The following is a 72,089-nucleotide window of genomic DNA, read 5'->3' as shown; positions in this document are numbered from 1 at the left end:
ATATCTAGCTCACACACCAACACTTGGACTATGGTACCCCAAGGACTCGGTTTTTGATCTCACTGGATATTCAGACTCTGACTATGCTGGTGATCGTGTGGACCGCAAGTCAACATCTGGCACATGCCATTTCCTCGGACGATTTTTGGTCTGTTGATCCTCGAAGAAACAGAACTGCATATCACTGTCTACTGCTGAAGCTGAATACATTGCTGCTAGTTCTTGTTGTGCTCAATTGCTGTGGATGAACCAAACTCTCAAGGACTACGGCGTCAACGTGAAGAATGTGCCTCTCTACTGTGACAATGAGAGTGCCATCAAGATTGCTCATAACCCAGTTCAGCACTCGAAGACCAAGCACATTCAGGTTCGTCATCATTTTCTTCGTGATCATGTGTTGAAGGGCGACATTTCTATTGAGCATGTGAAGACTGAAGAACAGCTAGCCGATATCTTCACAAAGCCCTTGGATGAGAAGAGATTTAACAAGTTGCGGTGTGAGCTAAATATCCTAGAATCTTCGAATGTTCTCTGAAAAGGACATTCATCGTAACACTTATGCAAAATTGATGACTTAGATGTGCAACACATGAAGAAAAGTTTTTCTTCAGTCAATGAAGACTAACAATCTAATTATGAAGAAATTAACGAAGAATTTGATTCTCAGAGCCCTACGACAATTGTACGCGGTGTCTGAAATCATCATTCTTATACGGTGGGTCACGCCACCACCAAAAGTTGAAAATCTTCAATTTGAGTTTTTTCTCACTTTTGAAATTCCTCAGTTGTTCATGTTCTTCAACTTTGCATTGTCTTCACTGTTTCGGTCGTTTTTCTTCATTGGTTATACATATATATGAGTTTATGTCCTCTACTGCATTCACTTATTGCTAATTCTTCAGGTTGCTTTTTCTGCTAAGTAAATGTGATCGGACCCTTCCCCCTCTATGCTAAACTCAACCCAATCTATTCACAAATTCTTCATGTGCGTTCTATTTGAAACTCGTTCAAAATCTTCACTGTGCCTTGTCAGCTGAAGAATTTGCGAACGGAACTTTTAACTTATCTTATCTAAATTTTTGTCTTTGCCACTCAAACCGTTCCGCATTCCATGAAACACTTATCTATTCACCCACGATCTCACACAATCTCCACTTCTCAGTACGTGGGTGACACATGTCAAGAAAATGAGAAGGGTCAGGGGCACGTTCGTCCAATTCTTTGGGCGAACAGTTTTTCACCGTGGCTATAAATACCCCTCCCCTTCCTCACTTCTCTTTTACTCCGCTTGACCTCACGCCAGCTCAAGCTTCTCAAACCCTAGCGCCACCGCTACTTCATCGTCGCCGGTGAGGAAGAGCTTCACTGCCTCGACCTCGTCGCCGTCGTACTCGCGCCGGCTGCGGATTTCTTCACTCCGCCGCCGCCGTAGCTGTCTTCCTCAGCCGAGTTAGGGCATGGAAGATCTGAACTGACGAACTTCACATCTACACCTCTCAGTTCGTCGTGTTCTTCGTCCAGGGTAATTAAAAGTTACTTTTACTACCCTCTTTGATTCGACTAATTTCTACAAAATCTTCAAAGGTGTTTATTCTTCAAATTCTTCACACACTAAACACCTCACATGTCATATGTTCTTGATTCATTTCTCTAAGCTATATTTTTCTTCAAGATTCCTCAATTGTGTGGATTTCTGATCTGTACAACTCTGGAACCTAAGACAAAGAACGCTTAGTGAAATTCTTCAAGACTCATCTGGTCAAATTCCTCAAACTTGTTCTTTTTGAAAAACCTCTGAGAACGCATATGACCTCTCCAAATTCCTCGCAACTATACTCTGTTCACAGGTACTCATGTCAGCTGCTGAATCACTAGGTTCTCATCAACGTAACTCATTTGCACCGTTCCTCGAAGAAAAGTTGCATACATCTTCAGAGAATCCAATTGTCCAAATTCCTTAGCTGAAGAAAATGGCTGATGGAAAGAAGCCACAGAAGGGAGGAAAGAAGCGTGAGGTCAACACTGCTTTTGAGATCCCTGATGACATATGCAAGGACTATTGCACTCCTGATGAGGCCAAGTTTGGCAATGAGGACAAAAATCAGCGCAAGGTGCGCATCCAAAGAATAGAGAGGAGATGGGCAAGGGAGTGGAGGGAGTACAGGTATGTTACTCCCAAGTATATGAAGAAATTCGCTCTAAATCCTCCATGCCCAAGACCTCCATTGGCACCTGGCCAAGAAGCAGATCCCACCAGCCTCAAGCATGGTGAGGATTATCCTGATGAATGGGCCAAGCGCCAGGCCAAATTGGCCAGACAAGCAAGAGAAGCAGTGAGGAAATTTAACGAAGACTCTGCTGCTGCTGCTGCCACTGCTGAGGCCTCTACTAGCAAGCCGAAGAAGGCCATGGCAAAGAAGCCTGCTCATAAGCCAAGTGCTTCACCCTCAATACCCTCATGGCCCAGTTCCTCAGCAATGCCCTCACGGCCAGAATCTTCAAAGCCCCCACGGCCAACTCCTCGTGCTGCTCCCGCTCCAAAGTCCTCAGCTCCTCCGCCAAAGTCCTCAGCTGCTCTGACCAAATCCTCTGCACCTGTGCACCTTGCCACGTGCCAAAGGACAACAGGCATCTCTATTGCCTCAGGAGCTTCTGCTAGTTCCTCAGCTGCACCAAATTCTTCAACGGGACCCTCTCTGCTGAACACAAAGGCAACTGCTAGACGTGGCTCTCGCCCAAGTCCTCACAAGAAGCAGGTCGCCTTCCAAGTGCCGTCTGATGAAGACGAAGCTGATGATGATGAACTTGCAGAAATCATCGGAGATAGGCAAGTCAAGGCCGCTAGAGCCAAAGGCAGCAATGTGCCTCTTCTTCTGGATCCGAAGCTGATCCTAGACTTCATTGATCTATGGCACAAGGATGCCAACACGCCTTTGCCGGAGATGAACCTCACTCCTGGTCAAAGTCATGTTTTGACTGCCTTCATCGAAGAAGAGAAATGGAAATTTGAACAAGGAAGAAGAGTGAAGAAAGCACAGTACAAGAAACAGTGTTTACTAAAGCAAAATGTTCTGAAGCTTTCCCCCGAAGAACTCGTTGCCTTGCAAGCTAAGATCAAGCAACTGAGTGATGAATTTTATCATTACTATGCTGACCGGCTTGGAGCCAAATTCAGGTTTGTCAAGTTGACTGAAAAGTTCACGTCCAATGTTGCAGCCCCAACGCAACAAGAAAATCCTCAGGCTGAAGCATCTGCTCAGCCGACTGAAGAAAATGCCAGCACTGCTGATGACAATCAGGCTGCTGAAGAAACTCAAAGCACCAGGGCTAATGACTGCATTCCAGCCGTTGAAGAAATTGTCAGGGCATCCACTAGTGGTGCGCCTGAAGAAAATGAAGAAGTCAGGGCAACTACATCAGTTGTGCCTGAAGAAATTCAACCAAATTCCTCTGCTCCTCCTGCGCCTACCCCAACTCCGATCCTTCCATCTGCATCAGATGTGAAGAAGACCAAGGCTGCAGAGCGTGCAACAGTGAAGAAAAGGAAGGAATCAACTTCATCACATTCTTCAGCCCCGAAGAAGATGAAGCCATTGACTAGCTCATTTGACAACCCAATTGATGATGTTCCTATTTCAACCATGCCATCAAAGGACCTTGTTCCTTTTGATGAAGATTATGTGATTCCAAGTGAATCCTATGAAGAGAGTCCTTCTGCTGTTTCGTCAGAGCAGTTGGATGAAGAAATTGAAGTCGATGCAATCCCTTCAACACCAATTATCTCCTCGCCTATGCCTCAGTTCACTGCTGAAGAGACCGGCGTTGAAGAAATGGAAGAAGAAGATGTGGACATTGGAAGCACTACTCCAGTGATGAATGATGACTTTTGGGAAAGTCAGCACCCCAACTCTCCTATGTTCACACCACTCCAACAAATTCCTCAGTCCCCTGTTGCTACTGAAGTACAAATGGGATCTGAAGAACCTCGTAAGACTCCATCTGTCCATGAAGAAATTCCAGCCACTAGTGCTGATGAAAATGTAAATGAAGAATTGAAGACCCAGGCTGTTACTGAAGAAGAAACTGAAATTCCTCAGCCTGTGGAACCTGAGATTGCGATTCCTAAGGTGATAATGCAATTGACTGACACTCCTCAGCCCAAGCCAAAGGATCCATTCTCAAAGAAGCGGAAATTCAAGGCTGATGACTTCTTCGGCGAGCACGTGTTCTTCACTGACTATAATCCCTATGATTCTACTCGTCTTAGAAGGAAGCGCTTCTGGACCGCCAGCCATGCCAACTTCTATTCTTCACTGCTCTTCAACAAGGAAAAAGTCTTCGACCACGAGCATATTCCTCATGTGGACATGGAATCACTGCCATGCTTCTCACCTGTCCTCAGTGTGCGTTATGATGCAGGCCTCCTCAACTTTTGCACAGACATAGTTGATTGGAATGAAGACCTCATTCTTCAATTCTACGCAACACTACACATCACAGGAGATGCTGATGATGTGAACTCCTGGGTTTTGGACTGGATGACCGAAAACACTCACTATAAGGCACCAACCTCTGAATTACTTCATGCCCTGCCCATCAGTCCTCCACCTGAAGGAGCTCGTTGCCTGTACCAAGAGCCTGAACTGACTGCCCATTATATGCAAGTTCTTATGAAGCCTCTAAAACCTGGTCAAGCCCCAAGGACCAAATTCCTCGTGAGGGAATTGCTCTATGTGCCAAGAATAGTCTATCGCATTCTGACGAAGACTATGAGTCCAATCCAAGGCCACGACTCGAATGATGAAGAAGTCGTTGGCATCATGAAGAATCTGCTATTCAACATCATGCATGGCATCCCTGTCAACTATCATGATTTCTTCATGAGGACTCTGGCCAATGTTGCTCTCTCTCCGTTTGAGTTGAAGCCCTATGCTCCTTGGATTATGAGATTCCTCGGAACAAGGTCTTCACTCAACTACAAGGCTGATTTTCAGAATCACCTCAGCTACTTGACCCCAATCGAAGTGCTCAAGCGGACCTATTCCTCAGCTGATGAAAAGGGCAAGGCACCTACTATTATTGATGAAGGCATTCGTCCATTGGATGGTCAGTTTCGCAAAGCTGCATCTTATTCCACCAATGATGACTCTACCACACATGATTCTGCTGCCAATACACCCAAGTCTACTCCTCAAGCCACAGCTCCACAAGTGATGACTAACCGTGAGCTGCTCCTTAGTCTTCACCAGAAGGTGGATCGAAACCATAAATGGGTTAAGCGTCAGTTTGGTTCTATTCTTCACAACATGACTGCTACACATAATGCAGTGAAGAAAAACCATTACTACCTCCATGAAGTCTTCGGTCGCACCTGGGCTATTCTATCACATGTATATGGTGAAGAAGATCTGAAGAAAATGGGTCTCAAAGAAGATTTTGACTGGTCTACTTCTCCACCGAAGAAATACAAGAAGGGGTTCCTTCCTTGGTGGCCATCTCATATTCTTTATCGCGCGAAACCGACGAGTATGAAGACTTGGATGACACTGCGGCAGGCCCTACAACAACAAACAACCCCAACAACGCCGGCGCTCCTCCATCAACTTGATATTCTTCAAGGGCGTTAGTCCTCATTTTTCGATCCTTTTGGTCATTCGATGACAAAGGGGGAGAAATTTGAGTTAGTCTTCAAGCGGGTCTACCTATATGGGCGTTTTTTTGCTAAGTTACAACTCTCGTTCTTTTGATGACTTTGCTGGATCGAGTTGTAAACTTAAACTCTATGGTGGTCTGATACTTTTGATGTGTTCTTCTGCATGCTTATTCCTCGTTGACGTTAATGCACGCATGCTGAATTACATCAGTCACCATATTTCATCATGCATTTCAAATTCTTCATATTATATGTCAAATGAGTGTATGAATTACAAGATATAGGGGGAGACCTCCATGATTCTACTCTTCAAGTGTGCATTGCTTCAAAAGCAAATTCCTCACTATGCACATCTTCAGGGGGAGTTCTTCTATATCTTGCAATCAAATTCCTCAATTTCAGTATTTACACTTCATATGTTTATCCCCGTTGAAAAATTAACCTATATTGTCATCAATCACCAAAAAGGGGGAGATTGTAAGTGCATCTAGTGCCCCTTAGTGATTTTGGTGTATTGAAGACTTATAGGTTAAGGGACTGATGCATTTGTGAGTGTACACACGTCTATAAGTCTATGAGGAGTTTGATATTTACAGAGAAAGTCGACCCCTAAAAATGAAGTTCTTCGTCTGAAGACTTTGGATTTCTGAAGACTTTCGAAAGACTTTGAAAGTGCAGAAATTGGTGTGACCTTGAAGACTTGGTATTCATTAGAGGAACATGAAGCGCGAAGACTTTTGTTTTCGTAGTGTCATTTTCTCTTTCTTGAGTCATAGGAAACACCGTACTATTAAAGGGGGTCGAGGAAATACTAAGGAAAAATTTCCATGTGATGCTCAACTCAAAATCCTACACCTACCAATCCCTTCGAGTGAAGCCATTGGAAATCTCATACAGTTCAGTCATATTCTTCAGTGACAGAGACGAAGTTCTTCTGGTCTCTGAGGAATTTGTTCTGACTGAGGAGTTAGGAATTCGCCAGTGCGGATTGCCTACACAGTGAGGAACATGATAGCCCTGAGGAATTTGATCCTCAACTTTCCGACCGTTGCTGTGCTATGCGCCAGCTGTCCCAAAATATCTACCCACCTAACGGTCATATTATTGAAGGGCATTTATGTCTTATCATGTCGGGCTGCTCCCTAGGCTATAAATAGCCGCCCCCTACAACCACTAGCTGGTTGGCCGCTCCGAGAGAAACTGACACTTGTCATTTGAGAGCATCCCATCCTCCGAGGACTTTGAGCGAAAATCATCAAGTGAGGAAACCCAAACCCAAACACCTACAAACCCAAAGTGATTGAGCATGACTGAAGAGATTGATCCTGCGCGGATCCGATGCTTGTTACCTTTGAAGATTGTGATTCTTCCAGACGGTTAGGCGTCATGGTCTAGAGCATCCAAGAGGAATTGTGGATCGCCGAGTGACCGAGTCTGTTAAGGTTTCGAAGTCACCTGAAGACTTACCACGAGTGATCGGGCGAGGTCTGTGTGACCTTAGCTCAAGGAGAATACGGTGAGGACTGTGTGTCCTCAGGTTTAAATACCTAGCCGCTCCAACCCGACGTACAACTAAGACAGTAGTTGGAACTGGTCTACCAAATCATTGTCTTCACCAAGCTTACTAGTTCTATTTCCTCAACTCTTTCATTTCCTCATAGCTGTGTTGTGCACTTGTTCATATCTGTGTTTGAAGACTTTGACTGAAGACTTTCTCAATTTCCTCAGTTCAATTTCTTCAGTCTGTTTGTCTTCATCCTGTGTTTTCCTGTGTTTACGCTTCCTGTACTCTGTGCTTGTCTTCATTTCATCATGATGACAATGTTTGTGTTCTGTTATGCTTACTTCTGAGTACTTATTCCGCTGCAAGTAGTTGTTCGCTAAGGAATTTCCTCACCCGCAAATTCCTCAGTGAAGAATTCATAAAATCACCTATTCACCCCCCTCTAGTCGATATAACGCACTTTCAGGAAATAATACATACTGATGTATGCGGTCCGATGAGTGTTGAAGCACGCGGCGGGTATCGTTATTTTCTAACCTTCACAGATGATTTGAGCAGATATGGGTATATCTACTTAATGAAACACAAGTCTGAAACATTTGAAAAGTTCAAAGAATTTCAGAGTGAAGTGGAGAATCATCCTAACAAAGAAAATAAAGTTTCTACGATCTGATCGCAAAGGCGAACATTTGAGTTACGAGTTTTGCCTTTATTTAAAACAATGTGGAATTGTTTCACAACTCACGCCACCTGGAACACCACAACGTAATTGTGTGTCCGAATGTCGTAGCCGCACTTTATTGGACATGGTGTGTTCTATGATGTCTCTTACTGATTTACCACTATCATTTTTGGGGTTATGCATTAGAGACAGCTACATTCACATTAAATAGGGCATCGTCTAAACCCGTTGAGACGACACCGTATGAACTATGGTTTGGCAAGAAACCTAAGCTGTCGTTTCTTAAAGTTTGGGGATGCGATGCTTATGTCAAAAGGCTTCAACCTGATAAGCTCGAACCTAAATCGGAGAAGTGCGTCTTCATAGGATACCCTAAGGACACTATTGGGTACACCTTCTACCACAGATCCGAAAGGCAAGATCTTTGTTGCTAAGAATGGGTCCTTTCTAGAGAAGGAGTTTCTCACGAAAGAAGTGAGTGGGAGGAAAGTAGAACTTGATAAGGTAATTGTACCTGCTCCCTTATTGGAAAGTAGCACATCAAAGAAATCTGTTCCCGGGATGCCTACACCAACTAGAGAGGAAGCTAATGATGATGATCATGAAACTTCAGATCAAGTTACTACTGGACCTCGTAGGTCGAACAGAGCATGTTCCGCACCAGAGTGGTACGATAATCCTGTTCTGGAAGTCATGTTACTAGACCATGGCGAACCTACAAACTATGAAGAAGCTATGATGAGCCCAGATTCTGACAGATGGCTTGAGGCCATGAAATCTGAGATAGGATCCATGTATAAGAACAAAGTGTGGACTTTGGTGGACATGCCCGATCATCGGCAAGCCATATAGAATAAATGGATCTTCAAGAAGAAGACTGACGCTGATGGTAATGTTACTGTCTACTAAGCTCGATTTCTCGCGAAAGGTTTTCGATAAGTTGAAGGAGTTGAGTATGATGAGACTTTCTCACCCATAGCGATGCTTAAGTCTGTCCGAATCATGTTAGAACTTGCCACATTTTACGATTATGAAATCTGGCAAATGGATGTCAAAACTACATTCCTTAAAGGATATCTCTAAAAAGAGTTGTATATGATGCAACCAGAAGGTTTTCTCGATCCTAAAGGTGCTAACAAAGTGTGCAAGCTCCTGCGATCCATCTATGGACTGGTGCAAGCATATCGGAGTTGGCATATACGCTTTGATGAGGTGATCAAAGCATATGGTTTTATACAGACTTACGATGAAGCCTGTATTTAGAAGAAAGTGAGTGGGAGCTCTGTAACATTTCTGATATTATATGTGGATACATATTGCTGATTGGAAATGAATAGAATTTCTGGATAGCATAAAAGACTTGAATAAGAATTTTTCAATAAAAGACCTCGGTAAAGCTACTTATGTATTGTGCATCAAGATCTATAGAGATAGATCGAGACGCTTAATAGGACTTTCACAAAGTACATACCTTGACAAGATTTTGAAGAAGTTCAAAATGGATCAATAAAAGAAAGGGTTCTTGCCTGTGTTGCAAGGTATGAAGTTTATTAAGACTCAAAACCTGACCACGGTAGAAAATAGAGTGAGAATGAAAGTCATTCCCTATGCCTCAGCCATAGGTTATATAAAGTATGCCATGTTGTGTACTAGACCTATTGTGTACCTTGCCATGAGTTTGGGAAGGGGATACAATAGTTATCCAGGAGTAGATCACTGGACAGCGGTCAAAATTTATCCTTAGTTACCTAAGGGACTAAGGAAATATTTCTCGGTTATGGAGGTGATAAAGAGTTCGCCGTAAAGGTTTACGCCGATGCAAGCTTTGAAACCAATTTGGATGAGTCTGAGACTCAATCTGAATACATATTTATAGTGGGAGCAATTAGCTAGAGTAGCACCATGGAGAGCATTGTAAAAATGGAAATTTGCAAATATACATACGGAGCTGAATGTGACATGCTTGTTGACTAAACTTCTCTCACAAACAAAACATGATCACACCTTAGTACTCTTTGGGTGTTAATCACATGGCGATGTGAACTAGATTATTGACTCTAGTAAACCCTTTGGGTGTTGGTCACATGGCAATGTGAACTATGGGTGTTAATCACATGACGACGTGAACTATTGGTGTTAAATCACATGGCAATGTAAACTAGATTATTGACTCTAGTGCAAGTGGGAGACTGAAGGAAATATGCCCTAGAGGAAATAATAAAGTTGTTATTTAATATTTACTTATTCATGATAAATGTTTATTGTTCATGCTAGAATTGTAAGGATCGGAAACCTTAATACATGTGTGAATACATAAACAAACAACATGTCCCTAGTGAGCCTCTGCTAGACTAGCTTGTTGATCAAAGATGGTTAAGGTTTCCTAACCATGGACATGAGTTGTCATTTGATAATGAGATCACATCATTAGGAGAATGATATGATGGACAAGACCCATCTGTTAGCTTAGCATTATGATCGTTCAGTTTTATTGCTATTGCTTTCTTCATGTCAAATACATATTCCTTCGACTATGAGATTATGCAACTCCCGGATACCGGAGGAATGCCTTGTGTGCTATCAAACGTTACAACGTAACTGGGTGATTATAAAGATGCTCTATAGGTATCTCCGAAGGTGTTTGTTGAGTTGGCATAGATCGAGATTAGGATTTATCACTCCGAGTATCGGAGAGGTATCTCTGGGCCCTCTCGGTAATACACATCATAAGCTTGCAAGCAAATGACTAAGGACTTAGTCACGCGGTGATGTATTACGGAATGAGTAAAGATACTTGTTGGTAACGAGATTGAACTAGGTATGAAGATACCGACGATCGAATCTTGGGCAAGTAACATACCGATAGACAAAGGGAATTATGTATGTTGTCATAACGGTCCGACCGATAAAGATCTTCGTAGAATATGTAGGAGACAATATGAGGATCCAGGTTCCGCTATTGGTTATTGACTGGAGAGGTGTCTCGGTCATGTCTACATAGTTCTCGAACCCGTAGGGTCCGCACGCTGAACGTTCGATGACGATATAGTATTATATGAGTTATGTGATATGGTGAGATCACGGACATGACAAGGAGTCTCGAAGTGGTCGAGAGGTAAAGATTGATATATAGGACGATGGTATTCGGATACCGGAAGTGTTCCGGAAGGTACCGGGTACTTATCGGGTCACCACAAAGGAGTTTCGGGCACCCCGGCAAAGTATGGGCCTTATGGGCTAGGAGAGGGAACACACCAGCCCACAAGGGGCTGGTGCGCCGCCTATAGAGGCAGGCCTATGAGGAGGAGAAGGAAAGTGGGGAGGGAAAGGAAAGCGTGGAGTAGGACTCCCCCTTCCTTCCCTCTCCCCCCTCTTTCCTTCCCCCTTCTTCATATAAGGAAAGGGGGGCGCAGCGCAAGGCGGCAGTCCTAGGGTCTCTTGGGGCGCCCTAGGGGCTGCCTCCTCCCTTCCCACCTATATATATATATGTGGGGACGGGGCGCCACATAAGGACACACAACATTTTCTTAGCCGTGTGCGGTACCCCCGTCCCCCGTTTACTCCCTCGGTCATATCTTCGTAGTGCTTAGGCGAAGCCCTGCGGAGATCGCATCACCATCATCGTCATCACGCTGTTGTGTTGACGGAACTCATCCACGACACCTTCCTGGATCAAGAAGGCGTGGGACGTCACCGAGCTGAACGTGTGCAGAACTCGAAGGTGTCGTGCGTTCGGTTCTTGATCAGTCGGAACGAGAAGAAGTTCGACTACATCAACCGTGTTGTCAAACGCTTCCGCTTTTGGTCTACGAGGGTACGTAGACACACTCTCCCCTCTCATTTCTATGCATTTCCTAGATATATCTTGCGTGAGCATAGGAATTTTTTTGAAATTGCATGCTACGTTTCCCAGCACCCCAATACCATCACAGCGCTCTTGTCAAAGTTGATCTTGAGACCGGACATCTACTAAAAGAAGAGGAGGAGGAATTTCACCATGAATAGCGTCGTCAGCGTACTATAGGAGGGAGACCCCACCCCCTCCCACTAAGTGCGGCACTACGCCGCAAATATGCCCCTCGGCCTTGACCTTGTCTAGGATGGTAGCCAGGGCGGCACCATCATGTTAAATAGAAGGGGGGGTAGGGGTCACCCTGCCTAACCCCACAAAGCATGGGGAAGTAGGGCCCAACTTCTCCGTTAATGTTAACCGCGGTACACCCATGGGACACCATTTGCATGATGCGAGAGACCCGACGGTCATTGAACCCATTACGGAGTAAGACTTCCCGAAGGAAGGACCAGCAGACCGTGTCATAGGCTTTATGGAAGTCAAGCTTCAGGAAGACCGCCTTCTAATGTTTGGTGCGCACCTCATCAAGGACTTCATGGAAAACTAAAACCCCATCCAGGATATACCGGCCTTGGATGAAGGCCGATTAGTTGGGGTGGGTAATGCGGTCAGCTAGCGGGGTTACCCTATTGGCGTACCCCTTCGATAAGATGCGTAAAATCACGTTGATCACCGTGATCGGTCGAAATTGGCGAATGTCCGAAGCCCCAGGAACCTTGGGGATTAGCGTGATGATCCCATGGTTTAGATTGGCAACATCAATGGATCCTACATAGAACTCCTCGAAGAGAGCTATCACCCGACCACCGCCGGTCCGAGGCCTTCCTCGCCGAGCTCCAGGGGAAAGTCTTGGCGCACTCTATATAAGCTGGGAGGAGGGCACCTGGCTGAGGGTTGAACTCTCTCATATTCTACCTTACACCAAGAGTTAAGAGCATCACAAGAGTAGGGTATTACCTCCACCGAAGAGGGCTTGAATCTGCATAAACCCTTGTGCGTACTCCCATCCACACTGTGTGATAGATACGATTGCCTCTACATACACACCCCTATAGTATTCTATAGATTATATCCATGACATGAGCAAAAATGCATCTCCATTATACCATAGTTTGTCTTGATGATTTATGAGAAAACCACTTGAGAGGACTAATGATTTTAATGACTTTATTTCAGGACTTTTAACTAGTTTTCATATACATGTCATTGGCTATAAGTGGAAGATCATTGATGACCCTAACTAACAAGTTTCAAAGTTGGTGTCCAGATCAAACTCTGAACATGTCCTCCTACTTTTGTGGGCTTTTAGTGAATCCAATATTCACACTGGGTACACAGGAAAATGTATTAGGAAGAGGGGCATTACTTTCTAATATCCTCAAAAAGTTGTTATGGATGTTCAGTGAATATCACGTTGGGCACTAAAGCGCAAGGGTTTGCAGTACTATGAACTAGTATGAAGCAAGTTTTTCCCGAAATTGAGAACCAATGCAACAATGCATGGAGTTCTTTCTGTGTTTTTTTGGACGCTGATAACGCCCACACGTGTGGTGGGAGCGACACCCGCCCACACGCCCTATAACACACAGGCTACACCATGTCACCGCATGCATGCATGTGGGAATCTTTTTGGATTTCCAGTTTTTAAACTGTTTTATCTTTTTAATGGAAAATTCGATTGAAGGTCCGTTTTCACCATTAAATCCATCGCGACGAGATCTTCCAAACTAGATCTCATATCAATATGTTTCGACGACTTTTAGAAGTTGTCATGTCTATTGCACATGAATTGCCATTGTGTTTACACTGAAGTTGCCATGATATGTTTCAGCTATTTTCTTGCACATTTAAAACTAAATTTTGACATATTATAAAACGGGGAATTAAGAAACTAGGCTTGCCATGAACCATAAACTAAAATTTCCATGATACATGCAGTTAAAATTGCCATGGTTCATACAAAACATAATTTTCATGGTCAAAATACTAAAATTGTCATGCTCTATGATACATGCACTTAAAATTGCCATGGTTCATACAAAACATAATTTTCATGGCCAAAATACTAAAATTGTCATGCTCTATAAACTAAAATTGCCACATGGCAACTTTAGTGTAACACTATGGCAACTACGGTGTAAACATCATGGCAACTTTTGGCCAATTTTTTTTCATTGAAACATATCAACATGGTATCTAGTTTTAAAGATCTCGTCGAGACGGATTTAATGGGGAAAACGAATTTTTAATTGAATTTTTTAATTAGGAGATTAAATATTTTTAAGCCGAAAACCAAAAAGATTCCCGCTAATGCCATCTGTTTTGATGTGGCAAAATGAATGGTACTGGAGGCATTTGGGCCATGTTGCTTCGTGCCACACGTGTGGGCGTTAACATTTGCGTTTTTTTCTCCTACACTAGTTGTGGATGAGTTTTTTTCAAATCAAATAATAACTCACGACGGGGGATTTCTGCTAGCAATTCTGGAGCCCTCGTCTCCGGCGCTAGCCCAAACCCTCATCACAAAGCTCTTGTAGCTTGGTGGCAGTGATTGAAGAATTTTATCAATGACACTATCATCAGGAAGATTAACTCCCAGTTGAATCAAGTGATTATTATACCCAGACAGTTTTAGTATATGCTCATTGACAGAACTATTCTCCTCCATTTTGCGGTTGTAGAACTTATTGGAGACTTCATATCTCTTCTTCCTGTCGGATCGCGCCGCCGCCCGCCTACCTTCTTCCACCTCTTGTCACTGTGCTCCATGCCCAAATCGCATCGGCCTTTTCCCCTCCTCAACCTCCCCCGTTGCCGGCGCCCTTATCCTTTCCCCACCCCCACAGAAACTCCCATGATGGCAGCCTCACAGAGGCCAACGGAAAGGAGGGCGTCGAGGTGCACCCCTGTGACGGCGCGGGCCACGCTCGTATTCGAGATCGCCGGGTACAGCCTGCATAAGGGCATGGGCATTGGCAAATTCATCTGGTCCACCACCGTCTCCGTTGGCGGGCACCAATGGTGCATCCTCTACTACCCAGACGGAGACACACACATCGAGAGCCAGGGCCACATCTCAGTCTACCTGGAGCTTCTGAGCAAGGGTGCTAAGGTAAGGGTGCTCTTTGACTTGATGTTGATCAACCACGTCAGTGGGCTGTCTGAAGGAAATATGCCCTAGAGGCAATAATAAAGTTATTATTTATTTGCTCATATCATGATAAATGTTTATTATTCATGCTAGAATTGTATTAACCGGAAACATAATACATGTGTGAATACATAGACAAACATAGTTTCACTAGTATGCCTCTACTTGACTAGCTCGTTAATCGAAGATGGTTGAGTTTCCTAGCCATGGACATGAGTTATTATTTGATTAGCGGGATCACATCATTAGGAGAATGATGTGATTGACTTGACCCATTCCGTTAGCTTAGCACTTGATCATTTAGTATGTTGCTATTGCTTTCTTCATGACTTATACATGTTCCTATGACTATGAGATTATGCAACTCCCGTTTTTACCGGAGGAACACTTTGTGTGCTACCAAACGTCACAACGTAACTGGGTGATTATAAAGGTGCTCTACAGTTGTCTCCGAAGGTACTTGTTGAGTTGGCATATTTCGAGATTAGGATTTGTCACTCCGATTGTCGGAGAGGTATCTCTGGGCCCTCTCGGTAATGCACATCACTATAAGCCTTGCAAGCAATGTGACTAATGAGTTAGTTGCAGGATGATGCATTACATAACGAGTAAAGAGACTTGCCGGTAACGAGATTGAACTAGGTATTGAGATACCGATGATCGAATCTCGGGCAAGTAACATACCGATGACAAAGGGAACAACGTATGTTGTTATGTGGTTTGACCGATAAAGATCATCGTAGAATATGTGGGAGCCAATATGTGCATCCAGGTTCCGCTATTGGTTATTGACCGGAGACGTGTCTCGGTCATTTCTACATAGTTCTCGAACCCGTAGGGTCCGCACGCTTAAAGTTCAGTGGCGATCGGTATTATGAGTTTTTGTGTTTTGATGTACCGAAGGTAGTTCCGAGTCCCGAATATGATCACGGACATGACGAGAAGTCTCAAAATGGTCGAGACGTAAAGATTGATATATTGGAAGACTATGTTCGGATACTGGAAAGGTTCCGGAAAGTTTTGGACATATACCGGAGTACCGGGGGGTTACCGGAACCGCCCGGGAAGTAATTGGGCGTCATGGGCCTAAGTGGGAGAAGAGGAGGGGCGGCTAGGGCAGCCGCGCGCCCCCTCCCCCTCTATTCCGAATGGGACAAGGAAGGGGGGGCGGCGCCTGATACATCTCCAACGTATCTATAATTTATGAAGTACTCGTGCTATTATATTATCCATCTTGGATGTTTAATGGGCTTTACTATGCACTTTTATATTATTTTTGGGACTAACCTATTAACCCAGAGCCCAGTGCCAGTTTCTGTTTTTTCCCTTGGATCAGTGTTTCGCAGAAAAGGAATATCAAACGGAGTCCAAACGGAATGAAACCTTTGGGAGAGTTATTTTTGGAACGGAAGCAATCCAGAAGACTTGGAGTGTACGTAAGGGAAGCAACGAGGAAAGCACGAGGTAGGGGGCGCACCCACCCCCCCTGGGCGCGCCCTCCACCCTCGTGGGCCCCTCGTGGCTCCCCTGACCTACTTCTTTCGCCTATATATATCCATATACCCTAAAACCATCGGGGAGCAGAATAGATCGGGAGTTCCACTGCCGCAAGCCTCTGTAGCCACCAAAAACCAATCGGGACCCTGTTCCGGCACCCTGCCGGAGGGGGGATCCCTCACCGGTGGCCATCATCATCATCCCGACGCTCTCCATGACGAGGAGGGAGTAGTTCACCCTCGGGGCTGAGGGTATGTACCAGTAGCTATGTGTTTGATCTCTCTCTCTCGTGTTCTTGGGGTGGTACGATTTTGATGTATCGCGAGCTTTGCTATTGTAGTTGGATCTTATGATGTTTCTCCCCCTCTACTCTCTTGTAATGGATTGAGTTTTCCCTTTGAAGTTATCTTATCGGATTTTCTTTAAGGATTTGAGAACACTTGATGTATGTCTTGCCGTGCTTATTTGTGGTGACAATGGGATATCACGTGATCCACTTGATGTATGTTTTGGTGATCAACTTGTGGGTTCCGCCCATGAACCTATGCATAGGGCTTGGCACACGTTTTCGTCTTGACTCTCCGGTAGAAACTTTGGAGCACTCTTTGAACTACTTTGTGTTGGTTGAATAGATGAATCTGACATTGTGTGATGCATATCGTATAATCATACCCACGGATACTTGAGGTGACATTGGAGTATCTAGGTGACATTAGGGTTTTGGTTGATTTGTGTCTTAAGGTGTTATTCTAGTACGAACTCTATGATAGATCGAACGGAAAGAATAGCTTCGTGTTATTTTACTACGGACTCTTGAATAGATCGATCAGAAAGGATAACTTTGAGGTGGTTTCGTACCCTACCATAATCTCTTCGTTTGTTCTCCGCTATTAGTGACTTTGGAGTGACTCTTTGTTGCATGTTGAGGGATAGTTATATGATCCAATTATGTTATTATTGTTGAGAGAACTTGCACTAGTGAAAGTATGAACCCTAGGCCTTGTTTCCTAGCATTGCAATATCGTTTGTGCTCACTTTTACCACTTTTACCTTACTGTTTTTATATTTTCAGATTACAAAAACCTATATCTACCATCCATATTGCACTTGTATCACCATCTTTTTGCCGAACTAGTGCATCTATACAATTTACCATTGTATTGGGTGTGTTGGGGACACAAGAGACTCTTTGTTATTTGGTTGCAGGGTTGTTTGACAGAGACCATCTTCATCCTACGCCTCCCACGGATTGATAAACCTTAGGTCATCCACTTGAGGGAAATTTGCTACTGTCCTACAAACCTCTGCACTTGGAGGCCCCACAACGTCTACAAGAAGAAGGTTGCGTAGTAGACATCAAGAAGTTTTTGGCGCCGTTGCCGGGGAGGCTAGGTAAGCGGCACTCACACCCCGTCAACTAAGCTCTTTTCTAGCGCCGTTGCTGGGGAGGTGAGTGCTTGAAGGTATATCTTTGGATCTTGCAATCGAATCTTTTAGTTTCTTGTTTTATCACTAGTTTAGTTTATAAAAGAAAACTAAAAAATGGAATTGAGTTTGCCTCATACGCTTCATCTTTTCAATATCTTTCGTGAGTATGATGGAAAGGAAAATTGTGCCAAATTGTTAGAAGAAGAATGCATTAAAATGTTTAACACTAAATCTTTGAATGATGAGCATGATTGCAATGTTGTTAGTATGAACTCCTTGAACACCCATGATGATAATGATATGCAAAGCCACAAGCTTGGGGATGCTATGTTTGATGAAGATGATATGTTTAGTCCCCCAAGTTTTGATGAGCAAATTTATTATGATGAAAGCATGCCTCCTATTTATGATGTTTATATTGATGAAAGTGGATTTGGAGAGGTCATGACTTTATTTAGTGATGAATCCACTATTTCGGAAGAGGTTCCAATTGATTATGATAATAATGTTGCTATTTATGATGATTATTGTGATGACATGTATGCTATTAAGAATAATGATAACCATGAAACTTGTCATCATGATTTTAGTTTTCAATTGGATTATGCTTCGCATGATAGTTATTTTGTTGAGTTTGCTCCCACTATTCCGAATGAGAAGAATTTTGCTTATGTGGAGAGTAATAAAATTTCTATGCTAGTAGATCATGAAAAGAATGCTTTAGGTGCTGGTTATATTGTTGAATTCATTCATGATGCTACTGAAAATTATTATGAGGGAGGAATATATGCTTGTAGGAATTGCAACAATATCAAGTTTCCTCTCTATGTGTTAAAAGTTTTGAAGTTATGCTTGTTTTGCCTTCCTATGCTAGTTGATTATTGTTCCCATAAATTGTTTGCTCACAAAATCCCTATGCATAGGAAGTGGGTTAGACTTAAATGTGCTAGTCATATTCTTCATGATGCTCTCTTTATGTTTCAATTCTTATGTCTTATGTGAGCATCATTGAAATCATCATGCCTAGCTAGGGGCGTTAAACGTTAGCGCTTGTTGGGAGGCAACCCAATTTTATTTTACTTTCTTGCTTTTTGGTTCTGTTTAGGAATAAATAATCCATCTAGCTTCTGTTTAAATGTGGTTTTGTGTTTTAATTAGTGTTTGTGCCAAGCAGAACCTTTGGGAAGACTTGGGTGATGTCTTTATGATCATGCTGTAAAAAACAGAAACTTTAGTGCTCACGAGATTAGCTAAAACTTTTTACTGGAGAGTGCTATTTAGTTGATTCTTTTTGCAGATGATTACTAGACAAATTATTCAGGTCCACCAATTTATTTTAGAATTTTTCGAGTTCCAGAAGTATACGTTTGATACAGATTACTACAGACTGTTCTGTTTTTGACAGATTCTGTTTTCTATGTGTTGTTTGCTTATTTTGATGAATCTATGAGTAGTATCGGAGGTATGAACCATAGAGAAGTTGGAATACAGTATATATTACACCAATATGAATTTATAATGAGGTCACAACAGTACCTAAGTGGTGATTTATTTTCTTATACTAACGGAGCTTACGAGTTTTCTGTTGAGTTTTGTGTTGTGAAGTTTTCAAGCTTTGGGTAAAGATTCGATGGACTATGGAATAAGTAGTGGCAAGAGCCTAAGCTTGGGGATGCCCAAGGCACCCCAAGATAATATTCAAGGACAACCAAGAGCCTAAGCTTGGGGATGCCCCGGATGGCATCCCCTCCTTCGTCTTCGTTCATCGGTAACTTTACTTGGAGCTATATTTTTATTCACCACATGATATGTGTTTTGCTTGGAGCGTCATTTTATTTTCTTTAGCTTTGCTTGCTGTATGAATAAAATACCAAGATCTGAAATTCTTAAATGAGAGAGGGTCTTCACATAGCTACATAATTATTTAACTACTCATTGATCTTCACTTATACCTTTTGGGAGTAGTTTGTGATTTACTCGTGTGCTTCAGTTATATCCTATGAGTAAATAGTTGAATGATTTGAATGTCATAAATCTGAAATTATATATGTTTCATATGCCTTTCCCATGGGGAGTAATGCCTTCACATATAAGAAGTAGAGGTGGTATTTTTGAAGGTTAGCAAACATTGTATTGGTCACTTGAACAATTCATGAAAGAATGTTGAAGGAAGAGAGATTTCACATATAAATATACTATCTTGGACATCTTCTATGATTGTGAGCCCCATTAATTGTTTTCAAACCTGAGCAAATTAGTTGAAGTTGGACAAGGAAGACAACATAATGAGTTATGCTTGGGTATATTTGTATAGAAGTTATATTGTTATGGATCCTCTAACATGTGGTGCTTGCTATTTAGAATCCTTTGCTAGCCAAAATATCTGTACTAAGCGGGAATACTGCTTGTGCATCCAAATTCCTTGAACCAAGTTTCTTCCATGAGTGTCCACCATATCTACCTATATGCGGTATTTATCTGCCATTCCAAGTAAATTTGCATGTGCCAAACTCTAAACCTTCAAATAATAATCTGTTTTGTATGCCCGAATCGCTCATGTAGGGACTAGGGGCTATCAGTATCTTCCATGCTAGGTGGGTTATTCTCACGATGAGTGGACTCCGCTCATCATTCACGAGAAAATGGCTGGTAACTGGGATGCCCAGTCCTATGATCAAAAGATCAAAAACAAAATCACAAATAATTTAAACAAAACTCCCCCAGGAATGTTGATAGTTGGACGGCACCCGCTGTTTCGGACAAGCCGTGGAGTGTGAATGTTGGTGGAGGGGGAGTAAAAACTTTACCTTTCTGCGTGGGAACCGCCTATGATGTATCTAGTATGGAAGATATTGGGAACTCTTGGTCGTTATGTTGACAATGAAAGCATACCTCTCAAAATTATTTTCATCTCTATTTTAGCTTCGAGCTCTGGCACCTCTGCAAATCCCTGCTTCCCTCTGCGAAGGGCCTATCTTTTACTTTTATGCAAGAGTCAATAGTATTCCTTCTCATTCCAAACTACTCTTTAGTTGGCAAGCATCATGTGATGGAAAAATCTAAGCATATATGGCCATTCAAATATATTTGAGCATGAATTATTATTGTTGGCAAACGGAATGAAACCTTCGGGAGAGTTATTTTTGGAATGGAAGCAATCCAGAAGACTTGGAGTGTACGTAAGAGAAGCAATGAGGAAGGCATGAGGCAGGGGGGCGCCCACCCCCCTGGGCGCGCCCTCCACCCTCGTGGGCCCCTCGTGGCTCCCCTGACCGACTTCTTTCGCCTATATATATCCATATACCCTAAAACCATCGGGGAGCAGAATAGATCGGGAGTTCCGCCGCCGCAAGCCTCTGTAGCCACCAAAAAAACCAACCAGGACCCTGTTCCGGCACCCTGCCGGAGGGGGGATCCCTCACCGGTGGCCATCTTCATCATCCCGACGCTCTGCATGACGAGGAGGGAGTAGTTCACCCTCGGGGCTGAGGGTATGTACCAGTAGCTATGTGTTTGATCTCTCTCTCTCTCTCTCTCGTGTTCTTGAGGTGGTACGATCTTGATGTATCGCGAGCTTTGCTATTGTAGTTGGATCTTATGATGTTTCTCCCCCTCTACTCTCTTGTAATGGATTGGTTTTTCCCTTTGAAGTTATCTTATCGGATTGAGTCTTTAAGGATTTGAGAACACTTGATGTATGTCTTGCCGTGCTTATCTGTGGTGACAATGGGATATCACGTGATCCACTTGATGTATGTTTTGGTGATCAACTTGCGGGTTCCGCCCATGAAACTATGCATAGGGGTTGGCACACGTTTTCGTCTTGTCTCTCCGGTAGAAACTTTGGGGCACTTTTTGAAGTACTTTGTGTTGGTTGAATAGATGAATTTGAGATTGTGTGATGCATATCGTATAATCATAACCACGGATACTTGAGGTGACATTGGAGTGTCTAGGTGACATTAGGGTTTTTGTTGATTTGTGTCTTAATGTGTTATTCTAGTACGAACTCTATGATAGATCGAACGGAAAGAATAGCTTCGTGTTATTTTACTACGGACTCTTGAATAGATCTATCAGAAAGGATAACTTTGAGGTGGTTTCGTACCCTACCATAATCTCTTCGTTTGTTCTCCGCTATTAGTGACTTTGGAGTGACTCTTTGTTGCATGTTGAGGGATAATTATATGATCCAATTATGTTATTATTGTTGAGAGAACTTGCACTAGTGAAAGTATGAACCCTAGGCCTTGTTTCCTAGCATTGCAATATCGTTTGTGCTCACTTTTACCACTTGTCACCTTGCTGTTTTTATATTTTCAGATTACAAAAACCAATATCTACCATCCATATTGCACTTGTATCACCATCTCTTCGCCGAACTAGTGCACCTATACAATTTACCATTGTATTGGGTGTGTTGGGGACACAAGAGACTCTTTGTTATTTGGTTGCAGGGTTGTTTGAGAGAGACCATCTTCATCCTACGCCTCCCATGGATTGATAAACCTTAGGTCATCCACTTGAGGGAAATTTCCTACTGTCCTACAAACCTCTGCACTTGGAGGCCCAACAACGTCTACAAGAAGAAGGTTGCGTAGTAGACATCAGCGCCCCCCCTTTTTCCTTCTCCTCCTCTCTCCCTTCCTTCCCTTCTCCTAATCCAACAAGGAAAGGAGGAGTCCTACTCCCGGTGGGAGTAGGACTCCCCCCTTGGCGCGCCCTCCTTGGCCGGCCGCCTCTCCCCCCTTGCTCCTTTATATACGGGGGCAGGGGCACCTCTAAACACACAAGTTGATCTGTTGATCTCTCCCAGCCGTGTGCGGTGCCCCCCTCCACCATATTCCACCTCGGTCATATCGTAGCGGTGCTTACGCGAAGCCCTGCGTCGGTAGCAACATCATCACCGTCATCACGCCGTCGTGCTGACGGAACTCTCTCATGAAGCTCTGCTGGATCGGAGCTCGCGGGACGTCATCGAGCTGAACGTGTGCTGAACTCGGAGGTGCCGTACGTTCGGTACTTGGATCGGTCGGATCGTGAAGACGTACGACTACATCAACCGCGTTGTGCTAACGCTTCCGCTTCCGGTCTACGAGGGTACGTTGACAACACTCTCCCCTCTCGTTGCTATGCATCACCATGATCTTGCGTGTGCGTAGGAAAACTTTTGAAATTACTACGTTCCCCAACAGTGGCATCCGAGCCTGGTTTTATGCGTAGATGTTATATGCACAAGTAGAACACAAGTGAGTTGTGGGCGATACAAGTCATACTGCTTACCACCATGTCATAATTTGGTTCGGCGGTATTGTTGGATGAAGCGGCCCGGACCGACATTACGCGTACGCTTACACGAGACTGGTTCTACCGACGTGCTTTGCACATAGTTGGCTGGCGGGTGTCAGTTTCTCCAACTTTAGTTGAACCGAGTGTGTTTACGCCCGGTCCTTGAGAAGGTTAAAACAACACTAACTTGACGAACTATCGTCGTGGTTTTGATGCGTAGGTAAGAACGGTTCTTGCTCAGCCCGTAGCAGCCACGTAAAACTTGCAACAACAAAGTAGAGGACGTCTAACTTGTTTTTGCAGGGCATGTTGTGATGTGATATGGTCAAGGCGTGATGCTATATTTTATTATATGAGATGATCATGTTTTGTAACCGAGTTACCGGCAACTGGCAGGAGCCATATGGTTGTCGCTTTATTGTATGCAATGAAATCGCCCTATAATTGCTTTACTTTATCACTAAACGGTAGCGATAGTCATAGAAGCAATAGTTGGCGAGACGACAATGATGCTACGATGGAGATCAAGGTGTCGCGCCGGTGACGATGGTGATCATGACGGTGCTTCAAAGATGGAGATCACAAGCACAAGATGATGATGGCCATATCATATCACTTATATTGATTGCGTGTGATGTTTATCCTTTATGCATCTTATTTTGCTTTGATTGACGGTAGCATTATAAGATGATCTCTCACTAAATTTCAAGATAAAAGTGTTCTCCCTGAGTATGCACCGTTGACAAAGTTCGTCGTGCCGAGACACCACGTGATGATCGGGTGTGATAAGCTCTGCGTTCATCTACAACGGGTGCAAGCCAGTTTTGCACACGCAGAATACTCGTGTTAAACTTGACGAGCCTAGCATATGCAGATATGGCCTCGGAACACTGAGACCGAAAGGTCGAGCGTGAATCATATAGTAGATATGATCAACATAGTGATGTTCACCATTGAAAACTACTCCATCTCACGTGATGATCGGACATGGTTTAGTTGATTTGGATCACGTGATCACTTAGATGATTAGAGGGATGTATATTGATACGTCTCCAACGTATCTATAATTTTTTATTGCTCCATGCTATATTATCTTCTGTTTTGGACATTATTGGGTTTATTATACACTTTTATATTATTTTTGGGACTAACTTACTAACCGGAGGCCCAGCCCAAAATTGTTGTTTTTTGCCTATTTCAGAGTTTCGCAGAAAAAGAATATCAAACGGAGTCCAAACGGAATGAAACCTTCGGGAACGTGATTTTCGAAACGAACGTGATCCAGAGGACTTGGACCCTACGTCAAGAAAGCTACCAGGAAGCCATGAGGTAGGGGGCGCTCCTACCCCCTAGGCGCGCCCTCCACCCTCGTGGGCCCCACGTTGCTCCACCGACGTACTCCTTCCTCCTATATATACCTACGTACCCCCAAACTACAAGATACGGAGCCAAAAACCTAATTCCACCACCGCAACCTTCTGTACCCATGAGATCCCATCTTCGGGCCTGTTCCGGAGCTCCGCCGGAGGGAGCATCGATCACGGAGGGCTTCTACATCAACACCATAGCCTCTCCGATGAAGTGTGAGTAGTTTACTTCAGACCTTCGGGTCCATAGTTATTAGCTAGATGGCTTCCTCTCTCTTTTTGGATCTCAATACAATGTTCTCCCCCTCTCTTGTGGAGATCTATTCAATGTAATCTTCTTTTGCGGTGTGTTTGTTGAGACCGATGAATTGTGGGTTTACGATCAAGTTTATCTATGAACAATATTTGAATCTTCTGAATTCTTTTATCTATGATTGTTTATCTTTGCAAGTCTTCGAATTATCAGTTTGGTTTGGCCTACTAGATTGATCTTTCTTGCAATGGGAGAAGTGCTTAGCTTTGGGTTCAATCTTGCGGTGTCCTTTCCCAGTGACAGTAGGGGCAGCAAGGCACGTATTGTATTGTTGCCATCGAGGATAACAAGATGGGGTTTATATCATATTGCATGAGTTTATCCCTCTACATCATGTCATCTTGCTTAAAGTGTTACTCTGTTCTTATGAACTTAATACTCTAGATGCATGCTGGATAGCGGTCGATGTGTGGAGTAATAGTAGTAGATGCAGGCAGGAGTCGGTCTACTTGTCTCGGACGAGATGCCTATATACATGATCATGCCTAGATATTCTCATAACTATGCTCAATTCTGTCAATTTCTCAACAGTAATTTGTTCACCCACCGTAAATACTTATGCTCTCGAGAGAAGCCACTACTGAAACCTATGGCCCCCGGGTCTATTTTTCATCATATTAATCTTCCAACACTTAGCTATTTCCGTTGCCTTTTATTTTACTTTGCATCTTTATCACAAAAATACCAAAAATATTATCTTATCATATCTATCAGATCTCACTCTCGTAAGTGACCGTGTAGGGATTGACAACCCCTTATCGCGTTGGTTGCGAGGATTTATTTGTTTGTGTAGGTGCGAGGGACTCGTGTGTAACCTCCTACTGGATTGATACCTTGGTTCTCAAAAACTGAGGGAAATACTTACGCTACTTTGCTGCATCACCCTTTCCTCTTCAAGGGAAAACCAACGTAGTGCTCAAGAGGTAGCAAGAAGGATTTCTAGCGCCGTTGCCGGGGAGGCTTACGCGAAGTCAATCAAGATTTGACTCCCGACAATGAGCCATTTCTGGCGCCGTTGCCAGGGAGGTCTACGCAAAAGTCAACATACCAAGTACCCATCACAAACCCTTATCTCCCGCATTACATTATTTGCCATTTGCCTCTCTTTTTCCTCTCCCCCACTTCACCCTTGCCGTTTTATTCACCCTCTCTTTTCCGTTCGCCTCTTTTTCGCTTGCTTCTTGTTTTGCTCGTGTGTTGGATTGCTTGCTTGTCACGATGGCTCAAGATAATACCAAATTATGTGACTTTACCAATACCAACAATAATGATTTCCTTACCACTCCGGTTGCTCCTCTTACCGGTACTGAATCTTGTGAAATCAATGCTGCTTTGTTGAATCTTGTTATGAAAGATCAATTCGCCGGCCTTCCTAGTGAAGATGCCGCTACTCATCTAAATAGCTTCGTTGATTTGTGTGATATGCAAAAGACGAAAGATGTTGACAATGATATTGTTAAATTGAAGCTATTTCCTTTTTCTCTTAGAGATTATGCTAAAGCTTGGCTTTCGTCTTTGCCTAAAAATAGTATTGATTCTTGGAATAAGTGCAAAGATGCTTTTATCTCTAAGTATTTTCCTCCCGCTAAGATTATCTCTCTTAGAAACGATATTATGAATTTTAAGCAACTTGACCATGAACATGTTGCACAAGCTTGGGAGAGGATGAAATTAATGATACATAATTGCCCCACGCATGGTTTGAATTTGTGGATGATTATACAAAAAATTTATGCTAGATTGAATTTTGCTTCTAGAAATCTTTTAGATTCGGCCGCGGGAGGCACTTTTATAGAAATCACTTTAGGAGAAGCTACTAAACTCCTAGATAATATTATGGTTAATTATTCTCAATGGCACACTGAAAGATCTACTAATAAAAAAGTGCATGTGATAGAAGAAATTAATGTTTTGAGTGGAAAGATGGATGAACTTATGCAATTATTTGCTACTAAGAGTGTTTCTTCTAATCCTAATGATATGCCTTTGTCTACTTTGATTGAGAATAATAATGAATCTATGGATGTGAATTTTGTTGGTAGGAATAATTTTGGTAACAACGCGTATAGAGGAAACTTTAATCCTAGGCCTTATCCTAGTAATTACTTTAATAATTATGGTAATTCCTACAACAATTCTTATGGAAACTTTAATAAGATTCCCTCTGAATTTGAGACTAGTGTTAAGGAATTTATGAATTCGCAAAAGAATTTCAATGCTTTGCTTGAAGAAAAATTGCTTAAAGTTGATGAATTGGCTAGGAACATTGATAGAATTTCTCTTGATGTTGATTCCTTGAAAGTTAGGTCTATTCCACCTAAGCATGATATTAATGAGTCTCTCAAATCCATGAGAATTTCCATTGATGAGTGCAAAGGAAGAACCGCTAGGATGCGTGCTAAGAAAGATTGCTTTATAAAAGCGTGTTCTTCTAATTTTTATGAAAACAAAGATGAATATCTAAAAGTTATTGATGTGTCCCCTATTAAATCTTTGTTTTGCAATATGAATCTTGATAATGATGGGACTGAATATGATCCACCTTTACCTAGAAGGCGTTCCAGAAATTCTGAGTTTTTAGATCTTGATGCTAAAATTGATAAAAGTGGGATTGAAGAGATCAAAACATTAGATATTAATGAACCCACTATTTTGGATTTCAAGGAATTTAATTATGATAGCTGCTCTTTGATAGATTGTATTTCCTTGTTGCAACCCGTGCTAAATTCTCCTCATGCTTATAGTCAAAATAAAGCCTTTACTAAACATATCATTGATGCTTTGATGCAATCTTATGAAGAAAAACTTGAGTTGGAAGTTTCTATCCCTAGAAACCTTTATGATGAGTGGGAACCTACTATTAAAATTAAGATTAAAGATCATGAATGCTATGCTTTGTGTGATTTGGGTGCTAGTGTTTCCACGATTCCAAAAACTTTGTGTAATTTGCTAGGTTTCCGTGATTTTGATGAGTGCTCTTTAAACTTGCACCTTGCGGATTCCACTATTAAGAAACCTATGGGAAGAATTAATGATGTTCTTATTTTTGCAAATAGGAACTATGTGCCCGTAGATTTTATCGTTCTTGACATAGATTGCAATCCTTCATGTCCTATTATTCTTGGTAGACCTTTCCTTAGAAATATTGGTGCAATCATTGATATGAAGGAAGGGAATATTAGATTCCAATTTCCATTAAAGAAAGGCATGGAACACTTCCCTAGGAAGAAAATAAAATTACCATATGAATCTATTATGAGAGCCACTTATGGATTGCCTACCAAAGATGGCAATACCTAGATCTATCCTTGCTATTATGCCTAGCTAGGGGCGTTAAACGATAGCGCTTGTTGGGAGGCAACCCAGTTTTATTTTTAGTTTTTTGCTTTTTGCTTCTGTTTAGGAATAAATATTTGTTCTAGCCTCTGGTTAGATGTGTTTTTATGTTTTAATTAGTGTTTGTGCCAAGTTAAACCTATAGGATCTTCTTGGATGATAGTTATTTGATCTTGCAGAAAATTCCAGAAACTTTCTGTTCACGAAAATAATTGTTAAAAATCACCAGAATGTGATAAAATATTGATTACAATTGCTGCTGATCAATAAACAAATTTTATAGGTCTTCCTATTTTGGCTGATGTTTTGGAGTTCCAGAATTTTGCGTTAGTTACAGATTACTACAGACTGTTCTGTTTTTGACAGATTCTGTTTTTCGTGTGTTGTTTGCTTATTTTGATGAATCTATGGCTAGTAAAATAGTTTATAAACCATATAGAAGTTGTAATACAGTAGGTTTAACACCAATATAAATAAATAATGAGTTCATTACAGTACCTTGAAGTGGTCTTTTGTTTTCTTTCGCTAACGGAGCTCACGAGATTTTCTGCTGAGTTTTGTGTTGTGAAGTTTTCAAGTTTTGGGTGAAAGATTTGATGGATTATGGAACAAGGAGTGGCAAAATCCTAAGCTTGGGGATGCCCATGGCACCCCCAAGATAATCTAAGGACACCTAAAATCCAAAGCTTGGGGATTCCCCGGAAGGCATCCCCTCTTTCGTCTACTTCCATCGGTAACATTAGTTGGAGCTATATTTTTATTCACCACATGATATGTGTTTTGCTTGGAGCGTCTTGTATGATTTGAGTCTTTTCTTTTTAGTTTACCACAATCATCTTTGCTGTACACACCTTTTGAGAGAGACACACATGGTTCAGAAATTATTAGAATACTCTATGTGCTTCACTTATATCTTTTGAGTTATATAGTTTTTGCTCTAGTACTTCACTTATATCTTTTAGAGCACGGTGGTAGATTTGTTTTATAGAAACTATTGATCTCTCATGCTTCACTTAGATTATTTTGAGAGTCTTAAATAGCATGGTAATTTGCTTAAAAATCCTAATATGCTAGGTATTCAAGATTAGTAAAAACTTTCTTATGAGTGCGTTGAATACTAAGAGAAGTTTGATGCTTGATGATTGTTTTGAGACATGGAGGTAGTAATATTAAAGTTGTGCTAGTTGAGTAGTTGTGAATTTGAGAAATACTTGTGTTGAAGTTTGCAAGTCCCGTAGCATGCACGTATGGTAAACGTTATGTAACAAATTTGAAACATGAGGTGTTCTTTGATTGTCCTCCTTATGAGTGGCGGTCAGGAACGAGCGATGGTCTTTTCCTACCAATCTATCCCCCTTGGAGCATGCGCGTAGTGCTTGGTTTTTGATGACTTGTAGATTTTTGCAATAAGTATGTGAGTTCTTTATGACTAATGTTGAGTCCATCGATTATACGCACTCTCACCTTTCCACCATTGCTAGCCTCTTCGGTACCATGCATTGCCCTTTCTCACATTGAGAGTTGGTGCAAACTTCGCCGGTGCATCCAAACCCCGTGATATGATACGCTCTTTCACACATAAACCTCCTTATATCTTCCTCAAAACAGCCACCATACCTACCTATTATGGCATTTCCATAGCCATTCCGAGATATATTGCCATGCAACTTTCCACCATTCCGTTTATCATGACACGTTCATCATTGTCATATTGCTTTGCATGATCATGTAGTTGACATAGTATTTGTGGCAAAGCCACCGTTCATAATTCTTTCATACATGTCACTCTTGGTTCATTGCATATCCCGGTACACCGCCGGAGGCATTCATATAGAGTCATACTTTGTTCTAGTATCGAGTTGTAATCATTGAGTTGTAAATAAATAGAAGTGTGATGATCATCATTTTCTAGAGCATTGTCCCAAGTGAGGAAAAAAAAGAGAAAGGCCAAAAAAAAGAGAAGGCCCAAAAAAATGAGAGAAAAAGAGAGAAGGGACAATGTTACTATCCTTTTACCACACTTGTGCTTCAAAGTAGCACCATGATCTTCATAATAGAGAGTCTCTTGTTTTGTCACCTTCATATACTAGTGGGAATTTTTCATTATAGAACCTGGCTTGTATATTCCAACAATGGGCCTCCTCAAGTGCCCTAAGTCTTCGTGAGCAAGCAAGTTGGATGCACACCCACTTAGTTTCTTTTGTTGAGCTTTCATACATTTATAGCTCTAGTGCATCCGTTGCATGGCAATCCCTACTCCTTGCATTAACATCAATCGATGGGCATCTCCATAGCTCATTGATTAGCCTCGTTGATGTGAGACTTTCTCCTTTTTTGTCTTCTCCACATAACCCCCATCATCATATTCTATTCCACCCATAGTGCTATATCCATCGCTCACGCTCATGTATTGTGTGAAAGTTGAAAAAGTTTGAGATTACTAAAGTATGAAACAATTGCTTGGCTTGTCATCGGGGTTGTGCATGATGAGAGCATTCTTGTGTGACGAAAATGGAGCATGACTAAACTATATGATTTGTAGGGATGAACTTTCTTTGGCCATGTTATTTTGAGAGGACATAATTGCTTAGTTAGTATTCTTGAAGTATTATTATTTTTATGTCAATATTGAACTTTTATCTTGAATCTTTCGGATCTGAATATTCATACCACAATTAAGAAGAATTACATTGAAATTATGCCAAGTAGCATTCCACATCAAAAATTCTGTTTTTATCATTTACCTACTCGAGGACGAGCAGGAATTAAGCTTGGGGATGCTTGATACGTCTCCAACGTATCTATAATTTTTGATTGCTCCATGCTATATTATCTTCTGTTTTGGACATTATTGGGCTTTATTATACACTTTTATATTATTTTTGGGACTAACCTATTAACCGGAGGCCCAGCCCAGAATTGATGTTTTTTGCCTATTTCAGAGTTTCGCAGAAAAAGAATATCAAACGGAGTCCAAACGGAATGAAACCTTCGGAACATGATTTTCGAAACGAACGTGATCCAGAGGACTTGGACCCTACGTCAAGAAAGCTACCAGGAAGCCACGAGGTAGGGGGCGTGCCTACCCCCCTGGGCGCGCCCTCCACCCTTGTGGGCCCCACGTTGCTCCACCGACGTACTCCTTCCTCCTATATATACCTACGTACCCCCAAACTACCAGATACGGAGCCAAAAATCTAATTCCACCGCCGCAACCTTCTGTACCCGTGAGATCCCATCTTGGGGCCTGTTCCGGAGCTCCGCCGGAGGGGGCATCGATCACGGAGGGCTTCTACATCAACACCATAGCCTCTCCGATGAAGTGTGATTAGTTTACCTCAGACCTTCGGGTCCATAGTTATTAGCTAGATGGCTTCCTCTCTCTTTTTGGATCTCAATACAATGTTCTCCCCCTCTCTTGTGGAGATCTATTCAATGTAATCTTCTTTTTTGGTGTGTTTGTTGAGACCGATGAATTGTGGGTTTATGATCAAGTTTATCTATGAACAATATTTGAATCTTCTGAATTCTTTTATCTATGATTGGTTATCTTTGCAAGTCTCTTCGAATTATCATTTTGGTTTGGCCTACTATATTGATCTTTCTTGCAATGGGAGAAGTGCTTAGCTTTGGGTTCAATCTTGCGGTGTCCTTTCCCAGTGACAGTAGGGGCAGCAAGGCACGTATTGTATTGTTGCCATCGAGGATAACAAGATGGGGTTTATATCATATTGCATGAGTTTATCCCTCTACATCATTTCATCTTGCTTAAAGCATTACTCTGTTCTTATGAACTTAATACTCTAGATGCATGCTGGATAGCGGTCGATGTGTGGAGTAATAGTAGTAGATGCAGGCAGGAGTCGGTCTACTTGTCTCGGACGTGATGCCTATATACATGATCATGCCTAGATATTCTCATAACTATGCTCAATTCTGTCAATTGCTCAACAGTAATTTGTTCATCCACCGTAAATACTTATGCTCTCGAGAGAAGCCACTAGTGAAACCTATGGCTCCCGGGTCTATTTTCCATCATATTAATCTTCCAACACTTAGCTATTTCCGTTGCCTTTTATTTTACTGTGCATCTTTATCACAAAAATACCAAAAATATTATCTTATCATATCTATCAGATCTCACTCTCGTAAGTGACCGTGTAGGGATTGACAACCCCTTATCGCGTTGGTTGCGAGGATTTATTTGTTTGTGTAGGTGCGAGGGACTCGTGTGTAGCCTCCCACTAGATTCATACTTTGGTTCTCAAAACTGAGGGAAATACTTACACTACTTTGCTGCATCACCCTTTCCTCTTCAAGGGAAAACCAACGCAGTGCTCAAGAGGTAGCATATATCTAAGTGGGAGTTCTTAAGTAATATGATTAATGAACTTAAATTTATCATGAACTTAGTACCTGATAGTATTTTGCTTGTCTATGTTGTTGTAGATAGATGGCCCATGCTGTTGTTCCGTTGAATTTTAATGCGTTCCTTGAGAAAGCAAAGTTGAGAGATGATGGTAGCAATTACACGGACTGGGTCCGTAACTTGAGGATTATCCTCATTGCTGCACAGAAGAATTACGTCCTAGAAGCACCGCTGGGTGCCAGGCCTGCTGCAGATGCAACTGACGACGTTAAGAACGTCTGGCAGAGCAAAGCTGATGACTACTCGATAGTTCAGTGTGCCATGCTTTATGGCTTAGAACCGGGACTTCAGTGACATTTTGAACGTCATGGAGCATATGAGATGTTCCAGGAGTTGAAGCTAATATTTCAAGCAAATGCCCGGATTGAGAGATATGAAGTCTCCAATAAGTTCTATAGCTGCAAGATGCAGGAGAATAGTTCTGTCAGTGAACATATACTCAAAATGTCTGGGTATAACAATCACTTGATTCAATTGGGAGTTAATCTTCCGGGTGATAGTGTCATTGATAGAATTCTTCAATCACTGCCACCAAGCTACAAGAGCTTCATGATGAACTATAATATGCAAGGGATGGATAACACAATTCCCAAGCTCTTCGCAATGCTAAAGGCTGCGGAGGTAGAAATCAAGAAGGAGCATCAAGGGTTGATGGTCAACAAGACCACCAATTTCAAGAAAAAGGGTAAACGGAAGAAGAAGGGAAACTTCAAGAAGAACGGCAAACAAGTTGTTCCTCAAGAGAAGAAACCCAAGTCTAGACCTAAGCCTGAGACTGAGTGCTTCTACTGCAAGCAGACTGGTCACTGGAAGCGGAACTGCCCCAAGTATTTGGCGGATAAGAAGGATGGCAAGGTGAACAAAGGTATATGTGATATACATGTTATTGATGTGTACCTTACTAGAGCTCGCAGTAGCACCTGGGTATTTGATACTGGTTCTGTTGCTAATATTTGCAACTCGAAACAGGGACTACGGATTAAGCGAAGACTGGCTAAGGACGAGGTGACGATGCGCGTGGGAAATGGTTCCAAAGTCGATGTGATCGCCGTCGGCACGCTACCTCTACATCTACCTTCGGAATTAGTTTTAGACCTAAATAATTGTTATTTGGTGCCAGCGTTGAGCATGAACATTATATCTGGATCTTGTTTAATGCGAGACGGTTATTCATTTAAATCTGAGAATAATGGTTGTTCTATTTATATGAGTAATATCTTTTATGGTCATGCACCCTTGAAGAGTGCTCTATTTTTGTTGAATCTCGATAGTAGTCATACACATATTCATAATGTTGAAGCCAAAAGATGCAGAGTTGATAATGATAGTGCAACTTATTTGTGGCACTGCCGTTTAGGTCATATTGGTGTAAAGCACATGAAGAAACTCCATGCAGATGGACTTTTGGAATCACTTGATTATGAATCATTTGATACTTGCGAACCATGCCTCATGGGCAAGATGACTAAAACTCCGTTCTACGGAACAATGCAGCGAGCTAATGACTTATTGGAAATAATACATACTGATGTATGCGGTCCGATGAGTGTTGAGGCACGCGGCGAGTATCGTTATTTCCTAACCTTCACAGATGATTTGAGCAGATATGAGTATATCTACTTAATGAAACACAAGTCTGAAACATTTGAAAAGTTCAAAGAATTTTAGAGTGAAGTGGGGAATCATCATAACAAGAAAATAAAGTTTCTACGATCTGATCGTGGAGGAGAATATTTGAGTTACGAGTTTGGTCTACATTTGAAACAATGCGGAATAGTTTCGCAACTCACGCCACCCGAAACACCACAACGTAATGGTGTGTCCGAACGTCGTAATCGTACTTTACTAGATATGGTGCGATCTAGATGTCTCTTACTGATTTACCGCTATCGTTTTGGGGTTATGCTTTAGAGACGGCTGCATTCACGTTAAATAGGGCACCATCGAAATCCGTTGAGACGACGCCTTATGAACTGTGGTATGGCAAGAAACCAAAGTTGTCGTTTCTTAAAGTTTGGGGCTGCGATGCTTATGTGAAAAAGCTTCAACCTGATAAGCTCGAACCAAAATCAGAGAAATGTGTCTTCATACGATACCCAAAGGAAACTGTTGGGTACACCTTCTATCACAGATCCGAAGGCAAGACATTCGTTGCTAAGAATGGATCCTTTCTAGAGAAGGAGTTTCTCTCGAAAGAAGTGAGTGGGAGGAAAGTAGAACTTGATGAGGTAACTATACCTGCTCCCTTATTGGAAAGTAGTTCATCACATAAATCTGTTTCTGTGACTCCTACACCAATTAGTGAGGAAGCTAATGATGATGATCATATAACTTCAGATCAAGTTACTACCGTACCTCGTAGGTCAACCAGAGTAAGATCCGCGACAGAGTGGTACGGTAATCCTATTCTTGAGGTCATGTTACTTGACCAAGGCGAGCCTACGAACTATGAAGAAGCAATGGTGAGCCCAGATTCCGCAAAATGGCTTGAGGCCATGAAATCTGAGATGAGATCCATGTATGAGAACAAAGTGTGGACTTTGGTTGACTTGCCCGATGATCGGCAAGCCATAGAGAATAAATGGATCTTCAAGAAGAAGACTGACGGTGACGGTAATGTTACTATCTACAAAGCTCAACTTGTTGCAAAAGGTTTCGACAAGTTCAAGGAGTTGACTACGATGAGACTTTCTCACCCGTAGCGATGCTTAAGTCTGTCCGAATCATGTTAGCAATTGCCGCATTTTATGATTATGAAATTTGGCAAATGGATGTCAAAACTGCATTCCTTAATGGATTTCTGGAAGGAGTTGTATATGATGCAACCGGAAGGTTTTGTCGATCCAAAGGGAGCTAACAAAGTGTGCAAGCTCCAGCGATCCATTTATGGACTGGTGCAAGCCTCTCGGAGTTGGAATAAACGTTTTGATAGTGTGATCAAAGCATATGGTTTTATACAGACTTTTGGAGAAGCCTGTATTTACAAGAAAGTGAGTGGGAGCTCTGTAGCATTTCTAATATTATATGTGGATGACATGTTACTGATTGGAAATGATATAGAATTTCTGGATAGCATAAAAGGATACTTGAATAAAAGTTTTTCAATGAAAGACGTCGGTGAAACTGCTTACATATTGGGCATCAAGATCTATAGAGATAGATCAAGACGCTTGATAGGACTTTCACAAAGCACATACCTTGACAAAGTTTTGAAAAAAGTTCAAAATGGATCAAGCAAAGAAAGGGTTCTTGCCTATGTTACAAGGTGTGAAGTTGAGTCAGACTCAATGCCCGACCACTGCAGAAGATAGAGAGAAAATGAAAGATGTGCCCTATGCTTCAGCCATAGGCTCTATCATGTATGCAATGTTGTGTACCAGACCTGATGTGTGCCTTGCTATTAGCTTAGCAGGGAGGTACCAAAGTCATCCAGGAGTGGATCACTGGACAGCGGTCAAGAACATCCTGAAATACCTGAAAAGGACTAAGGATATGTTTCTCGTTTATGGAGGTGACAAAGAGCTAGTCGTAAATGGTTACGTCGATTCAAGCTTTGACACTGATCCGGACGATTCTAAATCGCAAACCGGATACGTGTTTACATTGAACGGTGGAGCTGTCAGTTGGTGCAGTTCTAAACAAAGCTTCGTGGCGGGATTTACATGTGAAGCGGAGTACATAGCTGCTTCGGAAGCAGCAAATGAAGGAGTCTGGATGAAGGAGTTCATATCCAACCTAGGTGTCATACCTAGTGCATCGGGTCCAATGAAAATCTTTTGTGACAATACTTGTGCAATTGCCTTGGCAAAGGAATCCATATTACACAAGAGAACCAAGCACATCAAGAGACGCTTCAATTCCATCCAGGACCAAGTCCAGGTGGGAGACATAGAGATTTGCAAGATACATACGGATCTGAATGTTGCAGACCCGTTGACTAAGCCTCTTCCACGAGCAAAACATGATCAACACCAAAACTCCATGGGTGTTAGAATAATTACTGAGTAATCTAGATTATTGACTCTAGTGCAAGTGGGAGACTGAAGGAAATATGCCCTAGAGGCAATAATAAAGTTATTATTTATTTCCTCATATCATGATAAATGTTTATTATTCATGCTAGAATTGTATTAACCGGAAACATAATACATGTGTGAATACATAGACAAACATAGTGTCACTAGTATGCCTCTACTTGACTAGCTCGTTAATCGAAGATGGTTGAGTTTCCTAGCCATGGACATGAGTTATTATTTGATTAGCGGGATCACATCATTAGGAGAATGATGTGATTGACTTGACCCATTCCGTTAGCTTAGCACTTGATCATTTAGTATGTTGCTATTGCTTTCTTCATGACTTATACATGTTCCTATGGCTATGAGATTATGCAACTCCCATTTACCGGAGGAACACTTTGTGTGCTACCAAACGTCACAACGTAACTGGGTGATTATAAAGGTGCTCTACAGGTGTCTCCGAAGGTACTTGTTGAGTTGGCATATTTCGAGATTAGGATTTGTCACTCCGATTGTCGGAGAGGTATCTCTGGGCCCTCTCGGTAATGCACATCACTATAAGCCTTGCAAGCAATGTGACTAATGAGTTAGTTGCGGGATGATGCATTACATAACGAGTAAAGAGACTTGCCGGTAACGAGATTGAACTAGGTATTGAGATACCGATGATCGAATCTCGGGCAAGTAACATACCGATGACAAAGGGAACAACGTATGTTGTTATGTGGTTTGACCGATAAAGATCATCGTAGAATATGTGGGAGCCAATATGTGCATCCAGGTTCCGCTATTGGTTATTGACCGGAGACGTGTCTCGGTCATGTCTACATAGTTCTCGAACCCGTAGGGTCCGCACGCTTAAAGTTCGGTGGCGATCGGTATTATGAGTTTTTGTGTTTTGATGTACCGTAGGTAGTTCGGAGTCCCGTATATGATCACGGACATGACGAGAAGTCTCGGAATGGTCGAGACGTAAAGATCGATATATTGGACAAGTATGTTCGGACACCGGAAAGGTTCCGGAAGGTTTTGGACATATACCGGAGTACCGGGGGGTTACCGGAAACCCCCAGGAAGTTAATTGGGCCTCATGGGCCTTAGTGGGAGAAGAGGAGGGGCGGCCAGGGCAGCCGCGCGCCCCCTCACCCTCTAGTCCGAATTGGACAAGGAAGGGGGGCGGCGCCCCCCTTTTTTCCTTCTCCTCCTCTCTCCCTTCCTTCCCTTCTCCTACTCCAACAAGGAAAGGAGGAGTCCTACTCCCAGTGGGAGTAGGACTCCCCCCTTGGCACGCCCTCCTTGGCCGGCCGCCTCTCCCCCTTGCTCCTTTATATACGGGGGCAAGGGGCACCTCTAAACACACAAGTTGATCTGTTGATCTCTCCCAGCCGTGTACGGTGCCCCCCTCCACCATATTCCACTTCGGTCATATCGTAGCGGTGCTTAGGCGAAGCCCTGCATCGGTAGCAACATCATCACCGTCATCACGCCGTCGTGCTGACGGAACTCTCTCGTGAAGCTCAGCTGGAACGGAGCTCGCGGGGCGTCATCGAGCTGAACGTGTGCTGAACTCAGAGGTGCCGTACGTTTGGTACTTGGATCGGTCGGATCGTGAAGACGTACGACTACATCAACCGCGTTGTGCTAATGCTTCCGCTTTCGGTCTACGAGGGTACGTGGACAACACTCTCCCCTCTCGTTGCTATGCATCACCATGATCTTGCGTCTGCATAGGAATTTTTTTGAAATTACTACGTTCCCCAACACTGTCGTCATCGGTTTTCGCAGTCTTGAAATCCCTGGTAGTGTTCGGTCCACAACACCAGTGGGATTGGGACTAGTTATAGTTGTGGCGCTCCAAGTTTTAAGAAGAATAGTGAGCTGGAGGAGTCGCCTTATCTGCTGGATGACCGTGTTGTAATTGAGTGCGATCTAACTGTCATCAAGGAACCACTTGTTGAGACCACCGCAATAACAGTTGAGGTCCAGATGCCACCCTCAGACTTGGCAGAAAATTTCAGAAAATTGCTAGAGGCGGCCGAGGAAGCAGATATGACATTCGAGGTTGAAGGTGAGATTTTTCCTGCACATAAGATTGTGCTCGCAGCATGGTCTCCAGTCTTCAAGGCAGAGCTGTATGGACCGATGAGAGGCAAGTGTGGACAGAACATAACCGTCGAAGACATGGAGCCTACTGTTTTTAAGGCATTACTTCACTTTATCTACACAGATCTATTGCCTTCCATGGGCAAACTTGATGATGAAGAGAAAAAGGAAATGGTCAGGCACTTACTAGTGGCTGCAGATCGGTATGCAATGGAACGGATGAAGATGATGTGTGAAGACATTCTTTGCAAAACTCTTGATGTTCAGACTATGGCAACCACGTCTGCTCTAGCTGATCAGCATCACTGTAGTAGGCTAAAAGATGCTTGTGCTGAATTTATCATGTCTTCAAATAGATTGGATGATGTGTTGGCAAGCCAATGGTATGTGCCCCTGAAGAAATCATGCCCTTCTGTCTCAGTAAATATCTTGGAGAGGATTATGAAGCGTCCCCCGCGTTGTCCCCCCCCCCCCCCGCTCATGCGACTTGGGGGCTCCCCAACCCTAGCCGCCGCCGGGCCTAGCCCATCTACCTCCCCTCCTCCTACCGCCGCCGGAGGACGCCGCCGGCTTGCGCCCGGAGGCCGACGGCGGTGGCGGGGGCTCTTCCTCCCTCCCGCGTCTCAGGGGTGGCGGGGCCCCAACATGCGTGGAGGTGCGGCCGATCTAGAAGCGACGGTGTTGGCTTCGACGGTGGCGGCGGTCGACCCTGCCTCGGGCCACGGGCGGTGGCTGCCGCGGCTGGCCTGGATCGGGCGGCGGCGCGATGCGGTCTTCGGCGGCATGTCATCTGGCTTTAGATCGGCGGCGGCGTCGAGGGCCTGGTGGACTGCTTGGCGGCACCCATGGCAGATCTGTTCTGGCCGGTGTAGCCAGTGGTGGTGGTCATCTTCTTCGTCGGCGGTGGCCGGCCAGAAGCTTGGTGATCGGATCTCGAGATCCATCATCTAGTCCCGGCTGCGAGTTGGGGAGACATGGTTGCCGGTGAAAACCGAGCCGACGGCAGGCAATGGCGGTGTCCTACACCGTTACCTTGATGAAGGCATCGTCGTGTAACTACTGTCGACCCACTCGTGCTGCTCCGGGGGAAACCCTAGGATTTGGTGTTCCAGATCAGACGATGGCGGCACTGCGGTGTCGTTTCTCTCTTGGGAGCATCGTTTTTGGAGCAGCGCTGGAAGTCAGAGGCAGGAGGTGGAGCGGCTTCGTCTTGCACGGAGCTTCGGTGGAGATGTCAAGTCATGCCTGACCGACAGGTGCTACGCTTTGTCATGCCTGGTCGGCAGGTGCTACGCACGACAAATCTTCCAAGGACTTCAAGTTGTGTCGGTTAGTGGTACTTGGCAGCATGGCGCTGAGGGTATCAGTGGCGACCGCGACGTGCTCAGCTGTTTGCGCGCAGGGAGGAGGTGCCGTTGGGCGCCATGGTGGCGTCGACGATAGCTAGACCGAGCAAGGTTGATGCATCAGTACAGTTTTGAAGATGGAGCGGTGGCAGTTGGCGGCGGCGGCCTCTGAGATTTTTTTTGATTTTTTTTTATTTTCAAATTTCTGAATTATTTTAACCTCTAATCTCTAATCACCACCCTTCATCACTGCTCAATTTAACCTCTAATCTCTAATCACCCCTCATCAATCCAAAGCATCTAACTTTCCGGACGGTCACCCATCCTCTCACTACTCCAGCCTGAGCACGCTTAACTTCCGGGTTCTACTCTCCCTCGTTTCCAAGTCTGCACTTGTTGTTTTCCTGACGATAGTAAGATGTCAATCCTATTAACCCTCAGGAATTTAGCTTGAGCATGAAGTCACACATTTCACTGTTTGAGTTTGAAACTATTGTTTTAAAAAACAATAATTATTTAGTAACACTAATATTTCTTGAATAAGTAGTTTGACCATAGTTTGACCACAGTTTGACCAGATTTGACCAAAATTCAAAAAAATGAAATAATTCTTTAGTAACACTAATACTCTTGAATAATTAGTTTGACCATTGTTTGACCACAGTTTGACCAGATTTGACCAAAATTCAAAAAAACTGAAATAATTATTTAGTAACACTAATATTCTTGAATAATTATTTAGTAACACTAATACTTCTTGAATAAGTAGTTTGACCAGATTTAACAAAAATTCAAAAAAACTGAAATTTGAGCATAACTTTTTTTCCTTTTAGAATTTGAGGATTCTAAAAATTTGCAAACAGGTCGTAGGCTGTCAAAATCGGATGCGGATTTTTGTGCTGAACATTTTGATATATTATACTTTTTTTCTGACATCGTATGCAAAAGTTATAGCCGTTTTACATTTTCCCTACACTTTTTGCAAAACATGTCCAAATTTAAGTTTTTAAATTTTCCTAACTAGTACATGTAGTAACATAACTACATCTGGAAGGATTTTAATTTTTGAATTTTTTATCATTTTCTTTTGCTTTTTACAAAACTGAAAAGGCGATCCACTGGGGGTGGGGGGGTAGAGTTTGAAAATGGGACCTTTAGTACCGGTTCGTGCCATGAACCGGTACTAATGCCTCAAACCCCATTAGTACTGTTTGGTGGCTCGAACCGGGACTAAAGGTCTAACCTTTAGTACCGGTTGGTGCCACGAACCGGTACTAATGGGCATCGCACCCTTTAGTCCCGGTTCGTGTCTCAAATCGGGACTAAAGGGCTCAGGTGAACCGGGACTAATGCCTTAGCCGCACGAACCGGGACCAATGCTCACATTAGTCCCAGTTCGTGACTGAACCGGGACTAATGTGAATATTGCCCTGTGACCGAAGCCCTGTTTTCTACTAGTGTTAGACGGCGCCTTTAGTCTTACTGTTATATGATTTTGTAAGGTCTTGTGAGTATAATTAATAAAGTGGCCGTATGCATCGCCCAGATGTAGAAGCCGGGGGTCATCCTCCTTTTCTAAAAAAAATTGAAGCGTCTCAAATTTTAGTGTACCCATCGTCCCATCCTGGGTTAGAATAGTTAGTTTAGTTAACATGTAACCACCTGGGATGAAGTAGTCTTATGCTTCACTTTTCACTTTCCAGAGAGGTCGAGATCATATCGAGGAGACAAGCTTAGTAGATATGTTGGAAAAGGCAAGTAAGTCTTGGAAGTTTTGGAAGTTTAGTATACACTTATCTTGGTTTCTCGTGTTAGCTTCCGCTAGTTACTGAATACATAGCCACCTGAATTCAGCTTGTCCTGTCCTTTAGTTTTCAGAGATGTTTGGAGTCTTTGTAAGATATAAATTGTTTTTCATGTCCTTTAGTTTCTAGAGATGTTTTGGTGCCTTTTGGAGAAGAATGAATATATCTCTCATGTACTGGTTGGATGCTCATCCTATGTCTGAATTTATGAACCTTCACTAGTTTTTCTGAATGCTCTGTAATCATCTACTTTTCTCTAATTTATATGCTCTCGTTAACTTCTCCTTTTTAAGGTGCCAAGTTGTTTAATTCCTATCAATTAGTACCTTTGGGAATATATGTGTCACTTTATTGATACAATTGCAGATGAAGGATGAGTGTAATTTGACAGGCACTTACGACATGTATACAGCTAAAATCATAATATATGCAGGTTAAAGCAGTTCTTAATTTGCTAGATCATATTGCTTGTCTCGAAGTTATTTTCATGATTGGTTTACTATTTTAATGTGAAGATGGTCTGAATACGTTTAGTAGTAAGAGTCAAATGCGAAATTTGAGGTTGACACATGAGTCCTTGCACGTTTGCACAAAGTATTCTAAAGCAAGCATGTTTATTAATTACTTCTTCCGTAAAGAAATATAAGAGCATTTAGATCATTAAAATAGTGATCTAAACACGCTTATATTTGTTTACAGAGGGAGTACAAACTGTAATCCTTTGTTCAACGAGTTCTTTTGGTTTTAGCAAGAACATATACTGCATCATGCTGTCAAAGGATGTTTTTCTTTTTCTGCCTAAGGATGTGAGCCGTGATTCGCTACTATCAAATTATTGCTAATGTAAAATTACAGTGTACAGCCATTATTTTACTTTCAGTATTATTATCATGTTCAGAAAAAAAAAAGGCCTACCTTTCCTGAATTGAAGAATAGCTAATGTGAACAGTCCTCTTGTCTGATATGATGTTGATTTGCAGCGGTCTTACTGCTGCAGAAAGGTTTTTACAATGTCCTTCTTGTTCAAACCTGTATGAGATTCCTTGGGACCTGCTGATCTTGTTTGCTGGTGTCATTGGCTTTCTTTGCTACTTGAAGATATATCATGTCCAGACTCCAGACCAAACACATCTTCACTTCTCATCCATTCCTTTACAGTGCGTGGCAAATCGGCCATCTTATTTCTTATCCTTGTGGCATCTAATTCGAAACTGCTCTGTGGACGACAGTAGCCGGCCGAACTCCGCACGACGGAGTATTGAACGGCGCTGTTCACTTTTGCTCAACGCAGGGACGGTTTGATCTGCTGCATCGTGCGACAATCGTCCAGAATCTGTCGTGTGTCACTAGTTGTGAGCGCCCATTTGCGAAAACGGCCAAGATATAATGCCGTATGACTAGACGATGTGGCATTCTATGGCGAGGGGAGTCGTGTGATGGGGAAGAACATTGAGTGGAATGGGAATCTAGAGATCTGTGGAAATCTTATGCTTACCATGTACAAGAGTCTGTAGTTTCCTTTTGAGGTGGTATAGATTGCATTTCCTTCTCTTTGTTGTATGCTTCTATGGCACTGTTACGAGAATTTATTTGGCCGGTTGGCAAATTGACTGGTATTTTGGTTCTACTCGTACTTGTTTCATGGACCATGGTTCAGTTGCAACTTGCAAGCCTCGGTCCTTTTCAAGTCTACTGGCGGCGGAGCTTAGCGCATTGTAATTTGAAAAGGAGCTTAGGTTAGGAAGTTTTGTGTGTTTGGCTCACACCCCCCCCCCCCCCCCCCCCGGCGGATTTTGTCGGATGGGCCTTATTTTATTACAATCAAATCAGACCAGGTGAGCTTGTACGTAAGATTCGTAAGAGATTTTACGTAGATGTAGCAAAGCTCCCCCCCCCCCCCCCCACCCACACCCCCAAGGAACTTGGTCAAGCTCCGCCACTGTCTAGAGCGCTTGCAACTGCAACAGGAGCGTTGAAACTTTTACCGCAGAGACAAAGTGAAGGGTGAAACCACAGGGATGCTTTTAATTTGCTGCTTCAACAACTGAAACTCGTAATAATATCTCCAGAATAATTCATGCCGGTAAATACTTGAAAAAGACTAAGCAGCCTTTTCTCTAATGTGTGCCTGGGATGCACGCACGCATATCAACTTCTTGCCGATGGGTATTGGGATGCCGACTCGCGAGAAGACGAAACCACCATGTTATTAGGCCTATCAGAGCTAGCTAAGGTGGAATCTTTGGATGTTCAAGCTCGAACAAAAAGGAAACTGAAGCCGCCTGATGATGCAAATAATGATTATAAGATACATGCACTAAACTATAAACAACTATTAAATAAATACAACGTGATGAAGTGTGTGTGTGTGGGGGGGGGGGGGGGGGGGGGCAAAGCCCCTGTCACATTTTTTTGAACATTATTTAGATATGGCAAGAAGAAATAATAAAATGCTTACACATAACTTGTTCGTGCCACTCCTTCTCCACCTTGGACCTTGTCACGGGAACATTGGTGGCATTGCTACATGTGTAGCCAGGCACACCGATGCTAAGTCAATCGGCATCTTGGAGGTCGCTATGCTCGTCGAGGGAGAAATTGCTGATGTACATCTTGAACTGCAAGGTGGCCGTCCTGATGTTCTGCGTAACGGACGCCAGAATACCGCCACGATAGCAGTTGGTGGACTGTCTGTTGTACGATGCGCCTGCCGGTAGGTCCACCATAATCGGTTGCTTCTCACAGCAATGCGGAGGGGCGCCAGCGACAACATTGAATCCGCTGCAGTTGCCCTGCTTTGCGTCTCAGTGCCAGTCACGACAGAGATGAACTCATGCCCGGCCCACACCCAGCTCAGCCGCCACCCCGGGCGATCGATGTGGTGGGCAGCTCCTATTCGGCATGTAAGTCGCTGCGAAGCGACCGCACAGGTACCTCCCCCCCCTAGGCCCTGCTGCATATAAGTTGACAGGCCCAGGTACATCATGTCCGACTTTGGGAAGGTTCTAGAACCTTCCCAAACCGAGTTTTCATTTTCCCTTTTTTTCTCCATTCTCAGTTTTTTTTCTTTTTCATTTCGTTTTTTCGTCTTAGTTTCTTTTCTTTTTTATTTTTGTTTCTTCTTCACTTCCTTTTTTCTTCTTTGTTTTTTTCTTTTTCTCGTTTTCGCGAACATTTTTTGTTCACTTAATTCAAGAAATGTTCATGAAATTTAAAATTTGTTCACCATAATTTTAAAAATGTTCATCAAATTCAAAAAAAATCATCCGCGTTTAAAAAAGTTCACCGATTTTCAAAAGGTGTCTTGAATTGAGAATTTGTTCATCAAGTTCAAAAAATAAAAAAATTCATTTATTTCAAAAATTGTTCATTGTATTCAAAATTTGTTAACCATAATTTTCAAAAAGTTCATCCGGGTAGTGTTCGATTGCCACAACACCAGTGGGATTGGGACCAGTTATTGTTGGGGTGCTCCAAGTTTTAAGAAGAACAGTGAGCTGGAGGAGTCGCCTTATCTGCGGAATGACCGTCTTGTAATTGAGTGTGATCTAACTGTCATCAAGGAACCATTTATTGTGAACGCCGCGATAACAGCTGAGGTCCAGATTCCACCCTTAGACTTGGCAGAAAATTTCGGAAAATTGCTAGAGGCGGCCGAGGAAGCAGATGTGACATTCAAGGTTGAAGGTGAGACTTTTCCTGCACATAAGATTGTGCTCGCAACGCGGTCTCCAGTCTTCAAGGCAAAGCTGTATGGACCGATGAGAGGCTAGTGTGGACAGAACATAACAGTCGAAGACATGCAACCTGCTGTTTTTAAGGCATTACTTCACTTTATCTACACAGATCTATTGCCTTCCATGGACAAACTTTTTTCTTGAATACGCACGAGTGTGTGTACTATATATTAAAGAAGAGGATGGGGATTAGAAGACCCCTCCACGTTGGAGCTACATAGCGTTACATAGCCCAACTCCACCCGCATGCCTAGACTAACTACTCGCGTCATGGCCCACCTCAATGACCGCAATGACTCTATCCAAGTTAGATCTAAACAGGCCTGCCACCTTCCACGCCCTACACTCTACGGCTATCCGGTTAATTACAAAAGAGCTCGAAAGAGCATCTCCATAAAAAACAACCCTGTTTATATGCTTCCAAAGCTCCCATATGACCAACAACAACATGGCCCTTGCATCCTTGCCTCCCACGGCCCTGTCCGTGCTGCTCATGCACCATGCTCCCAAGTTCGACGTAGAGGTTGGTGCCCAATCTGGTCTATCCCAAGCAGCGCAGACGCGCGCCCACACTTCCCTCGCAAAGACGCATTGGAGTAGGATATGATTTATGCTCTCTTCCTCTTGATCACAGAAGGGCACTTTTTCTGGTGGTCCAACCCTGGTCTTGCCAACCTGTCAGAAGTCCAACAACGGGTTTGTAGCACAAGCCAAGCAAAGAAACGACATCTAAGTGGTGCTTTGAATTTCCATGTGAACTTCGCCGTTGCCACTATTTCCATTGCCCAAAACTTTGCCTTATATGCTGATCTTGTGGAGTAGGATCCACTTTCCTCCCAAGTCCACCGAATCGTGTCCACCACCTCTGGGTGTAGTTGCACCGTTGCAAGTCTATCCCAGAGCCGCAAGTATTCATGGAGCATTTGCGTATTAACCTCCGGTCAGACGTCCAGTGCCCAAGCTCCGTTCGCTACCCCTTGGTTGACCGTGCGATTGTCATGAATCCTTTTCCTCACTGAACCGTATATTGATGGCGCCAATTCCTCCACCCTGAAGTCGTCCAGCCAACGATCTTCCCAAAATAAGGTACTTTCACCATTTCCTACCATTGCACGGGTGGCCGCCTTAAACAGTTGCAATGATCTTTTTGGCACTGCTATATCGAACTCCGCCCAGGGCCTAGTCTGATCCACACGTTTGAGCCAAGGCCATCTTGCCTGCATGGTAACATTAAGCTGTTGGGGATCGTAGCATAATTTTAAAAAAATTCTACGCTCACCAAGATGCATCTATGGAGTATACTAGCAACGAGGGGAAAGGAGTGCATCTACATACCCTTGTAGATCGCGAGCGGAAGCGTTCCAATGAACGTGGATGACGGAGTCGTACTCGCCGTGATTCAAATCACCGATGACCGAGTGCCGAACGGACGGCACCTCCGCGTTCAACGCACGTACGGTGCAGCAACGTCTCCTCCTTCTTGATCCAGCAAGGGGGAAGGAGAGGTTGATGGAGATCCAGCAGCACGACGACGTGGTGGTGGATGTAGCGGGATGTCGGCAGGGCTTCGCCGAGCTTCTACGAGAGAGAGAGGTGTAGCAGGGGAGGAGTGAGGCGCCCAAGGCTGAGATGTTGCTGCCCTCCCTCCCCCTCCCTTTATATAGCCCCCCTGGGAGGGGGGGCGCCGGCCAAGTCCCATCTAGGGTGGGGGGCGGCGGCCAAGGGGGTGCCTTGCCCCCCAAGGCAAGTGGGGCGCCCCCCCACCCTAGAGTTTCCAACCCTAGGCGCAGGGGGGAGGCCCATGGGGGGCGCCCAGCCCACTAGGGGCTGGTTCCCTTCCCACTTCAGCCCACGGGGCCCTCTGGGATAGGTGGCCCCACCCGGTGGACCCCCGGGACCCTTCCGGTGGTCCCGGTACAATACCGGTAACCCCCGAAACTTTCCCGGTGGCCGAAACTTGACTTCCTATATATAATTCTTCACCTCCGGACCATTCTGGAACTCCTCGTGACGTCCGGGATCTCATCCGGGACTCCGAACAACTTTCGGGTTTCCGCATACTCATATCTCTTCAACCCTAGCGTCACCGAACCTTAAGTGTGTAGACCCTACGGGTTCGGGAGACATGTAGACATGACCGAGACGCCTCTCCGGTCAATAACCAACAGCGGGATCTGGATACCCATGTTGGCTCCCACATGTTCCACGATGATCTCATCGGATGAACCACGATGTCGAGGATTCAATCAATCCCGCATACAATTCCCTTTGTCAATCGGTATGTTACTTGCCTGAGATTCGATCGTCGGTATCCCAATACCTTGTTCAATCTCGTTACCGGCAAGTCTCTTTACTCGTACCGCAATGCATGATCCCGTGACTAACGCCTTAGTCACATAGAGCTCATTATGATGATGCATTACCGAGTGGGCCCAGAGATACCTCTCCGTCACACAGAGTGACAAATCCCAGTCTCAATCCGTGCCAACCCAACAGACACTTTCGGAGATACCCGTAGTGCACCTTTATAGTCACCCAGTTACGTTGTGACGTTTGGCACACCCAAAGCACTCCTACGGTATCCGGGAGTTGCACGATCTCATGGTCTAAGGAAAAGATACTTGACATTGGAAAAGCTCTAGCAAACGAAACTACACGATCTTTTATGCTATGCTTAGGATTGGGTCTTGTCCATCACATCATTCTCCTAATGATGTGATCCCGTTATCAATGACATCCAATGTCCATAGTCAGGAAACCATGACTATCTGTTGATCAACGAGCTAGTCAACTAGAGGCTTACTAGGGACACGTTGTGGTCTATGTATTCACACGTGTATTACGATTTCCGGATAACACAATTATGAACAATAGACAATTACCATGAACAAAGAAATATAATAATAACCATTTATTATTGCCTCTAGGGCATATTTCCAACAGTCTCCCACTTGCACTAGAGTCAATAATCTAGTTACATTATGATGAATCGAACACCCATTGCGTCCTGGTGTTGATCATGTTTTGCTCTAGGGAGAGGTTTAGTCAACGGATCTGCTACATTCAGGTCCGTATGTACTTTACAAATATCTATGTCTCCATTTTGAACACTTTCACGAATGGAGTTGAAGCGACACTTGATATGCCTGGTCTTCCTGTGAAACCTGGGATCCTTCGCAAGAGCAATAGCTCCAGTGTTGTCACAGAAGGGAGCCATCGGGCCCGACGCATTGGGAATCACCCCTAGGTCGGTAATGAACTCCTTCATCCAGACTGCTTCATGGGCTGCCTCTGAAGCTGCCATGTACTCCGCTTCACATGTAGATCCCGCCACGACGCTTTGCTTGCAACTGCACCAGCTTACTGCTCCTCCATTCAAAATATACACGTATCCGGTTTGTGACTTCGAGTCATCCAGATCTGTGTCGAAGCTAGCGTCGACGTAACCCTTTACGACGAGCTCTTCGTCACCTCCATAAACGAGAAACATATCCTTAGTCCTTTTCAGGTACTTTAGAATATTCTTGACCGCTGTCCAGTGTTCCATGCCGGGATTACTTTGGTACCTTCCTACCAAACTTACGGCAAGGTTTACATCGGGTCTGGTACACAGCATGGCATACATAATAGACCCTATGGCCGAGGCATAGGGGATGACACTCATATTTTCTCTATCTTCTGCCGTGGTCGGGCATTGAGCCGTGCTCAATTGCACACCTTGCAATACAGGCAAGAACCCCTTCTTGGACTGATCCATATTGAACTTCTTCAATATCTTGTCAAGGTATGTACTCTGTGAAAGACCAATGAGGCGTCTTGATCTATCTCTATAGATCTTGATGCCTAATATATAAGCAGCTTCTCCAAGGTCCTTCATTGAAAAACACTTATTCAAATAGGCCTTTATACTTTCCAAGAATTCTATATCATTTCCCATCAATAATATGTCATCCACATATAATAAGAGAAATGCTACAGAGCTCCCACTCACTTTCTTGTAAACACAGGCTTCTCCATAAGTCAGTGTAAACCCAAACGCTTTGATCATCTCATCAAAGCGAATGTTCCAACTCCGAGATGCTTGCATCAGCCCGTAGATTGAGCGCTGGAGCTTGCATACTTTGTTAGTATTCTTAGGGTCGACAAAACCTTCCGGCTGCATCATATACAACTCTTCCTTAAGGAAGCGGTTAAGGAATGCCGTTTTGACGTCCATCTGCCAAATCTCATAATCATAGTATGCGGCAATTGCTAACATGATTCAGACGGACTTCAGCTTCGCTACGGGTGAGAAAGTCTCATCGTAGTCAACCCCTTGAACTTGTCGATAACCCTTAGAGACAAGTCGAGCTTTGTAGATGGTCACATTACCATCCGCGTCTGTCTTCTTCTTAAAGATCCATTTATTTTCTATGGCTCGCCGATCATCGGGCAAGTCAGTCAAAGTCCATACTTCGTTTTCATACATGGATCCTATCTCGGATTTCATGGCTTCTAGCCATTTGTCGGAATCCGGGCCTGCCATCACTTCTTCATAGTTCGAAGGTTCACCGTTGTCTAACAACATGATTTCCAGGACAGGGTTGCCGTACCACTCTGGTGCGGAACGTGTCCTTGTGGACCTACGAAGTTCAGTAGTAACTTGATCCAAAGCTTCATGATCATCATCATTAACTTCCTCCCCAGTCGGTGTAGGCACCACAGGAACATTTTCCCGCGCTGCGCTACTTTCCGGTTCGGAAGGGGTGACTATCACCTCATCAAGTTCCACTTTCCTCCCACTCAATTCTTACGAGAGAAACTCCTTCTCCAGAAGGGACCCGTTCTTGGCAACGAAGATCTTGCCTTCGGATCTGAGGTAGAAGGTATACCCAATGGTTTCCTTAGGGTATCCTATGAAGACGCATTTCTCCGACTTGGGTTCGAGCTTTTCAGGTTGAAGTTTCTTGACATAAGCATCGCATCCCCAAACTTTTAGAAACGACAGCTTAGGTTTCTTCCCAAACCATAATTCATACGGTGTCGTCTCAACGGATTTCGACGGAGCCCTATTTAAAGTGAATGCGGCAGTCTCTAAAGCATAGCCCCAAAATGAGAGCGGTAAATCGGTAAGAGACATCATAGATCGCACCATATCGAATAGAGTGCGATTACGACGTTCGGACACACCATTTCTCTGAGGTGTTCCAGGCGGCGTGAGTTGTGAAACTATTCCACATTTCCTTAAGTGTGCACCAAATTCGTGACTTAAATATTCTCCACCACGATCTGATCGTAAGAATTTTATTTTTCTGTCACGTTGATTCTCAACTTCACGCTGAAATTCCTTGAACTTTTCAAAGGTTTCAGACTTGTGTTTCATTAGGTAGACATACCCATATCTACTTAAGTCATTAGTGAGAGTGAGAACATAACGATATCCTCCGCGAGCCTCAACACTCATTGGACCGCACACATCGGTATGTATGATTTCCAATAAGTTGGTTGCTCGCTCCATTGTTCTGGAGAACGGAGTCTTGGTCATCTTACCCATGAGGCATGGTTCGCACGTGTCAAATGATTCGTAATCAAGAGACTCCAAAAGTCCATCTGCATGGAGCTTCTTCATGCGCTTGACACCAATGTGACCAAGGCGGCAGTGCCACAAGTATGTGGGACTATCGTTATCAACTTTACATCTTTTGGTATTCACACTATGAATATGTGTAACATCACGTTCGAGATTCATCAAAAATAAACCATTGACCAGCGGGGCATGACCATAAAACATATCTCTCAAATAAATAGAACAACCATTATTCTCGGATTTAAATGAGTAGCCATCTCGAATTAAACGAGATCTAGATACAATGTTCATGCTCAAAGCTGGCACTAAATAACAATTATTGAGGTTTAAAACTAATCCCGTGGGTAGATGCAGAGGTAGCGTGCCGACGGCGATCACATCGACCTTGGAACCATTCCCGACGCGCATCGTCACCTCGTCCTTCGCCAGTCTCCGTTTATTCCGTAGTTCCTGTTTTGAGTTACAAATATGTGCAACCGCACCGGTATCAAATACCCAGGAGCTACTACGAGTACTGGTAAGGTACACATCAATTACATGTATATCACATATACCTTTGGCGTTGCCGGCCTTCTTGTCCGCTAAGTACTTGGGGCAGTTCCGCTTCCAGTGACCACTTCCCTTGCAATAAAAGCACTCAGTTTCAGGCTTGGGTCCATTCTTTGACTTCTTCCCAGTAACTGGCTTACCGGGCGCGGCAACTCCCTTGCCGTCCTTCTTGAAGTTCTTCTTACCCTTGCCCTTCTTGAACTTAGTGGTTTTATTCACCATCAACACTTGATGTTCTTTTCTGATCTCCACCTCCGCTGATTTCAGCATTGAATATATCTCAGGAATGGTCTTTTCCATCCCCCGCATATTGAAGTTCATCACAAAGCTCTTGTAGCTTGGTGGAAGCGACTGAAGGATTCTGTCAATGACCGCGTCATCCGGGAGATTAACTCCCAGCTGAGTCAAGCGGTTGTGCAACCCAGACATTCTGAGTATGTGCTCACTTACAAAACTATTTTCCTCCATTTTACAGCTGAAGAACTTGTCGGAGACTTCATATCTCTCGACCCGGGCATGATCTTGGAAAACCAATTTCAGCTCCTCGAACATCTCATATGCTCCATGTTTCTCAAAACACTTTTGGAGACCCGGTTCTAAGCTGTAAAGCATGCCGCAATGAACGAGGGAGTAATCATCAGCACGTGATTGCCAAGCGTTCATAACGTCTTGGTTCTCTGGGATTGGTGCATCACCTAGCGGTGCTTCTAAGACATAATCTTTCTTGGCTACTATGAGGATGATCCTCAGGTTCCGGACCCAGTCCGTATAGTTGCTGCCATCATCTTTCAGCTTGGTTTTCTCTAGGAACGCGTTGAAATTGAGGACAACGTTGGCCATTTGATCTACAAGACATAGTGTAAAGATTTTAGACTAAGTTCATGATAATTAAGTTCATCTAATCAAATTACTCAATGAACTCCCACTGAGATAGACATCCCTCTAGTCATCTAAGTGGAACATGATCCGAGTTAACTAGGCCGTGTCCGATCATCACGTGAGACGGACTAGTCAAGATCGGTGAACATCTCCATGTTGATCGTATCTTCTATACGACTCATGCTCGACCTTTCGGTCCTCCGTGTTCCGAGGCCATGTCTGTACATGCTAGGCTCGTCAAGTCAACCTAAGTGTATTGCGTGTGTTCCGAGGCCATGTCTGTACATGCTAGGCTTGTCAACACCCGTTGTATTCGAACGTTAGAATCTATCACACCCGATCATCACGTGGTTCTTCGAAACAACGAACCTTCGCAACGGTGCACAGTTAGGGTGAACACTTTCTTGAAATTATCATAAGGGATCATCTTATTACTACCGTCGTTCTAAGCAAATAAGATGCAAAAACATGATAAACATCACATGCAATCAAATAGTGACATGATATGGCCAATATCATTATGCTCCTTTGATCTCCATCTTCGGGGCACCATGATCATCTTCGTCACCGGCATGACACCATGATCTCCATCATTGTGTCTTCATGAAGTCGTCACGCCAACGATTACTTCTACTTCTATGGCTAACGCGTTTAGCAACAAAGTAAAGTAATTTACATGACGTTATTCAATGACACGCAGGTCATACAAAATAATAAAGACAACTCCTATGGCTCCTGCCGGTTGTCATACTCATCGACATGCAAGTCGTGATTCCTATTACAAGAATATGATCAATCTCATACATCACATATATCATTCATCACATCTTCTGGCCATATCACATCACATAGCACTTGCTGCAAAAACAAGTTAGACGTCCGCTAATTGTTGTTGCAAGTTTTTTACGTGGTTTGTAGGTTTCTAGCAAGAACGTTTTCTTACCTACGTATGACCACAACGTGATTTGCCAATTTCTATTTACCCTTCATAAGGACCCTTTTCATCGAATCCGTTCCGACTAACGTAGGAGAGACAGACACCCGCTAGCCACCTTATGCAACTAGTGCATGTCAGTCGGTGGAACCTGTCTCACGTAAGCGTACGTGTAAGGTCGGTCCAGGCCGCTTCATCCTACAATACCGCCGAAACAAGATACGACTAGTAGCGGCAAGAAGAATTGGCAACATCAACGCCCACAACTGCTTTGTGTTCTACTCGTGCATAGTACCTACGCATAGGCCTGGCTCATGATGCCACTGCTGGGGATCGTAGCATAATTTTAAAATTTTCCTACGCTCACCAAGATGCATCTATGGAGTATACTAGCAACGAGGGGAAAGGAGTGCATCTACATACCCTTGTAGATCACGAGCGGAAGCGTTCCAATGAACGTGGATGACGGAGTCGTACTCGCCGTGATTCAAATCACCGATGACCGAGTGCCGAACAGACGGCACCTCCGCGTTCAACACACGTATGGTGCAGCAACGTCTCCTCCTTCTTGATCCAGCAAGGGGGAAGGAGAGGTTGATGGAGATCCAGCAGCACGACGTCGTGGTGGTGGATGTAGCGGGATGTCGGCAGGGCTTCCCCGAGCTTCTACGAGAGAGAGAGGTGTAGCAGGGGAGGAGGGAGGCGCCCAAGGCTGAGATGTTGCTGCCCTCCCTCCCCCTTTATATAGGCCCCCTGGGAGGGGGGGCGCCGGCCAAGTCCCATCTAGGGTGGGGGGCGGCGGCCAAGGGGGTGCCTTGCCCCCCAAGGCAAGTGGGGCGCCCCCCACCCTAGGGTTTCCAACCCTAGGCGCAGGGGGAGGCCCATGGGGGGGCGCCCAGCCCACTAGGGGCTGGTTCCCTTCCCACTTCAGCCCACGGGGCCCTCCGGGATAGGTGGCCCCACCCGGTGGACCCCCGGGACCCTTCCGGTGGTCCCGGTACAATACCGGTAACCCCCGAAACTTTCCCGGTGGCCGAAACTTGACTTCCTATATATAATTCTTTACCTCCGGACCATTCCGGAACTCCTCGTGACGTCCGGGATCTCATCCGGGACTCCTAACAACTTTCGGGTTTCCGCATACTCATATCTCTTCAACCCTAGCGTCACCGAACCTTAAGTGTGTAGACCCTACGGGTTCGGGAGACATGTAGACATGATCGAGACGCCTCTCCGGTCAATAACCAACAGCGGGATCTGGATACCCATGTTGGCTCCCACATGTTCCACGATGATCTCATCGGATGAACCACGATGTCGAGGATTCAATCAATCCCGCATACAATTCCCTTTGTCAATCGGTATGTTACTTGCCCGAGATTCGATCGTCGGTATCCCAATACCTTGTTCAATCTCGTTACCGGCAAGTCTCTTTACTCGTACCGCAATGCATGATCCCGTGACTAACGCCTTAGTCACATAGAGCTCATTATGATGATGCATTACCGAGTGGGCCCAGAGATACCTCTCTGTCACACGGAGTGACAAATCCCAGTCTCGATCCGTGCCAACCCAACAGACACTTTCGGAGATACCCGTAGTGCACCTTTATAGTCACCCAGTTACGTTGTGACGTTTGGCACACCCAAAGCACTCCTACGGTATCCGGGAGTTGCACGATCTCATGGTCTAAGGAAAAGATACTTGACATTGGAAAAGCTCTAACAAACGAAACTACACGATCTTTTATGCTATGCTTAGGATTGGGTCTTGTCCATCACATCATTCTCCTAATGATGTGATCCCGTTATCAATGATATCCAATGTCCATAGTCAGGAAATCATGACTATTTGTTGATCAACGAGCTAGTCAACTAGAGGCTTACTAGGGACACGTTGTGGTCTATGTATTCACACATGTATTACGATTTCCGGATAACACAATTATGAACAATAGACAATTACCATGAACAAAGAAATATAATAATAACCATTTATTATTGCCTCTAGGGCATATTTCCAACATAAGCCACTTTAAGTTGGTGATGCCCAAACCTCCCGCCCATCTTGGTGAGCACAAGGTCTCCCACGCCACACGGCACTGCCCTCCATTCGCCTGATCTTTGGCGCACCACAGGAAGCCTTTGCAGATTTTATTCATGGCTGCGATCGTCTTCTTGGGTATGTCGAGGGCCATCATCGCATGTATAGGTATCGCACATAGAACGGACTGCACCAAAACCATTCACCCACTCTTCGGCATATTTGCCGCTTTCCACCCTGGGAGACACCGCGCTAGCTGATCAACTAGGCCTGTGAGTGTTGGGGATCGTTGCAGAAATTAAAAAATTTCTACGCATCACCAAGATCAATCTATGGAGTTTACTAGCAACGAGAGGGGAGTGCATCTTCATACCTTTGAAGATCGCGATGCTGAAGCATTGCAAGAACGCGGTTGGAGGAGTCGTACACGTAGCGATTCAGATCGCGGCAGAATCCGATCCAAGCACCGAACAACGGTGCCTCCGTGTTCAACACACGTGCAGCCCGGTGACGTCTCCCGCGCCTTGATCTAGGAAGGAGGAGGGAGAGGTTGAGGAAGAAGGCTCCAACAGCAGCACGACGGCGTGGTGGTGGTGGAGTGGCAGTTCTCTGGCAGGGCTTCGCCAAGCTCACGCGGAGGAGGAGAGGTGTTGGGGAGGAGAGGGGTTCCGCCTTGGATGTGTTGCTGCAGCCCTCCCTCCACCCCTCTATTTATAGGGAGAAGGGGGAAGGGGCCGGCCCCTCTAGATGAGATCTAGAGGGGGGCAGTGGCCAAAAGGGAGGGGGCTTGCCCCCCAAGCAAGGGGGGAGGGGGCGCCCCCCTTTAGGGTTCCCCCCAACCCTAGGCGCATGGGCCCTAGGGGGGATGGCGCCCAGCCCACTTAGGGGATGGTTCCCTTCCACCTACAGCCCATAAGCCCTCCGGGGAAGGTGGACCCCCGGAACCCCTCCGGTGGTCCCGGTACAATACCGGTATACCCCCGAATATTTCCGGTGACCGTATGATGACTTCCCATATATAAATCTTCACCTCCGGACCAACCCGGAACTCCTCGTGACGTCCGGGATCTCATCCGGGACTCCGAACAACATTCGGTAAACACATACAAACCTTCCTTATAACCCTAGCGTCATCGAACCTTAAGTGTGTAGACCCTACGGGTACGGGAATCATGCAGACATGACCGAGACACCTCTCTAGCCAATAACCAACAGCGGGATCTGGATACCCATGTTGGCTCCCACACGTTCCACGATGATCTCATCGGATGAACCACGATGTCGAGGATTCAAGCAATCCCGTATACAATTCCCTTTGTGAATCGGTACGTTACTTGCCCGAGATTCGATCGTCGGTATCCCAATACCTTGTTCAATCTCGTTACCGGCAAGTCACTTTACTCGTTCCGTAATGCATGATCTCGTGACCAACTACTTGGTCACATCGAGCTCATTATGATGATGCATTACCGAGTGGGCCCAGAGATACCTCTCCGTCATACGGAGTGACAAATCCCAGTCTCGATCCGTGCCAACCCAACAGACACTTTCGGAGATACCTGTAGTGCACCTTTATAGTCACCCAGTTACGTTGTGACGTTTGGTACACCCAAAGCATTCCTACGGCATCCGGGAGTTGCACGATCTCATGGTCTAAGGAAATGATACTTGACATTAGAAAAGCTTTAGCAAACGAACTACACAATCTAGTGCTATGCTTAGGATTGGGTCTTGTCCATCACATCATTCTCCTAATGATGTGATCCCGTTATCAATGACATCCAATGTCCATGGTCAGGAAACCGTAACCATCTATTGATCAACGAGCTAGTCAACTAGAGGCTCACTAGGGACATGTTGTGGTCTATGTATTCACACATGTATTACGATTTCCGGATAACACAATTATAGCATGAACAATAGACAATTATCATGAACAAGGAAATATAATAATAACCATTTTATTATTGCCTCTAGGGCATATTTCCAACAGTCTCCCACTTGCACTAGAGTCAATAATCTAGTTACATTGTGATGAATCGAACACCCATAGATTTCTGGTGTTGATCATGTTTTGCTCGTGGAAGAGGTTTAGTCAACGGATCTGCGACATTCAGGTCTGTATGCACTTTACAAATATCTATGTCTCCATCTTGAACATTTTCACGAATGGAGTTGAAGCGACGCTAGATATGCCTGGTCTTCTTGAACCTGGGCTCCTTGGCCAGGGCAATAGCTCCAGTGTTGTCACAGAAGAGAGTCATCGGGCCCGACGCATTGGGAATAACTCCTAGGTCGGTAATGAACTCCTTCATCCAGATTGCTTCATGCGCTGCCTCCGAGGCTGCCATGTACTCCGCTTCACATGTAGATCCCGCCACGACGCTTTGCTTGCAACTGCACCAGCTGACTGCCCCACCATTCAAAATATACACGTATCCGGTTTGTGACTTAGAGTCATCCAGATCTATGTCGAAGCTAGCGTCGACGTAACCCTTTACGACGAGCTCTTCGTCACCTCCATAAATGAGAAACATATCCTTAGTCCTTTTCAGGTACTTCAGGATATTCTTGACCGCTGTCCAGTGTTCCATGCCGGGATTACTTTGGTACCTTCCTACCAAACTTACAGCAAGGTTTACATCAGGTCTGGTACACAGCATGGCATACATAATAGACCCTATGGTCGAGGCATAGGGGATGACACTCATCTTTTCTCTATCTTCTGCCGTGGTCGGGCATTGAGCCGTGCTCAATCTCACACCTTGCAATACAGGCAAGAACCCCTTCTTGGACTGATCCATATTGAACTTCTTCAATATCTTGTCAAGGTACGTGCTTTGTGAAAGATCAATGAGGCGTCTCGATCTATCTCTATAGATCTTGATGCCTAATATATAAGCAGCTTCTCCAAGGTCCTTCATTGAAAAACACTTATTCAAGTAGGCCTTTATGCTTTCCAAGAATTCTATATCATTTCCCATCAATAGTATGTCATCCACATATAATATGAGAAACGCTACAGAGCTCCCACTCACTTTCTTGTAAACACAGGCTTCTCCATAAGTCTGCGTAAACCCAAACGCTTTGATCATCTCATCAAAGCGAATGTTCCAACTCCGAGATACTTGCACCAGCCCATAGATTGAGCGTTGGAGCTTGCACACCTTGTCAGCATTCTTAGGATCGACAAAACCTTCTGGCTGCATCATATACAATTCTTCCTTAAGGAAACCATTAAGGAATGCCGTTTTGACGTCCATTTGTCATATCTCATAATCATAGAACGTGGCAATTGCTAACATGATTCGGAAGGACTTCAGCTTCGCTACGGGTGAGAAAGTCTCATCGTAGTCAACCCCTTGAACTTTTCAATAACCCTTAGCGACAAGCTGAGCCTTATAGATGGTCACATTACCATCCGCGTCTGTCTTGTTCTTAAAGATCCATTTATTTTCTATGGCTCGCCGATCATCGGGCAACTCAGTCAAAGTCCATACTTCGTTTTCATACATGGATCCTATCTCGGATTTCATGGCTTCAAGCCATTTGTCAGAATCCGGGCCCGCCATCGCTTCTTCATAGTTCGAAGGTTCACCGTTGTCTAACAACATGATTTCCAGGACAGGGTTACCGTACCACTTTGGTGCGGAACGTGTCCTTGTGGACCTACGAAGTTCAGTAGTAACTTGATCCGAAGTTCCTTGATCATCATCATTAACTTCCTCTCTAGTCGGTGCAGGCACCACAGAAACGTTTTCTTGAGCTGCGCTACTTTCCGGTTCAAGAGGCAGTGCTTCATCAAGTTCCACTTTCCTCCCACTTACGTCTTTTGAGAGAAACTCTTTCTCTAGAAAGGATCCATTCTTGGCAACAAAGATCTTGCCTTTGGATCTAAGGTAGAAGGTATACCCAATAGTTTCCTTAGGGTATCCTATGAAGACGCATTTTTCCGACTTGGGTTCGAGCTTTTCAGGTTGAAGTTTCTTGACATAAGCATCGCATCCCCAAACTTTCAGAAACGACAGCTTAGGTTTCTTCCCAAACCATAATTCATACGGTGTCGTCTCAACGGATTTCGACGGAGCCCTATTTAAAGTGAATGCGGCAGTCTCTAAAGCATATCCCCAAAATGATAGCGGTAGGTCGGTAAGAGATATCATAGATCGCACCATGTCCAACAGAGTGCGATTACGATGTTCGGACACACCATTACACTGAGGTGTTCCAGGCGGCATGAGTTGTGAAACAATTCCACATTTCCTTAAGTGCGTGCCAAATTCGTGACTCAAATATTCTCCCCCACGATCTGATCGTAAGAACTTTATTTTCCTGTCACGTTGATTTTCAACCTCACTCTGAAATTTCTTAAACTTTTCAAAGGTCTCAGACTTGTGTTTCATTAAGTAGACATACCCATATCTACTTAAGTCATCAGTGAGGGTGAGAACATAACGATAACCACCGCGAGCCTCAACGCTCATTGGACCGCACACATCAGTATGTATGATTTCCAATAAGTTGGTTGCTCGCTCCATTGTTCCGGAGAACGGAGTCTTGGTCATTTTGCCCATGAGGCATGGTTCACACATGTCAAATAATTCATAATCAAGAGACTCCAAAATTCTATCTGCATGGAGTTTCTTCATGCGTTTGACACCAATGTGACCAAGGCAGCAGTGCCACAAGTATGTGGGACTATCATTATCAATCTTACATCTTTTGGCATTCACACTATGAATATGTGTAACATCATGTTCGAGATTCAATAAGAATAAACCATTGACCAGCGGGGCATGACCATAAAACATATCTCTCATATAAATAGAACAACCATTATTCTCAGATTTAAATGAGTAGCCATCTCGCATTAAACGAGATCCAGATACAATGTTCATGCTCAAAGCTGGCACTAAATAAGAATTATTAAGGTTTAAAACTAATCCCGTAGGTAAATGTAGAGGTAGCGTGCCGACGGCGATCACATCGACCTTGGAACCATTCCCGATGCGCATCGTCACCTCGTCCTTCGCCAGTCTTCGCTTATTCCGCAGCTCCTGTTTTGAGTTACAAATATGAGCAACCGTACCGGTATCAAATACCCAGGAGCTACTACGAGCGATGGTAAGGTACACATCAATAACATGTATATCACATATACCTTTGGTATTGCCGGCCTTCTTATCCGCTAAGTACTTGGGGCAGTTCCACTTCCAGTGACCGTTTCCCTTGCAATAAAAGCACTCAGTCTCAGGCTTGGGTCCATGCTTTGGCTTCTTCCCGGCAACTGGCTTACCGGGCGCGGAAACCCCCTTGCCGTCCTTCTTGAAGTTCTTCTTACCCTTGCCTTTCTTGAAACTAGTGGTTTTATTGACCATCAACACTTGATGTTCCTTTTTTATCTCCACCTCCGCTGATTTCAGCATTGAATATACCTCAGGAATGGTCTTTTCCATCCCCTGCATATTGAAGTTCATCACAAAGCTCTTGTAGCTAGGTGGGAGCGACTGAAGGATTCTGTCAACGACCGCGTCATCCGGGAGATTAACTCCCAGCTGAGATAAGCGATTGTGTAACCCAGACATTTTGAGTATGTGCTCGATGACAGAACTATTCTCCTCCATCTTACAACTGTAGAACTTGTCGGAGACTTCATATCTCTCGACCCGGGCATGAGCTTGGAAAACCATTTTCAGCTCTTGGAACATCTCATATGCTCCGTGCTGCTCAAACCGCTTTTGGAGCCCCGGTTCTAAGCTGTAAAGCATGCTGCACTGAACCAGGGAGTAGTCATCAACACGTGCTTGCCAGGCGTTCATAACGTCTTGGTTTGCTGGGACGGGTGCTTCACCTAGCGGTGCTTCCAGGACATATGCTTTCTTGGCAGCTATGAGGATGATCCTCAAGTTCCGGACCCAGTCCGTATAGTTGCTACCATCGTCTTTCAACTTGGTTTTCTCTAGGAACGCGATGAAGTTGAGGTTGACATTAGCGTGGGCCATTTGATCTACAAGACGTATTGTAAAGGTTTTAGACTAAGTTCATGATAATTAAATTCATCTAATCAAATCATTAATGAACTCCCACTCAGACAGACATCCCTCTAGTCATCTAAGTGATACATGATCCGAGTCAACTAGGCCGTGTCCGATCATCACGTGAGACAGACTAGTCATCATCGGTGAACATCTTCATGTTGATCGTATCTGCTATACGACTCATGCTCGACATTTCGGTCTCTTGTGTTCCGAGGCCATGTCTGTACATGCTAGGCTCGTCAAGTCAACCTAAGTGTATTGCGTGTGTAAATCTGGCTTACACCCGTTGTATGCGAACGTTAGAACCTATCACACCCGATCATCACATGGTGCTTCGGAACAACGAAGCTTCGCAACGGTGCACAGTTAGGGCGAACACTTTCTTGAAATTTTAGCGAGGGATCATCTTATTTATGCTACCGTCATTCCAAGGAAATAAGATGTAAAACATGATAAACATCACATGCAATCAAATAGTGACATGATATGGCCAATATCATTTTGCTCCTTTTGATCTCCATCTTCGGGGCGCCATGATCATCATCGTCACCGGCATGACACCATGATCTCCATCATCATGATCTCCATCATCGTGTCTTCATGAAGTTGTCTTGCCAACTATTACTTCTACTACTATGGCTAACGGTTAGTAATAAAGTAAAGTAATTACATGACGTTCCAGTTGACACGCAGGTCATAAATAAATTAAGACAACTCCTATGGCTCCTGCCGGTTGTCATACTCATCGACATGCAAGTCGTGATTCCTATTACAAGAACATGATCAATCTCATACATCACATATATCATTCATCACATCCTTCTGGCCATATCACATCACATGACACTTGCTGCAAAAACAAGTTAGACGTCCTCTAATTGTTGTTGCATTTTTTTACGTGGCTGCTATAGGTTTCTAGCAGAACGTTTCTTACCTACGCCAAAACCACAACGTGATATGCCAATTTCTATTTACCCTTCATAAGGACCCTTTTCATCGAATCCGATCCGACTAAAGTGGGAGAGACAGACACCCGCTAGCCACCTTATGCAACTAGTGCATGTCAGTCGGTGGAACCTGTCTCACGTAAGCGTACGTGTAAGGTCGGTCCGGGCCGCTTCATCCCACGATGCCGCCGAATCAAGATAAGAATAGTAACGGTAAGTAAATTGACAAAATCGACGCCCACAACAACTTGTGTTCTACTCGTGCATAGAAACTACGCATAGACCTAGCTCATGATGCCACTGTTGGGGATCGTTGCAGAAATTAAAAAATTTCTACGCATCACCAAGATCAATCTATGGAGTTTACTAGCAACGAGAGGGGAGTGCATCTTCATACCTTTGAAGATCGCGATGCGGAAGCGTTGCAAGAACGCGGTTGGAGGAGTCGTACACGTAGCGATTCAGATCGCGGCAGAATCCGATCCAAGCACCGAACAACGGTGCCTCCGTGTTCAACACACGTGTAGCCTGGTGACGTCTCATGCGCCTTGATCCAGCAAGGAGGAGGGAGAGGTTGAGGAAGAAGGCTCCAACAGCAGCACGACGGCGTGGTGATGGTGGAGTGGCAGTTCTCCGGCAGGGCTTCGCCAAGCTCACGCGGAGGAGGAGAGGTGTTGGGGAGGGGAGGGGCTGCGCCTTGGATGTGTTGCTGCAGCCCTCCCTCCACCCCTCTATTTATAAGGAGAAGGGGGAAGGGGGCCGGCCCCTCTAGATGAGATCTAGAGGGGGGGCGGCGGCCAAGGGGGAGGGGGCTTGCCCCCCAAGCAAGGGGGGCGCCCCCCTTTAGGGTCCCCCCCAACCCTAGGCGCATGGGCCCTAGGGGGGATGGCGGCCAGCCCGCTTAGGGGCTGGTTCCCTTCCACCTACAGCCCATAAGGCCCTCCGGGGCAGGTGGACCCTCCCGGTGGACCCCCGGAACCCCTATGGTGGTCCCGGTACAATACCCGTATACCCCCGAATATTTCCGGTGACCGTATGATGACTTCCCATATATAAATGTTCACCTCCGGACCAACCCGGAACTCCTCGTGACGTCCGGGATCTCATCCGGGACTCCGAACAACATTCGGTAAACACATACAAACCTTCCTTATAACCCTAGCGTCATCGAACCTTAAGTGTGTAGACCCTACGGGTACGGGAATCATGCAGACATGACCGAGACACCTCTCTAGCCAATAACCAACAGCGGGATCTGGATACCCATGTTGGCTCCCACACGTTCCACGATGATCTCATCGGATGAACCACGATGTCGAGGATTCAAGCAATCCCGTATACAATTCCCTTTGTCGATCGGTACGTTACTTGCCCGAGATTCGATCGTTGGTATCCCAATACCTCGTTCAATCTCGTTACCGGCAAGTCACTTTACTCGTTCAGTAATGCATGATCCCGTGACCAACTACTTGGTCACATCGAGCTCATTATGAAGATGCATTACCGAGTGGGCCCAGAGATACCTCTCCGTCATACGGAGTGACAAATCCCAGTCTCGATCCGTGCCAACCCAACAGACACTTTAAGAGATACCTGTAGTACACCTTTATAGTCACCCAGTTATTTTGTGACGTTTGGTACACCCAAAGCATTCCTACAGCATCCGGGAGTTGCACGATCTCATGGTCTAAGAAAATGATACTTGACATTAGAAAAGCTTTAGCAAACGAACTACACGATCTAGTGCTATGCTTAGGATTGGGTCTTGTCCATCACATCATTCTCCTAATGATGTGATCCCGTTATCAATGACATCCAATGACAATGGTCAGGAAACCATAACCATCTATTGATCAACGAGCTAGTCAACTAGAGGCTCACTAGGGATATGTTGTGGTCTATGTATTCACACATGTATTACGATTTCCGGATAACACAATTATAGCATGAACAATAGACAATTATCATGAACAAGGAAATATAATAATAACCATTTTATTATTGCCTCTAGGGCATATTTCCAACAGTGAGTTGTGCGGCCATCGGCTTCCGTAGGAAGTCCCGGGTATTTGCAAGGAAAAGAGCCTGATGGGCATCCTAGGATTCGGGTCACCTCTGCCATCACATCTGAGTTGCACCGAATTGGTATAGCTGCACACTTCTGGAGGTTGGCCTTGAGGTCCGAAGCCTCCCCAAAGAGTCTTAGAATTGATGCACATGCATTGAGATCTCTCTCCTCCGGCTCCATGGACAAACTTGATGATGAAGAGAAAAAGGAAATGGTCAGGCAGGCACTTACTAGTGGCTGCAGATCGGTATGCAATGGAAAAGGATGAAGATGATGTGTGAAGACATTCTTTGCAAAACTCTTGATGTTCAGACTGTGGCGACCACGTCAGCTCTAGCTGATCAACATCACTGTAGCAGGCTAAAAGATGCTTGTGCTGAATTTATCCTATCTTCAAATAGATTGGATGATGCGTTGGCAAGCCAAGGGTATGCACACTTGAAGAAATCATGCCCTGCTGTGTCATTAAATACCTTGGAGAGAGTTATGAAGCTTCTCAAATTTTAGTGTACCAATGCTGGGTTAGAATAGTTAGCTTAGTTAACATGTAACCACCTGCGGGATGAAGTAGTCTTATCCTTCACTTTTCACTTTCTTGAGATCATTTGGAGGAGACAAACTTAGTGGTTATGTTGGAAAATTCAAGTCAGTCTTGGAAGTCTTAGTATACTCATCTTGGTTCTTGTGTTAGCTTCTGCAAGTTAGTAAATACCACCTGAATTCAGAGATTTTTGGAGATAAATAGACTTTCATGTCCTTTAAATTTTAGAGATATTTTGGTGTCTTCTGGAGAAGAATGAGTATATCTACTGCGTGTACTGATTGGATGCTCATCCTATGTCTGAATTTATGAACCTTCACTAGTTTTTCTGAATGTTCTGTAATTATCTACTTTTGTCTAATTTATATGCTCTCTTTAATTTCTCCTTTTTAAGGTGCCAAGATGTTTAATTCCTATCAGTTAGTACCTTTTGGGAATATATGTGCCTCCTTATTTGTACAATTGCAGATGTAGGATGAGTATGATTTGACAGGCACTTATGACATATGCAGCTAAAATCATAATATATGCAGGTTAAAGCAGTTCTTAGTTTGCTAAATCATATTGCTTGTCTCAAAGTCATGATTGGTTTTTGGCCTGAAAATACTATTTTAATGTGAAGATGATCTCCTCAATATGTTTAGTAGAAATACTATTTTGGCCTGAAAATACAGCAAATACGAAATTTGAAGTTGACACATGAGTCCCTGCATGCTCGCACAAAATATTCTAAAGAAAGCCTGTTTATAAATTACAAACTGTAATGCTTTGTTCAATGAGTTTTTCTTTTAGCAAGAGCATATCCTTGTAATTTCTTCATTCCAAACATGGCATCGAACAAAAACAAGTGACAGAGCTAGCTCTAGGTGGAATCTTTGGGTATTCAAGCTCGGATAAAAAGTAAATTGAAGGCGCCAGGGTTAGGTTGTATGTTGACTTGGCGAGCAGACTGCCAATTGGTAATCTGATAGCTGAAAGCAGAAAAGCAGATAGGCTTTCAGAGGCAGAGTGATTTGGAGCTGCTCGAGTTCAGTCGGTCTTGTGCTGTTCCTGATCGTTCATTCCTCAATCAGGTGGGCCACCATTGTAGCCACCTTTCCTGAAGCAAAGGAAAGCATCGGAGTAGTACAACTGATGAAAAAACATTTGCTAAAAAAAAGGATGGAAAAACAGGATAAGAAAAATCCAAAGTACAGGTGAGACATGGTGTAATAATTGGAAAAGAGGAAGTTGCACAAGGGCATGGTGCTGTATATTGTCCAATCTGAAACTACAGGGTACAAACCCGGCAGTACGTGCACAGTAGTAGACAGCTCGATCGGGTGGACCTTTTGCTGCCCATGTATAGTCGTCGTCGGGGCTATATATGGATGGCATGGTGTTGGAGCCACTCTTGCGCATTCGCTTCAGTCTCGTAGGAGTTCACCATCTCTTGTACCCATGTGGGCTGGCACAAGGAGAGTGCAACGACGTCGAGCAGATTGCCCACGCGGGAGAGCGTATGCATCGTCCGTCCTGGCGCGCAGGAGAGCCGGGCGCGGGCTTCGGTGTCCCCAATGAATTGAAGCGCATCTTGAATAGAAGGTCCCATCAAGAATAAAAGCGCATCTTGAAGACGCTTTTGCAAGGTGAATATCATTACATCAATATTACAAAATAGATGGGGATGCATACAAGACATACAAATCCGCCAGAATACATCAATAGATCATACACAAGATCAACATCCGACTACGGATGTAACACAAATAGAAACTCAAACGACATCCACCCTGCTAGCCCAGACTGCCGACCAGGAACCTAACCCAAGATCGACGAAGAAGAAGGAGAACTCCAACACAAGTAAACATCGCTCTCGCGTCATGATCATCGCATAACCTGTACCTGCAACTGTTGTTGTAGTAATCTGTGAGCCACGAGGACTCAGGAATCCCATTACCATGGGTATCAAGACTAGCAAAGCTTAATGGGTAAGGAAGGGGTAAAGTGGTGAAGTTGCAGCAGCGGCTAAGCAAAGTATGGTGGCTAACTTACGCAAATAAGAGCGAGAAGAGAAGCAACGCAAGCAGTCATCAACTAGTGATGATCAAGAAGTGATCCTGAACTCCTACTTACGTCAAACATAACCCAAAAACCGTGTTCTCCTCTCGAACAACCCCGAAAAGAGACAATCACGGTCACGCACACGGTTGGTGTATTTTAGAAGAGTTTACTTCAAGTTTACTACAACCGGATATTAATAAATTCCCATCTGCCACATAACCGCGGGCACGGCTTTCGAAAGTTTATGCCCTGCAGGGGTGTCCCAACTTAGCCCATAATAAGCTCTCACGATCAACGAAGGATATTCCTTCTCCCGGAAAGACCCGATCAGACTCGGAATCCCGGTTACAAGACATTTCGACAATGGTAAAACAAGACCAGCAAGACCACCCGAATGTGCCGACAAATCCCGATAGGAGCTGCACATATCTCGTTCTCAGGGCACACCGGATGAGCCAGACGTCGGGTTAGCATAGACCCTGGTTGCCCAGGAAGCGCCGGACATCGCTCGGTTTGGACCAGCACTCAGAGGAGCACTGGCCCGGGGGGGGGGGGGGGGGGCTAAAATAAAGATGACCCTCGGGCTCCGGAAACCCAAGGGAAAAAGGCTTAGGTTGTTAGGCAAATGTAAAACCAATGTTGGGCCTTGCTGGAAGAGTTTTATCCAAGGCGAACTGTCAAGGGGTTCCCATAACACCCAACCGCGTTAGGGACGCAAAATCCGGGAACATAATACCGATATGACGGAAACTAGGGCGGCAAGAGTGGAACAAAACACCAGACATAAGGCCAAGCCTTCCACCCTTTACCAAGTATATAGATGCATTAATAATATAAGAGATATTGTGATATCCCAACATAAACATAATCCAACATGGAGCAAACTTCATCTTTACCTGCAACTAGCAACGCTATAAGAGGGGCTGAGCAAAAGCGGTAACATAGCCAAACAACGGTTTGCTAGGAAGGGTGACAAAGGTTAGTGGTAATTCATGGCATTTTGTGAGGCTTGATAAGCAAGTGGTAGGTAACGCGGCATAGCGATAGCATCGAGGCAACTAGCATAGCAATGATACTAGTGAGATCCAAGGTGACGGTCATCTTGCCTGAAATCCCGCTAGAAAGAAGAACGAGTCCATAAAGAAGATGAAGCCACGTAGACGAACCAATCATAGACAAACCAATCCTCACGATCGCAACGAAATAGGAACTAACGAGAAGAAGCAACACCGGAAAGAAGCAAACAACATGGTAAACACCCATCACATAAATATGGCATGATGCACAATCAAGTATGATGCATGTCCGGTTTAATGAGGCATGGCATGGCAAAGTGCACAAACAATACTACAAATTAAGTGGAGCTCAATATGCAACGAGTTGCATATTGACGAAACACCACATCAATTATTTAGTTCGCTCTCGTGTAGGGACACACCAATATTAAATGTTGTTAAACATGGCAAAATGTGAAGCATAATAATACTACCTATCTAGGCAAGTTTAAAAAAGGCCGGAACAACAAACAACAATTCCGGAAAATCTTCATATGCATATTTCGAATTTGGTACTGTTCTGTCCTAGACACAATTTTAATGTTGTTAAACAGCAAAATAAAGTGCAGCAAGTTAATTTATGCATTTTTCTACCCCATTTACATATAAAGTTTATTTAAAATGGAGCTACGGTTATTTAGATATGAATTAAACCATTTTAGCAAGTCATTTATGCAAATTAAATCAAACAGCATATTATGAAACTAGATGAAATTCTAAGCATGTCGCATATATAGTTTGTTTAGTTTGGATGCATGTATATTTAGCTATAGACAATGTAAAACAGTGGCACCAAAGCTTACGACAAAGTTAACTGGAATTTCCTGTTAAATTGTCATAAGATGAGGGAGTTTCATCCATAATGGATTGAATGGGTTAGGAAAATCTTGGTAGAAGGCACAGTTAGTGTGAAGCTGAATGACGAGGTGGGGCCCTATTTTCAAAGTTCAAAAGGGGTGCGCCAGGGAGACCCATTCTCACCTTTCCTCTTTAACTTAGCCGCTGACTGCTTGACAAAAATGGTGATTAAAGCTCAGCAGAATGGCTTGTTCAAAGGGTTGGCGTCTGATTTGATACCAAATGGGGTGGCTATCTTGCAATATGCGGATGACACGATCTTATGTTTCGAGGATAATCCTAGAAATGCTCTTAATATTAAGCTGCTGTTATATTTTTTTGAAGTCATGTCTGGGCTGAAAATCAATTTTCTGAAAAGTGAAATCTTTTCGATACGTGCTGATGATACTACTATGCAAAAATATGCTGAGATGTTTAACTGCCAGATAGGTAACTTCCCTATCAAATACCTAGGCATGCCTGTGAGCTATGCTGGTTTGAAGTGTAGTGATTGGGCCTTTGTAGATGACAAATTCATCGATCACTGTGAAAACTGGATTAGTGAAGCTCTATCCATGGGGGGGAGGCTGATTAAAGTGAACTCTGTGCTGTCACATATTCCTACTTTTTACATGTCTATGTTTCTTCTGAACAAGACTACCTTGGAGAAGTGGGACAAACCTAGAAGAAATTTTTTCTGGCATAGAAAAGGAAAAAAAGAGGCTACCATATGGTTAAATGGGGCCGTGTATGTCGATCCAAAAAGAAAGGGGGTTTGGGTGTTAAAGACTTGAGGAAACAAAATATTAGTCTTTTAGTGAAATGGTGGTGGAAGCTTGAGAAAAAGAAAGGGCTCTGGCAAGATATAGTTAAGGCTAAATACTTCAAGAAAACTTCGGTTGCTGTGGTTAAACACAAAGCAAGTGACTCGCCGTGCTGGAAATCACTTCTGAAAGTGAAAGACCTTTATATGCTGGGTAGAGGTATTAATTTGAACAGGGGAGATGTGGCTAGACTCTGGCTTGATAGCCTAGATGGTAGAATCCCTTTTAAAGACAGATTCCCACTGCTCTTTGAGACTTGTATTGACCAAAACTGTACTGTTCACAAATTTAAATGTCTTGATCAGATCTCTTCTTTTAGAAGTAGGATGTCTCATGAGATGACGAAACAATGGGAGGAAATGAAAAAAGAGATGTCAACTCTGAAACAAAGTGATTTGCCAGATGAGGTTTATTGGAAACTAGACAGGTCGGGCAAATATAGTACAAAGTCCATGTACACATGGCTAGAGAGGGATATTGCAGGATCTAACTTTAAATGGATCTGGGATGCAAAATTGCCTCTTAAAATACAAATATTCTTGTGGCAGATGGCACAGAATGCCATCCTGACTAGGGACAACATGAAAAAAAGATTATGGCCTGGGGATTCTTGCTGTTCTTTTTGTGACCAATTAGAAACAACTCAGCACTTGATGTTCTTGTGCCCTGTTTCCAGGGTGGTGTGGAGAACCGTAGGTTCCGTGCTTGGAACTGATTGCTGCCTCTAATACTATCTGGCAATACTATGTGTGGATGTATAGTTTCTTACCTGGGCTGGACAAAATATACACCGTTGGCTTGGCTGCTATATATTGGGCTATTTGGCTGGCCAGGAACCGAGCCACTTTCAAACTCAAATGGATTAACTCTCCATTTGAAATTGTATTTACAGCTTGTGCCTTTTTGATGTACTGGGCAGGTCTCCAGAAACCAGAGATAGGGGAGATGGTGAAAAAAGGAGCGGAGATGCTGAAGGAGAACACAACTCAGATGCTGCTGCTTTGCGGTCCCCCGATTCCAACTAGGGACGGACGTGATGGGAACTGAGGAATAAGACGCTGCGGACCCTGATCAGTAAGTTTCTGGTGCTTTGGCGAAGATGAGCCGTCGATGCTTCCTGGAGTCTCGTGTGCCGGATGAACAGGGTGGTGTTCTTTGGTCCTTGATGTGGATGTTCTGGTAGTTCTTTTGGGTTGTTTTGTTATGGCCGTTGTGGCCTGGTGCCTGTTGGTGGTGTCTGTAAGACTGGTGATACTTTGCGTAGGTGTTCGTAGTGCGGGTTTGGGTGACACCCAGGTTTTCGCCCCATGATCTGTTGTTCCTGATGACAGGCGCAGATAGTGGGTTTCCTGGTGTTGCCCCGAACTCACTTTTCCTCTTTCTCTCTAGCCTTGCTGGTTTCAGTTCCTGAGACTTTGTATTTCCGTTATGAAAGTAATGGAAAGGGGAAAAGCCCGGTTCGAAAAAAAAGCGCGAGACCGTGGGACGTAGGCGGCTCCGGCGGTCCGGCCTGCACGTCCACGGAGGGGAGGCCGAGTGAGGCGCACTCCTCCCTGAGCTTGACGCGAGGTTGCCTCCGGCAGCGTGTATGATACCTGCCGCCGCCTATAACGGATGGAACCATCGCACACGCTGGTGCATGTAGAGGGCTGGACGCCGGCGACGGGGAACTCGTCCCAGCCGGCGTGCGCGAGAGGATGCTCTACAATATGTTTACCGCGAGGGGCAAGGGGAGTGGAGGTGAGAGGCCGGCGCCGTAGCCGATCTCGTCTCGTCTAGGAGGGAAGGATCGTATCGCCGATCCACAGATCGTGGATACCTGTGTATTTTCCCGCTCCATGGCCTCCGTATGAGATCGATCGGGAGCCACCAGTCGCTAGGGGCACTTTCGTTGTTCACGTGGGCAACAAGAGATCGATTGGGAGGCAGTTTCGTGAGCCAGCGGAACAGGAGAGATATACTCGGAAACGGAGGGTTTTTGCTTGAAATTCTGGAGCCCTCGTCCCCTGTTGTTCGCCCAAACCCTCGTCTTCCGGTTCGGTCGCGCCGCCCGCCTACCTTCCACCGTCGTGTCGCGGTCTCCCACGCCCAGATCGCATCGACGTTCCCCCCTCCCCTAGCTCTCCCATCGCCACCGCCTTGATCCTCAGCTCGCAGGGAAAGTCTCACTATGGCGGCATCGAAGAGGCCAACAGAAAGGAGGGCCTCGAGGTGCACCCCTGTGACGGCGCGGGCCACGCTTGTGTTCGACAT

General features: G+C 44.3%; 2 protein-coding genes and 1 pseudogene across 2 annotated transcripts in view; all 3 read left to right on the top strand.

Moving 5' to 3' along the window:
• The first annotated feature begins 14,549 nt into the window (after nucleotides 1-14,549).
• On the top strand, nucleotides 14,550-38,776 carry LOC123493424 (BTB/POZ and MATH domain-containing protein 2-like). Its single transcript, XM_073507245.1, has 3 exons — nucleotides 14,550-14,804; nucleotides 38,466-38,653; nucleotides 38,749-38,776. Exons 1-3 carry the CDS (start codon nucleotides 14,550-14,552, stop codon nucleotides 38,774-38,776), a joined length of 471 nt encoding a protein of 156 aa, XP_073363346.1.
• Nucleotides 38,777-45,131: 6,355 nt separating this feature from the next.
• LOC120974110 (BTB/POZ and MATH domain-containing protein 2-like) lies at nucleotides 45,132-65,043 on the top strand (annotated as a pseudogene).
• A 6,963-nt stretch (nucleotides 65,044-72,006) lies between these two features.
• The window catches only part of LOC109739663 (BTB/POZ and MATH domain-containing protein 2-like), a 5,350-nt gene continuing 5,267 nt past the window's right edge, over nucleotides 72,007-72,089 (top strand). Inside the window, exon 1 of the mRNA XM_040400493.1 lies at nucleotides 72,007-72,089. This exon is cut by the window's right edge and continues 646 nt beyond it. Within this exon, the coding sequence (XP_040256427.1) occupies nucleotides 72,007-72,089 (83 nt within the window).

The sequence above is a fragment of the Aegilops tauschii genome, chromosome 2, assembly GCF_002575655.3.
Source record: "Aegilops tauschii subsp. strangulata cultivar AL8/78 chromosome 2, Aet v6.0, whole genome shotgun sequence".
Taxonomy (NCBI): domain Eukaryota; kingdom Viridiplantae; phylum Streptophyta; class Magnoliopsida; order Poales; family Poaceae; genus Aegilops; species Aegilops tauschii.
The sequence above is the reverse complement of the archived record's forward strand: the minus strand, read 5'-3'. Positions and strand labels throughout refer to the sequence as shown.

What these genes read in the sequence shown, in the direction of transcription:
- LOC123493424 (XM_073507245.1), top strand. Translation starts at nt 14,550, where the DNA reads ATGGCAGCCTCACAGAGGCCAACGGAAAGGAGGGCGTCGAGGTGCACC. An exon ending in TTCTGAGCAAGGGTGCTAAG is followed by an intron (nt 14,805 to 38,465) that starts GTAAGGGTGCTC and finishes ACTGTCATCAAG; the next exon opens with GAACCACTTGTTGAGACCAC. An exon ending in CCAGTCTTCAAGGCAGAGCT is followed by an intron (nt 38,654 to 38,748) that starts GTATGGACCGAT and finishes TTATCTACACAG; the next exon opens with ATCTATTGCCTTCCATGGGC.